The sequence below is a fragment of the Narcine bancroftii genome, chromosome 5 (genome assembly GCF_036971445.1).
Source record: "Narcine bancroftii isolate sNarBan1 chromosome 5, sNarBan1.hap1, whole genome shotgun sequence".
NCBI classification, from domain to species: domain Eukaryota; kingdom Metazoa; phylum Chordata; class Chondrichthyes; order Torpediniformes; family Narcinidae; genus Narcine; species Narcine bancroftii.
The window spans coordinates 196,492,894-196,563,965 of record NC_091473.1 but is presented as its reverse complement, the minus strand read 5'-3'; positions in this window follow the sequence as shown (position 1 = coordinate 196,563,965).

The following is a 71,072-nucleotide window of genomic DNA, read 5'->3' as shown; positions in this document are numbered from 1 at the left end:
CAAGCAAGGATCTGGCAATAGGGAACAGAACAGCTATGCCAGGCCCACATCAGGGCGCAGGAGTCCAAACCAACATAGTGCAGGAAGCAGGAAACAGAACAACAATGCCAGGTCTGCCTCAGGGCTCAGGACTCCAGTCAAACAAGGAGAAGGCAGCAGGAAACAGAACAGCAATGCGAGGTCCACCTCAGGGCTCAGGTCTCCAGGCAAACAAAGTGCAGGCAGCAGGAAACAGAACAGCTATGCCAGGCCGACATCAGGGCTCAGGACTCCAGTCAAACAAGGAGAAGGCAGCAGGAAACAGAACCGCAATGCCAGGCCCACCTCAGGGATCAGGAACAGGCAAACAAGGAGCAGGGAGCAGGAAATGGAACAGCAATCCCAGGCCCACCTCAGGGCTCAGGACTCCAGGCAAACAAAGAGGAGGCACAGGAAACAGAACAGCAATGCCAGGCCCACCTCACGGCTCAGGACTCCAGGCAAAGAAGGAGCAGGCAGCAGGAAACAGAACAACAATGCCAGGCTCTCCTCAGGGCTCAGGACTCCTGGCAAACAAGGAGCAGGCAGCAGGAAGCAGAACAACAATGCCAGGCCCTCCTCAGGGCTCAGGACTCCGGGCAAACAAGGAGCAGGCAGCAGGAAGCAGAACAACAATGCCAGGCACACCTCAGGGCTCAGGGCTCAGGACTCCAGGCAAACAAAGAGGAGGCACAGGAAACAGAACAGCAATGCCAGGCCCACCTCACGGCTCAGGACTCCAGGCAAAGAAGGAGCAGGCAGCAGGAAACAGAACAACAATGCCAGGCCCTCCTCAGGGCTCAGGACTCCAGGCAAACAAGGAGCAGGCAGCAGGAAGCAGAACAACAATGCCAGGCCCACCTCAGGGATCAGGACTACAGGCAAAGAAGGAGCAGGAAGCAGGAAGCAGGAAACAGAACAGCAATGGCTGGCGCACCTCAGGGCTCGTGACTCCAGCAAACAAGGAGCAGGCAGCAGGAAACAGAACAGCAATACCAGGCTCACCTCAGGGCTCAGGACTCCAGAAAAACAAACTGTAGGCAGCATGAAACAACAGCAATGCCAGGCCTGCCTCTGGGCTAAGGACCCTATGTAAAAAAGGAGCAGGAATCAGGAACCAATGCCAGGCCCTCCTGTGTGGTCGGGACTCCAGACAAACTAAGAGCAGGCAGCAGGAAACGGAATAACAATGCCAGGCCCGTCTCAGGGCTCTGGACTCCAGGTAAAGAATGACCTGGTAGCACGAAGCAGAACAGCAATGCCAGGCCCACCTCAGGGATCAGGACTACAGGCAAAGAAGGAGCAGGCAGCAGGAAACAGAACTGCAATGCCAGGCCCGTCTCAGGGCTCCGGACTCCAGGCAAAAACGGAGCAGGCAGCAGGAAACAGAACTGCAAACCCAGGCCCACCTCCGGGCTCAGGACTCCAGGCAAACAAGGAACAGGCAGCAGGAAACAGAATAGCAATGCCAGGCCCACCTCAGGGATCAGGACTACAGGCAAAGAAGGAGCAGGCAGCAGGAAAGAGAACTGCAATGCCAGGCCTGCCTCAGGGATCAGGACTCAAGAAAAAGAATGACCAGGCAGCAGGAAGCAGAACAGCAATGCCAGGCCCACCTCAGGGCTGAGGACTCCAGGCAAACAAAGTGCAGGCAGCAGGAAACAGAAAAACAATGCCAGGCCTGCCTCAGTGCTCAGGACTCCAGTTAAGAAAGGACAAGGCAATAGGAAGCAGAACAGCAATGCCAGGCCCACCTCAGGGCTGAGGACTCCAGGCAAACAAGGAGCAGGCAGCAGGAAACAGAACCACAATGCCAGGCCCACCTCAGGCTCAGGACTCCAGGCAAACAAGGAGCAGGCAGCAGGAAATAGAACAGCAATGCCAGGCCCACCTCAGAGATCACGACTCCAGTCAAGCAAGGATCTCGCAATAGGGAACAGAACAGCTATGCCAGGCCCACATCAGGGCGCAGGAGTCCAAACCAACATAGTGCAGGAAGCAGGAAACAGAACAACAATGCCAGGTCTGCCTCAGGGCTCAGGACTCCAGTCAAACAAGGAGAAGGCAGCAGGAAACAGAACAGCAATGCGAGGCCCACCTCAGGGCTCAGGTCTCCAGGCAAACAAAGTGCAGGCAGCAGGAAACAGAACAGCTATGCCAGGCCGACATCAGGGCTCAGGACTCCAGTCAAACAAGGAGAAGGCAGCAGGAAACAGAACAGCAATGCCAGGCCCACCTCACGGCTCAGGACTCCAGGCAAAGAAGGAGCAGGCAGCAGGAAACAGAACAACAATGCCAGGCTCTCCTCAGGGCTCAGGACTCCTGGCAAACAAGGAGCAGGCAGCAGGAAGCAGAACAACAATGCCAGGCCCTCCTCAGGGCTCAGGACTCCGGGCAAACAAGGAGCAGGCAGCAGGAAGCAGAACAACAATGCCAGGCACACCTCAGGGCTGAGGACTCCAGGCAAACAAAGTGCAGGCAGCAGGAAACAGAAAAACAATGCCAGGCCTGCCTCAGTACTCAGGACTCCAGTTAAGCAAGGACAAGGCAATAGGAAACAGAACAGCAATGCCAGGCCCACATCAGGGCTCAGGAGTCCAGACAAACAAAGTGCAGGCAGCAGGAAACAGAACAGCAATTCCAGGCCCACCTCAGGGCTCAGGACCAGGCAAACAAGGAGAAGGCAGCAGAAAATGGAACAGCAATGCCAGGCCTGCCTCAGGGCTCAGGTCTCTAGGCAAACAAGGAGCAGGCAGCAGGAAACAGAACCACAATGCCAGGCCCACCTCAGGCTCAGGACTCCAGGCAAACAAGGAGCAGGCAGCAGGAAATAGAACAGCAAAGCCAGGCCCACCTCAGAGATCACGATTCCAGTCAAGCAAGGATCTCGCAATAGGGAACAGAACAGCTATGCCAGGCCCACATCAGGGCGCAGGAGTCCAAACCAACATAGTGCAGGAAGCAGGAAACAGAACAACAATGCCAGGTCTGCCTCAGGGCTCAGGACTCCAGTCAAACAAGGAGAAGGCAGCAGGAAACAGAACAGCAATGCGAGGTCCACCTCAGGGCTCAGGTCTCCAGGCAAACAAAGTGCAGGCAGCAGGAAACAGAACAGCTATGCCAGGCCGACATCAGGGCTCAGGACTCCAGTCAAACAAGGAGAAGGCAGCAGGAAACAGAACCGCAATGCCAGGCCCACCTCAGGGATCAGGAACAGGCAAACAAGGAGCAGGGAGCAGGAAATGGAACAGCAATCCCAGGCCCACCTCAGGGCTCAGGACTCCAGGCAAACAAAGAGGAGGCACAGGAAACAGAACAGCAATGCCAGGCCCACCTCACGGCTCAGGACTCCAGGCAAAGAAGGAGCAGGCAGCAGGAAACAGAACAACAATGCCAGGCTCTCCTCAGGGCTCAGGACTCCTGGCAAACAAGGAGCAGGCAGCAGGAAGCAGAACAACAATGCCAGGCCCTCCTCAGGGCTCAGGACTCCGGGCAAACAAGGAGCAGGCAGCAGGAAGCAGAACAACAATGCCAGGCACACCTCAGGGCTCAGGGCTCAGGACTCCAGGCAAACAAAGAGGAGGCACAGGAAACAGAACAGCAATGCCAGGCCCACCTCACGGCTCAGGACTCCAGGCAAAGAAGGAGCAGGCAGCAGGAAACAGAACAACAATGCCAGGCCCTCCTCAGGGCTCAGGACTCCAGGCAAACAAGGAGCAGGCAGCAGGAAGCAGAACAACAATGCCAGGCCCACCTCAGGGATCAGGACTACAGGCAAAGAAGGAGCAGGAAGCAGGAAGCAGGAAACAGAACAGCAATGGCTGGCGCACCTCAGGGCTCGTGACTCCAGCAAACAAGGAGCAGGCAGCAGGAAACAGAACAGCAATACCAGGCTCACCTCAGGGCTCAGGACTCCAGAAAAACAAACTGTAGGCAGCATGAAACAACAGCAATGCCAGGCCTGCCTCTGGGCTAAGGACCCTATGTAAAAAAGGAACAGGAATCAGGAACCAATGCCAGGCCCTCCTGTGTGGTCGGGACTCCAGACAAACTAAGAGCAGGCAGCAGGAAACGGAATAACAATGCCAGGCCCGTCTCAGGGCTCTGGACTCCAGGTAAAGAATGACCTGGTAGCACGAAGCAGAACAGCAATGCCAGGCCCACCTCAGGGATCAGGACTACAGGCAAAGAAGGAGCAGGCAGCAGGAAACAGAACTGCAATGCCAGGCCCGTCTCAGGGCTCCGGACTCCAGGCAAAAAAGGAGCAGGCAGCAGGAAACAGAACTGCAAACCCAGGCCCACCTCCGGGCTCAGGACTCCAGGCAAACAAGGAACAGGCAGCAGGAAACAGAATAGCAATGCCAGGCCCACCTCAGGGATCAGGAATACAGGCAAAGAAGGAGCAGGCAGCAGGAAAGAGAACTGCAATGCCAGGCCTGCCTCAGGGATCAGGACTCAAGAAAAAGAATGACCAGGCAGCAGGAAGCAGAACAGCAATGCCAGGCCCACCTCAGGGCTGAGGACTCCAGGCAAACAAAGTGCAGGCAGCAGGAAACAGAAAAACAATGCCAGGCCTGCCTCAGTGCTCAGGACTCCAGTTAAGAAAGGACAAGGCAATAGGAAGCAGAACAGCAATGCCAGGCCCACCTCAGGGCTGAGGACTCCAGGCAAACAAGGAGCAGGCAGCAGGAAACAGAACCACAATGCCAGGCCCACCTCAGGCTCAGGACTCCAGGCAAACAAGGAGCAGGCAGCAGGAAATAGAACAGCAATGCCAGGCCCACCTCAGAGATCACGACTCCAGTCAAGCAAGGATCTCGCAATAGGGAACAGAACAGCTATGCCAGGCCCACATCAGGGCGCAGGAGTCCAAACCAACATAGTGCAGGAAGCAGGAAACAGAACAACAATGCCAGGTCTGCCTCAGGGCTCAGGACTCCAGTCAAACAAGGAGAAGGCAGCAGGAAACAGAACAGCAATGCGAGGCCCACCTCAGGGCTCAGGTCTCCAGGCAAACAAAGTGGAGGCAGCAGGAAACAGAACAGCTATGCCAGGCCGACATCAGGGCTCAGGACTCCAGGCAAAGAAGGAGCAGGCAGCAGGAAACAGAACAACAATGCCAGGCTCTCCTCAGGGCTCAGGACTCCTGGCAAACAAGGAGCAGGCAGCAGGAAGCAGAACAACAATGCCAGGCCCTCCTCAGGGCTCAGGACTCCGGGCAAACAAGGAGCAGGCAGCAGGAAGCAGAACAACAATGCCAGGCACACCTCAGGGCTGAGGACTCCAGGCAAACAAAGTGCAGGCAGCAGGAAACAGAAAAACAATGCCAGGCCTGCCTCAGTGCTCAGGACTCCAGTTAAGCAAGGACAAGGCAATAGGAAACAGAACAGCAATGCCAGGCCCATATCAGGGCTCAGGAGTCCAGACAAACAAAGTGCAGGCAGCAGGAAACGGAACAGCAATTCCAGGCCCACCTCAGGGCTCAGGACCAGGCAAACAAGGATAAGGCAGCAGAAAATGGAACAGTAATGCCAGGCCTGCCTCAGGGCTCAGGACTCCAGACAAAGAATGACCAGGCAGCAGGAAGCAGAATAGCAATGCCAGGCCCACCTCAGGGATCAGGACTACAGGCAAAGAAGGAGCAGGCAGCAGGAAAGAGAACTGCAATGCCAGGCCTGCCTCAGGGCTCAGGACTCAAGAAAAAGAATGACCAGGCAGCAGGAAGCAGAACAGCAATGCCAGGCCCACCTCAGGGCTGAGGACTCCAGGCAAACAAGGAACAGGCAGCAGGAAACAGAATAGCAATGCCAGGCCCACCTCAGGGATCAGGACTACAGGCAAAGAAGGAGCAGGCAGCAGGAAAGAGAACTGCAATGCCAGGCCTGCCTCAGGGCTCAGGACTCAAGACAAAGAATGACCAGGCAGCAGGAAGCAGAACAGCAATGCCAGGCCCACCTCAGGGCTGAGGACTCCAGGCAAACAAAGTGCAGGCAGCAGGAAACAGGAAAACAATGCCAGGCCTGCCTCAGTGCTCAGGACTCCAGTTAAGCAAGGACAAGGCAATAGGAAACAGAAAAACAATGCCAGGCCTGCCTCAGGGATCAGGACTACAGGCAAAGAAGGAGCAGGCAGCAGGAAATAGAACAGCAATGCCAGGCCCACCTCAGAGATCACGACTCCAGTCAAGCAAGGATCTCGCAATAGGGAACAGAACAGCTATGCCAGGCCCACATCAGGGCGCAGGAGTCCAAACCAACATAGTGCAGGCAGCAGGAAACGGAACAGCAATTCCAGGCCCACCTCAGGGCTCAGGACCAGGCAAACAAGGATAAGGCAGCAGAAAATGGAACAGTAATGCCAGGCCTGCCTCAGGGCTCAGGACTCCAGACAAAGAATGACCAGGCAGCAGGAAGCAGAATAGCAATGCCAGGCCCACCTCAGGGATCAGGACTACAGGCAAAGAAGGAGCAGGCAGCAGGAAAGAGAACTGCAATGCCAGGCCTGCCTCAGGGCTCAGGACTCAAGAAAAAGAATGACCAGGCAGCAGGAAGCAGAACAGCAATGCCAGGCCCACCTCAGGGCTGAGGACTCCAGGCAAACAAGGAACAGGCAGCAGGAAACAGAATAGCAATGCCAGGCCCACCTCAGGGATCAGGACTACAGGCAAAGAAGGAGCAGGCAGCAGGAAAGAGAACTGCAATGCCAGGCCTGCCTCAGGGCTCAGGACTCAAGACAAAGAATGACCAGGCAGCAGGAAGCAGAACAGCAATGCCAGGCCCACCTCAGGGCTGAGGACTCCAGGCAAACAAAGTGCAGGCAGCAGGAAACAGGAAAACAATGCCAGGCCTGCCTCAGTGCTCAGGACTCCAGTTAAGCAAGGACAAGGCAATAGGAAACAGAAAAACAATGCCAGGCCTGCCTCAGGGATCAGGACTACAGGCAAAGAAGGAGCAGGCAGCAGGAAATAGAACAGCAATGCCAGGCCCACCTCAGAGATCACGACTCCAGTCAAGCAAGGATCTCGCAATAGGGAACAGAACAGCTATGCCAGGCCCACATCAGGGCGCAGGAGTCCAAACCAACATAGTGCAGGAAGCAGGAAACAGAACAACAATGCCAGGTCTGCCTCAGGGCTCAGGACTCCAGTCAAACAAGGAGAAGGCAGCAGGAAACAGAACAGCAATGCGAGGCCCACCTCAGGGCTCAGGTCTCCAGGCAAACAAAGTGCAGGCAGCAGGAAACAGAACAGCTATGCCAGGCCGACATCAGGGCTCAGGACTCCAGTCAAACAAGGAGAAGGCAGCAGGAAACAGAACAGCAATGCCAGGCCCACCTCACGGCTCAGGACTCCAGGCAAAGAAGGAGCAGGCAGCAGGAAACAGAACAACAATGCCAGGCTCTCCTCAGGGCTCAGGACTCCTGGCAAACAAGGAGCAGGCAGCAGGAAGCAGAACAACAATGCCAGGCCCTCCTCAGGGCTCAGGACTCCGGGCAAACAAGGAGCAGGCAGCAGGAAGCAGAACAACAATGCCAGGCACACCTCAGGGCTGAGGACTCCAGGCAAACAAAGTGCAGGCAGCAGGAAACAGAAAAACAATGCCAGGCCTGCCTCAGTGCTCAGGACTCCAGTTAAGCAAGGACAAGGCAATAGGAAACAGAACAGCAATGCCAGGCCCACATCAGGGCTCAGGAGTCCAGACAAACAAAGTGCAGTCAGCAGGAAACAGAACAGCAATTCCAGGCCCACCTCAGGGCTCAGGACCAGTCAAACAAGGAGAAGGCAGCAGAAAATGGAACAGCAATGCCAGGCCTGCCTCAGGGCTCAGGTCTCCAGACAAAGAATGACCAGGCAGCAGGAAGCAGAATAGCAATGCCAGGCACACCTCAGTGCTGAGGACTCCAGGCAAACAAAGTGCAGGCGGAAGGAAACAGAAAAACAATGCCAGGCCTGCCTCAGGGTTCAGGACTCTAGGCAAACAAGGAGCAGGCAGCAGGAAACAGAACCACAATGCCAGGCCCACCTCAGGCTCAGGACTCCAGGCAAACAAGGAGCAGGCAGCAGGAAATAGAACAGCAAAGCCAGGCCCACCTCAGAGATCACGACTCCAGTCAAGCAAGGATCTCGCAATAGGGAACAGAACAGCTATGCCAGGCCCACATCAGGGCGCAGGAGTCCAAACCAACATAGTGCAGGAAGCAGGAAACAGAACAACAATGCCAGGTCTGCCTCAGGGCTCAGGACTCCAGTCAAACAAGGAGAAGGCAGCAGGAAACAGAACAGCAATGCGAGGTCCACCTCAGGGCTCAGGTCTCCAGGCAAACAAAGTGCAGGCAGCAGGAAACAGAACAGCTATGCCAGGCCGACATCAGGGCTCAGGACTCCAGTCAAACAAGGAGAAGGCAGCAGGAAACAGAACCGCAATGCCAGGCCCACCTCAGGGATCAGGAACAGGCAAACAAGGAGCAGGGAGCAGGAAATGGAACAGCAATCCCAGGCCCACCTCAGGGCTCAGGACTCCAGGCAAACAAAGAGGAGGCACAGGAAACAGAACAGCAATGCCAGGCCCACCTCACGGCTCAGGACTCCAGGCAAAGAAGGAGCAGGCAGCAGGAAACAGAACAACAATGCCAGGCTCTCCTCAGGGCTCAGGACTCCTGGCAAACAAGGAGCAGGCAGCAGGAAGCAGAACAACAATGCCAGGCCCTCCTCAGGGCTCAGGACTCCGGGCAAACAAGGAGCAGGCAGCAGGAAGCAGAACAACAATGCCAGGCACACCTCAGGGCTCAGGGCTCAGGACTCCAGGCAAACAAAGAGGAGGCACAGGAAACAGAACAGCAATGCCAGGCCCACCTCACGGCTCAGGACTCCAGGCAAAGAAGGAGCAGGCAGCAGGAAACAGAACAACAATGCCAGGCCCTCCTCAGGGCTCAGGACTCCAGGCAAACAAGGAGCAGGCAGCAGGAAGCAGAACAACAATGCCAGGCCCACCTCAGGGATCAGGACTACAGGCAAAGAAGGAGCAGGAAGCAGGAAGCAGGAAACAGAACAGCAATGGCTGGCGCACCTCAGGGCTCGTGACTCCAGCAAACAAGGAGCAGGCAGCAGGAAACAGAACAGCAATACCAGGCTCACCTCAGGGCTCAGGACTCCAGAAAAACAAACTGTAGGCAGCATGAAACAACAGCAATGCCAGGCCTGCCTCTGGGCTAAGGACCCTATGTAAAAAAGGAGCAGGAATCAGGAACCAATGCCAGGCCCTCCTGTGTGGTCGGGACTCCAGACAAACTAAGAGCAGGCAGCAGGAAACGGAATAACAATGCCAGGCCCGTCTCAGGGCTCTGGACTCCAGGTAAAGAATGACCTGGTAGCACGAAGCAGAACAGCAATGCCAGGCCCACCTCAGGGATCAGGACTACAGGCAAAGAAGGAGCAGGCAGCAGGAAACAGAACTGCAATGCCAGGCCCGTCTCAGGGCTCCGGACTCCAGGCAAAAAAGGAGCAGGCAGCAGGAAACAGAACTGCAAACCCAGGCCCACCTCCGGGCTCAGGACTCCAGGCAAACAAGGAACAGGCAGCAGGAAACAGAATAGCAATGCCAGGCCCACCTCAGGGATCAGGACTACAGGCAAAGAAGGAGCAGGCAGCAGGAAAGAGAACTGCAATGCCAGGCCTGCCTCAGGGATCAGGACTCAAGAAAAAGAATGACCAGGCAGCAGGAAGCAGAACAGCAATGCCAGGCCCACCTCAGGGCTGAGGACTCCAGGCAAACAAAGTGCAGGCAGCAGGAAACAGAAAAACAATGCCAGGCCTGCCTCAGTGCTCAGGACTCCAGTTAAGAAAGGACAAGGCAATAGGAAGCAGAACAGCAATGCCAGGCCCACCTCAGGGCTGAGGACTCCAGGCAAACAAGGAGCAGGCAGCAGGAAACAGAACCACAATGCCAGGCCCACCTCAGGCTCAGGACTCCAGGCAAACAAGGAGCAGGCAGCAGGAAATAGAACAGCAATGCCAGGCCCACCTCAGAGATCACGACTCCAGTCAAGCAAGGATCTCGCAATAGGGAACAGAACAGCTATGCCAGGCCCACATCAGGGCGCAGGAGTCCAAACCAACATAGTGCAGGAAGCAGGAAACAGAACAACAATGCCAGGTCTGCCTCAGGGCTCAGGACTCCAGTCAAACAAGGAGAAGGCAGCAGGAAACAGAACAGCAATGCGAGGCCCACCTCAGGGCTCAGGTCTCCAGGCAAACAAAGTGCAGGCAGCAGGAAACAGAACAGCTATGCCAGGCCGACATCATGGCTCAGGACTCCAGTCAAACAAGGAGAAGGCAGCAGGAAACAGAACAGCAATGCCAGGCCCACCTCACGGCTCAGGACTCCAGGCAAAGAAGGAGCAGGCAGCAGGAAACAGAACAACAATGCCAGGCTCTCCTCAGGGCTCAGGACTCCTGGCAAACAAGGAGCAGGCAGCAGGAAGCAGAACAACAATGCCAGGCCCTCCTCAGGGCTCAGGACTCCGGGCAAACAAGGAGCAGGCAGCAGGAAGCAGAACAACAATGCCAGGCACACCTCAGGGCTGAGGACTCCAGGCAAACAAAGTGCAGGCAGCAGGAAACAGAAAAACAATGCCAGGCCTGCCTCAGTGCTCAGGACTCCAGTTAAGCAAGGACAAGGCAATAGGAAACAGAACAGCAATGCCAGGCCCACATCAGGGCTCAGGAGTCCAGACAAACAAAGTGCAGGCAGCAGGAAACAGAACAGCAATTCCAGGCCCACCTCAGGGCTCAGGACCAGGCAAACAAGGAGAAGGCAGCAGAAAATGGAACAGCAATGCCAGGCCTGCCTCAGGGCTCAGGTCTCCAGACAAAGAATGACCAGGCAGCAGGAAGCAGAATAGCAATGCCAGGCACACCTCAGTGCTGAGGACTCCAGGCAAACAAAGTGCAGGCGGAAGGAAACAGAAAAACAATGCCAGGCCTGCCTCAGGGTTCAGGACTCTAGGCAAACAAGGAGCAGGCAGCAGGAAACAGAACCACAATGCCAGGCCCACCTCAGGCTCAGGACTCCAGGCAAACAAGGAGCAGGCAGCAGGAAATAGAACAGCAAAGCCAGGCCCACCTCAGAGATCACGATTCCAGTCAAGCAAGGATCTCGCAATAGGGAACAGAACAGCTATGCCAGGCCCACATCAGGGCGCAGGAGTCCAAACCAACATAGTGCAGGAAGCAGGAAACAGAACAACAATGCCAGGTCTGCCTCAGGGCTCAGGACTCCAGTCAAACAAGGAGAAGGCAGCAGGAAACAGAACAGCAATGCGAGGTCCACCTCAGGGCTCAGGTCTCCAGGCAAACAAAGTGCAGGCAGCAGGAAACAGAACAGCTATGCCAGGCCGACATCAGGGCTCAGGACTCCAGTCAAACAAGGAGAAGGCAGCAGGAAACAGAACCGCAATGCCAGGCCCACCTCAGGGATCAGGAACAGGCAAACAAGGAGCAGGGAGCAGGAAATGGAACAGCAATCCCAGGCCCACCTCAGGGCTCAGGACTCAAGGCAAACAAAGAGGAGGCACAGGAAACAGAACAGCAATGCCAGGCCCACCTCACGGCTCAGGACTCCAGGCAAAGAAGGAGCAGGCAGCAGGAAACAGAACAACAATGCCAGCCTCTCCTCCGGGCTCAGGACTCCTGGCAAACAAGGAGCAGGCAGCAGGAAGCAGAACAACAATGCCAGGCCCTCCTCAGGGCTCAGGACTCCGGGCAAACAAGGAGCAGGCAGCAGGAAGCAGAACAACAATGCCAGGCACACCTCAGGGCTCAGGACTCCAGGCAAACAAAGAGGAGGCACAGGAAACAGAACAGCAATGCCAGGCCCACCTCACGGCTCAGGACTCCAGGCAAAGAAGGAGCAGGCAGCAGGAAACAGAACAACAATGCCAGGCCCTCCTCAGGGCTCAGGACTCCAGGCAAACAAGGAGCAGGCAGCACGAAGCAGAACAACAATGCCAGGCCCACCTCAGGGATCAGGACTACAGGCAAAGAAGGAGCAGGAAGCAGGAAGCAGGAAGCAGGAAGCAGGAAACAGAACAGCAATGGCTGGCGCACCTCAGGGCTCGTGACTCCAGCAAACAAGGAGCAGGCAGCAGGAAACAGAACAGCAATACCAGGCTCACCTCAGGGCTCAGGACTCCAGAAAAACAAACTGTAGGCAGCATGAAACAACAGCAATGCCAGGCCTGCCTCTGGGCTAAGGACCCTATGTAAAAAAGGAGCAGGAATCAGGAACCAATGCCAGGCCCTCCTGTGTGGTCGGGACTCCAGACAAACTAAGAGCAGGCAGCAGGAAACGGAATAACAATGCCAGGCCCGTCTCAGGGCTCTGGACTCCAGGTAAAGAAAGACCTGGTAGCACGAAGCAGAACAGCAATGCCAGGCCCACCTCAGGGATCAGGACTACAGGCAAAGAAGGAGCAGGCAGCAGGAAACAGAACTGCAAACCCAGGCCCACCTCCGGGCTCAGGACTCCAGGCAAACAAGGAACAGGCAGCAGGAAACAGAATAGCAATGCCAGGCCCACCTCAGGGATCAGGACTACAGGCAAAGAAGGAGCAGGCAGCAGGAAAGAGAACTGCAATGCCAGGCCTGCCTCAGGGATCAGGACTCAAGAAAAAGAATGACCAGGCAGCAGGAAGCAGAACAGCAATGCCAGGCCCACCTCAGGGCTCTGGACTCCAGGTAAAGAAAGACCTGGTAGCACGAAGCAGAACAGCAATGCCAGGCCCACCTCCGGGCTCAGGACTCCAGGCAAACAAGGAACAGGCAGCAGGAAACAGAATAGCAATGCCAGGCCCACCTCAGGGATCAGGACTACAGGCAAAGAAGGAGCAGGCAGCAGGAAAGAGAACTGCAATGCCAGGCCTGCCTCAGGGATCAGGACTCAAGAAAAAGAATGACCAGGCAGCAGGAAGCAGAACAGCAATGCCAGGCCCACCTCAGGGCTGAGGACTCCAGGCAAACAAAGTGCAGGCAGCAGGAAACAGAAAAACAATGCCAGGCCTGCCTCAGTGCTCAGGACTCCAGTTAAGCAAGGACAAGGCAATAGGAAACAGAAAAACAATGCCAGGCCTGCCTCAGTGTTCAGGACTCTAGGCAAACAAGGAGCAGGCAGCAGGAAACAGAACCACAATGCCAGGCCCACCTCAGGCTCAGGACTCCAGGCAAACAAGGAGCAGGCAGCAGGAAATAGAACAGCAATGCCAGGCCCACCTCAGAGATCACGACTCCAGTCAAGCAAGGATCTCGCAATAGGGAACAGAACAGCTATGCCAGGCCCACATCAGGGCGCAGCAGTCCAAACCAACATAGTGCAGGAAGCAGGAAACAGAACAACAATGCCAGGTCTGCCTCAGGGCTCAGGACTCCAGTCAAACAAGGAGAAGGCAGCAGGAAACAGAACAGCAATGCGAGGCCCACCTCAGGGCTCAGGTCTCCAGGCAAACAAAGTGGAGGCAGCAGGAAACAGAACAGCTATGCCAGGCCGACATCAGGGCTCAGGACTCCAGTCAAACAAGGAGAAGGCAGCAGAAAACAGAACCGCAATGCCAGGCCCACCTCAGGGATCAGGAACAGGCAAACAAGGAGCAGGGAGCAGGAAATGGAACAGCAATCCCAGGCCCACCTCAGGGCTCAGGACTCCAGGCAAACAAAGAGGAGGCACAGGAAACAGAACAGCAATGCCAGGCCCACCTCACGGCTCAGGACTCCAGGCAAAGAAGGAGCAGGCAGCAGGAAACAGAACAACAATGCCAGGCTCTCCTCAGGGCTCAGGACTCCTGGCAAACAAGGAGCAGGCAGCAGGAAGCAGAACAACAATGCCAGGCCCTCCTCAGGGCTCAGGACTCCGGGCAAACAAGGAGCAGGCAGCAGGAAGCAGAACAACAATGCCAGGCACACCTCAGGGCTGAGGACTACAGGCAAACAAAGTGCAGGCAGCAGGAAACAGAAAAACAATGCCAGGCCTGCCTCAGTGCTCAGGACTCCACTTAAGCAAGGACAAGGCAATAGGAAACAGAACAGCAATGCCAGGCCCACATCAGGGCTCAGGAGTCCAGACAAACAAAGTGCAGGCAGCAGGAAACGGAACAGCAATTCCAGGCCCACCTCAGGGCTCAGGACCAGGCAAACAAGGAGAAGGCAGCAGAAAATGGAACAGCAATGCCAGGCCTGCCTCAGGGCTCAGGTCTCCAGACAAAGAATGACCAGGCAGCAGGAAGCAGAATAGCAATGCCAGGCACACCTCAGTGCTGAGGACTCCAGGCAAACAAAGTGCAGGCGGAAGGAAACAGAAAAACAATGCCAGGCCTGCCTCAGGGTTCAGGACTCTAGGCAAACAAGGAGCAGGCAGCAGGAAACAGAACCACAATGCCAGGCCCACCTCAGGCTCAGGAATCCAGGCAAACAAGGAGCAGGCAGCAGGAAATAGAACAGCAAAGCCAGGCCCACCTCAGAGATCACGATTCCAGTCAAGCAAGGATCTCGCAATAGGGAACAGAACAGCTATGCCAGGCCCACATCAGGGCGCAGGAGTCCAAACCAACATAGTGCAGGAAGCAGGAAACAGAACAACAATGCCAGGTCTGCCTCAGGGCTCAGGACTCCAGTCAAACAAGGAGAAGGCAGCAGGAAACAGAACAGCAATGCGAGGTCCACCTCAGGGCTCAGGTCTCCAGGCAAACAAAGTGCAGGCAGCAGGAAACAGAACAGCTATGCCAGGCCGACATCAGGGCTCAGGACTCCAGTCAAACAAGGAGAAGGCAGCAGGAAACAGAACCGCAATGCCAGGCCCACCTCAGGGATCAGGAACAGGCAAACAAGGAGCAGGGAGCAGGAAATGGAACAGCAATCCCAGGCCCACCTCAGGGCTCAGGACTCAAGGCAAACAAAGAGGAGGCACAGGAAACAGAACAGCAATGCCAGGCCCACCTCACGGCTCAGGACTCCAGGCAAAGAAGGAGCAGGCAGCAGGAAACAGAACAACAATGCCAGCCTCTCCTCCGGGCTCAGGACTCCTGGCAAACAAGGAGCAGGCAGCAGGAAGCAGAACAACAATGCCAGGCCCTCCTCAGGGCTCAGGACTCCGGGCAAACAAGGAGCAGGCAGCAGGAAGCAGAACAACAATGCCAGGCACACCTCAGGGCTCAGGACTCCAGGCAAACAAAGAGGAGGCACAGGAAACAGAACAGCAATGCCAGGCCCACCTCACGGCTCAGGACTCCAGGCAAAGAAGGAGCAGGCAGCAGGAAACAGAACAACAATGCCAGGCCCTCCTCAGGGCTCAGGACTCCAGGCAAACAAGGAGCAGGCAGCACGAAGCAGAACAACAATGCCAGGCCCACCTCAGGGATCAGGACTACAGGCAAAGAAGGAGCAGGAAGCAGGAAGCAGGAAGCAGGAAGCAGGAAACAGAACAGCAATGGCTGGCGCACCTCAGGGCTCGTGACTCCAGCAAACAAGGAGCAGGCAGCAGGAAACAGAACAGCAATACCAGGCTCACCTCAGGGCTCAGGACTCCAGAAAAACAAACTGTAGGCAGCATGAAACAACAGCAATGCCAGGCCTGCCTCTGGGCTAAGGACCCTATGTAAAAAAGGAGCAGGAATCAGGAACCAATGCCAGGCCCTCCTGTGTGGTCGGGACTCCAGACAAACTAAGAGCAGGCAGCAGGAAACGGAATAACAATGCCAGGCCCGTCTCAGGGCTCTGGACTCCAGGTAAAGAAAGACCTGGTAGCACGAAGCAGAACAGCAATGCCAGGCCCACCTCAGGGATCAGGACTACAGGCAAAGAAGGAGCAGGCAGCAGGAAACAGAACTGCAAACCCAGGCCCACCTCCGGGCTCAGGACTCCAGGCAAACAAGGAACAGGCAGCAGGAAACAGAATAGCAATGCCAGGCCCACCTCAGGGATCAGGACTACAGGCAAAGAAGGAGCAGGCAGCAGGAAAGAGAACTGCAATGCCAGGCCTGCCTCAGGGATCAGGACTCAAGAAAAAGAATGACCAGGCAGCAGGAAGCAGAACAGCAATGCCAGGCCCACCTCAGGGCTCTGGACTCCAGGTAAAGAAAGACCTGGTAGCACGAAGCAGAACAGCAATGCCAGGCCCACCTCCGGGCTCAGGACTCCAGGCAAACAAGGAACAGGCAGCAGGAAACAGAATAGCAATGCCAGGCCCACCTCAGGGATCAGGACTACAGGCAAAGAAGGAGCAGGCAGCAGGAAAGAGAACTGCAATGCCAGGCCTGCCTCAGGGATCAGGACTCAAGAAAAAGAATGACCAGGCAGCAGGAAGCAGAACAGCAATGCCAGGCCCACCTCAGGGCTGAGGACTCCAGGCAAACAAAGTGCAGGCAGCAGGAAACAGAAAAACAATGCCAGGCCTGCCTCAGTGCTCAGGACTCCAGTTAAGCAAGGACAAGGCAATAGGAAACAGAAAAACAATGCCAGGCCTGCCTCAGTGTTCAGGACTCTAGGCAAACAAGGAGCAGGCAGCAGGAAACAGAACCACAATGCCAGGCCCACCTCAGGCTCAGGACTCCAGGCAAACAAGGAGCAGGCAGCAGGAAATAGAACAGCAATGCCAGGCCCACCTCAGAGATCACGACTCCAGTCAAGCAAGGATCTCGCAATAGGGAACAGAACAGCTATGCCAGGCCCACATCAGGGCGCAGCAGTCCAAACCAACATAGTGCAGGAAGCAGGAAACAGAACAACAATGCCAGGTCTGCCTCAGGGCTCAGGACTCCAGTCAAACAAGGAGAAGGCAGCAGGAAACAGAACAGCAATGCGAGGCCCACCTCAGGGCTCAGGTCTCCAGGCAAACAAAGTGGAGGCAGCAGGAAACAGAACAGCTATGCCAGGCCGACATCAGGGCTCAGGACTCCAGTCAAACAAGGAGAAGGCAGCAGAAAACAGAACCGCAATGCCAGGCCCACCTCAGGGATCAGGAACAGGCAAACAAGGAGAAGGGAGCAGGAAATGGAACAGCAATGCCAGGCCCACCTCAGGGCTCAGGACTCCAGGCAAACAAAGAGGAGGCACAGGAAACAGAACAGCAATGCCAGGCCCACCTCACGGCTCAGGACTCCAGGCAAAGAAGGAGCAGGCAGCAGGAAACAGAACAACAATGCCAGGCTCTCCTCAGGGCTCAGGACTCCTGGCAAACAAGGAGCAGGCAGCAGGAAGCAGAACAACAATGCCAGGCCCTCCTCAGGGCTCAGGACTCCGGGCAAACAAGGAGCAGGCAGCAGGAAGCAGAACAACAATGCCAGGCACACCTCAGGGCTGAGGACTCCAGGCAAACAAAGTGCAGGCAGCAGGAAACAGAAAAACAATGCCAGGCCTGCCTCAGTGCTCAGGACTCCAGTTAAGCAAGGACAAGGCAATAGGAAACAGAACAGCAATGCCAGGCCCACATCAGGGCTCAGGAGTCCAGACAAACAAAGTGCAGGCAGCAGGAAACGGAACAGCAATTCCAGGCCCACCTCAGGGCTCAGGACCAGGCAAACAAGGAGAAGGCAGCAGAAAATGGAACAGCAATGCCAGGCCTGCCTCAGGGCTCAGGACTCCAGACAAAGAATGACCAGGCAGCAGGAAGCAGAATAGCAATGCCAGGCCCACCTCAGGGATCAGGACTACAGGCAAAGAAGGAGCAGGCAGCAGGAAAGAGAACTGCAATGCCAGGCCTGCCTCAGGGCTCAGGACCCAAGAAAAAGAATGACCAGGCAGCAGGAAGCAGAACAGCAATGCCAGGCCCACCTCAGGGCTGAGGACTCCAGGCAAACAAAGTGCAGGCAGCAGGAAACAGAAAAACAATGCCAGGCCTGCCTCAGTGCTCAGGACTCCAGTTAAGCAAGGACAAGGCAATAGGAAACAGAAAAACAATGCCAGGCCTGCCTCAGGGTTCAGGACTCTAGGCAAACAAGGAGCAGGCAGCAGGAAACAGAACCACAATGCCAGGCCCACCTCAGGCTCAGGACTCCAGGCAAACAAGGAGCAGGCAGCAGGAAATAGAACAGCAATGCCAGGCCCACCTCAGAGATCACGACTCCAGTCAAGCAAGGATCTCGCAATAGGGAACAGAACAGCTATGCCAGGCCCACATCAGGGCGCAGGAGTCCAAACCAACATAGTGCAGGAAGCAGGAAACAGAACAACAATGCCAGGTCTGCCTCAGGGCTCAGGACTCCAGTCAAACAAGGAGAAGGCAGCTGGAAACAGAACAGCAATGCGAGGCCCACCTCAGGGCTCAGGACTCCAGTTAAGCAAGGACAAGGCAATAGGAAACAGAAAAACAATGCCAGGCCTGCCTCAGGGTTCAGGACTCCAGTCAAACAAGGAGAAGGCAGCAGGAAACAGAACAGCAATGCGAGGCCCACCTCAGGGCTCAGGTCTCCAGGCAAACAAAGTGCAGGCAGCAGGAAACAGAACAGCTATGCCAGGCCGACATCAGGGCTCAGGACTCCAGTCAAACAAGGAGAAGGCAGCAGGAAACAGAACCGCAATGCCAGGCCCACCTCAGGGATCAGGAACAGGCAAACAAGGAGCAGGAAGCAGGAAATGGAACAGCAATCCCAGGCCCACCTCAGGGCTCAGGACTCCAGGCAAACAAAGAGGAGGCACAGGAAACAGAACAGCAATGCCAGGCCCACCTCACGGCTCAGGACTCCAGGCAAAGAAGGAGCAGGCAGCAGGAAACAGAACAACAATGCCAGGCTCTCCTCAGGGCTCAGGACTCCTGGCAAACAAGGAGCAGGCAGCAGGAAGCAGAACAACAATGCCAGGCCCTCCTCAGGGCTCAGGACTCCGGGCAAACAAGGAGCAGGCAGCAGGAAGCAGAACAACAATGCCAGGCACACCTCAGGGCTGAGGACTCCAGGCAAACAAAGTGCAGGCAGCAGGAAACAGAAAAACAATGCCAGGCCTGCCTCAGTGCTCAGGACTCCAGTTAAGCAAGGACAAGGCAATAGGAAACAGAACAGCAATGCCAGGCCCACATCAGGGCTCAGGAGTCCAGACAAACAAAGTGCAGGCAGCAGGAAACAGAACAGCAATTCCAGGCCCACCTCAGAGATCACGACTCCAGTCAAGCAAGGATCTCGCAATAGGGAACAGAACAGCTATGCCAGGCCCACATCAGGGCGCAGGAGTCCAAACCAACATAGTGCAGGAAGCAGGAAACAGAACAACAATGCCAGGTCTGCCTCAGGGCTCAGGACTCCAGTCAAACAAGGAGAAGGCAGCTGGAAACAGAACAGCAATGCGAGGCCCACCTCAGGGCTCAGGACTCCAGTTAAGCAAGGACAAGGCAATAGGAAACAGAAAAACAATGCCAGGCCTGCCTCAGGGTTCAGGACTCCAGTCAAACAAGGAGAAGGCAGCAGGAAACAGAACAGCAATGCGAGGCCCACCTCAGGGCTCAGGTCTCCAGGCAAACAAAGTGCAGGCAGCAGGAAACAGAACAGCTATGCCAGGCCGACATCAGGGCTCAGGACTCCAGTCAAACAAGGAGAAGGCAGCAGGAAACAGAACCGCAATGCCAGGCCCACCTCAGGGATCAGGAACAGGCAAACAAGGAGCAGGAAGCAGGAAATGGAACAGCAATGCCAGGCCCACCTCAGGGCTGAGGACTCCAGGCAAACAAAGTGCAGGCAGCAGGAAACAGAAAAACAATGCCAGGCCTGCCTCAGTGCTCAGGACTCCAGTTAAGCAAGGACAAGGCAATAGGAAACAGAACAGCAATGCCAGGCCCACATCAGGGCTCAGGACCAGGCAAACAAGGAGAAGGCAGCAGAAAATGGAACAGCAATGCCAGGCCTGCCTCAGGGCTCAGGACTCCAGACAAAGAATGACCAGGCAGCAGGAAGCAGAATAGCAATGCCAGGCCCACCTCAGGGATCAGGACTACAGGCAAAGAAGGAGCAGGCAGCAGGAAAGAGAACTGCAATGCCAGGCCTGCCTCAGGGCTCAGGACTCAAGAAAAAGAATGACCAGGCAGCAGGAAGCAGAAAAGCAATGCCAGGCTCTCCTCAGGGCTCAGGACTCCTGGCAAACAAGGAGCAGGCAGCAGGAAGCAGAACAACAATGCCAGGCCCTCCTCAGGGCTCAGGAATCCGGGCAAACAAGGAGCAGGCAGCAGGAAGCAGAACAACAATGCCAGGAACACCTCAGGGCTCGTGACTCCGGCAAACAAGGAGCAGACAGCAGGAAACAGAACAGCAATACCAGGCTCACCTCAGGGCTCAGGACTCCAGAAAAACAAACTGCAGGCAGCATTAAACAACAGCAATGCCAGGCCTGCCTCTGGGCTCAGGACTCTATGTAAAAAAGGAGCAGTAATCAGGGACCAATGCCAGGCCCTCCTGTGGGGTCGGGACTCCAGACAAACTAAGAGCAGGCAGCAGGAAACGGAATAACAATGCCAGGCCTGTCTCAGGGCTCAGGACTCCAGGTAAAGAATGACCATGTAGCAAAAAAGAGAACTGCAATGCCAGGCCCACCTCAGGGATCAGGACTACAGGCAAAGAAGGTGCAGGCAGCAGGAAACAGAACTGCAATGCCAGGCCCACCTCAGGGCTCAGGACTCCAGGCAAACAAGGAACAGGCAGCAGGAAAGAGAACTGCAATGCCAGGCCTGCCTCAGGGCTCAGGACTACAGGCAAAGAAGGAGCAGGAAGCAGGAAGCAGAACAGCAATGCCAGGCCCACCTCAGGGATCAGGAACAGGCAAACAAGGAGCAGGAAGCAGGAAATGGAACAGCAATCCCAGGCCCACCTCAGGGCTCAGGACTCCAGGCAAACAAAGAGGAGGCACAGGAAACAGAACAGCAATGCCAGGCCCACCTCACGGCTCAGGACTCCAGGCAAAGAAGGAGCAGGCAGCAGGAAACAGAACAACAATGCCAGGCTCTCCTCAGGGCTCAGGACTCCTGGCAAACAAGGAGCAGGCAGCAGGAAGCAGAACAACAATGCCAGGCCCTCCTCAGGGCTCAGGACTCCGGGCAAACAAGGAGCAGGCAGCAGGAAGCAGAACAACAATGCCAGGCACACCTCAGGGCTGAGGACTCCAGGCAAACAAAGTGCAGGCAGCAGGAAACAGAAAAACAATGCCAGGCCTGCCTCAGTGCTCAGGACTCCAGTTAAGCGAGGACAAGGCAATAGGAAACAGAACAGCAATGTCAGGCCCACATCAGGGCTCAGGAGTCCAGACAAACAAAGTGCAGGCAGCAGGAAACAGAACAGCAATTCCAGGCCCACCTCAGGGCTCAGGACTAGGCAAACAAGGAGAAGGCAGCAGAAAATGGAACAGCAATGCCAGGCCTGCCTCAGGGCTCAGGACTCCAGACAAAGAATGACCAGGCAGCAGGAAGCAGAATAGCAATGCCAGGCACACCTCAGTGCTGAGGACTCCAGGCAAACAAAGTGCAGGCAGAAGGAAACAGAAAAACAATGCCAGGCCTGCCTCAGGGTTCAGGACTCTAGGCAAACAAGGAGCAGGCAGCAGGAAACAGAACCACAATGCCAGGCCCACCTCAGGCTCAGGACTCCAGGCAAACAAGGAGCAGGCAGCAGGAAATAGAACAGCAATGCCAGGCCCACCTCAGAGATCATGACTCCAGTCAAGCAAGGATCTCGCAATAGGGAACAGAACAGCTATGCCAGGCCCACATCAGGGCGCAGGAGTCCAAACCAACATAGTGCAGGAAGCAGGAAACAGAACAACAATGCCAGGTCTGCCTCAGGGCTCAGGACTCCAGTCAAACAAGGAGAAGGCAGCAGGAAACAGAACAGCAATGCGAGGCCCACCTCAGGGCTCAGTTCTCCAGGCAAACAAAGTGCAGGCAGCAGGAAACAGAACAGCTATGCCAGGCCGACATCAGGGCTCAGGACTCCAGTCAAACAAGGAGAAGGCAGCAGGAAACAGAACCGCAATGCCAGGCCCACCTCAGGGATCAGGAACAGGCAAACAAGGAGCAGGGAGCAGGAAATGGAACAGCAATCCCAGGCCCACCTCAGGGCTCAGGACTCCAGGCAAACAAAGAGGAGGCACAGGAAACAGAACAGCAATGCCAGGCCCACCTCACGGCTCAGGACTCCAGGCAAAGAAGGAGCAGGCAGCAGGAAACAGAACAACAATGCCAGGCTCTCCTCAGGGCTCAGGACTCCTGGCAAACAAGGAGCAGGCAGCAGGAAGCAGAACAACAATGCCAGGCCCTCCTCAGGGCTCAGGACTCCGGGCAAACAAGGAGCAGGCAGCAGGAAGCAGAACAACAATGCCAGGCACACCTCAGGGCTCAGGACTCCAGGCAAACAAAGAGGAGGCAGCAGGAAACAGAAAAACAATGCCAGGCCTGCCTCAGTGCTCAGGACTCCAGGCAAAGAAGGACAAGGCAATAGGAAACAGAACAGCAATGCCAGGCCCACATCAGGGCTCAGGACTCCAGGCAAACAAGGAGAAGGCAGCAGGAAGCAGAACAACAATGCCAGGCCCACCTCAGGGATCAGGACTCCAGACAAAGAATGACCAGGCAGCAGGAAGCAGGAAACAGAACAGCAATGCCTGGCGCACCTCAGGGCTCGTGACTCCAGCAAACAAGGAGCAGGCAGCAGGAAACAGAACAGCAATACCAGGCTCACCTCAGGGCTCAGGACTCCAGAAAAACAAACTGTAGGCAGCATTAAACAACAGCAATGCCAGGCCTGCCTCTGGGCTCAGGACCCTATGTAAAAAAGGAGCAGGAATCAGGAACCAATGCCAGGCCCTCCTGTGTGGTCGGCACTCCAGACAAACTAAGAGCAGGCAGCAGGAAATGGAATAACAATGCCAGGCCCGTCTCAGGGCTCTGGACTCCAGGTAAAGAATGACCTGGTAGAACGAAGCAGAACAGCAATGCCAGGCCCACCTCAGGGATCAGGACTACAGGCAAAGAAGGAGCAGGCAGCAGGAAACAGAACTGCAATGCCAGGCCCGTCTCAGGGCTCCGGACTCCAGGCAAAAAAGGAGCAGGCAGCAGGAAACAGAACTGCAAACCCAGGCCCACCTCCGTGCTCAGGACTCCAGGCAAACAAGGAACAGGCAGCAGGAAACAGAATAGCAATGCCAGGCCCACCTCAGGGATCAGGACTACAGGCAAAGAAGGAGCAGGCAGCAGGAAAGAGAACTGCAATGCCAGGCCTGCCTCAGGGATCAGGACTCAAGAAAAAGAATGACCAGGCAGCAGGAAGCAGAACAGCAATGCCAGGCCCACCTCAGGGCTGAGGACTCCAGGCAAACAAAGTGCAGGCAGCAGGAAACAGAAAAACAATGCCAGGCCTGCCTCAGTGCTCAGGACTCCAGTTAAGCAAGGACAAGGCAATAGGAAACAGAAAAACAATGCCAGGCCTGCCTCAGGGTTCAGGACTCTAGGCAAACAAGGAGCAGGCAGCAGGAAACAGAACCACAATGCCAGGCCCACCTCAGAGATCACGACTCCAGTCAAGCAAGGATCTCGCAATAGGGAACAGAACAGCTATGCCAGGCCCACATCAGGGCGCAGGAGTCCAAACCAACATAGTGCAGGAAGCAGGAAACAGAACAACAATGCCAGGTCTGCCTCAGGGCTCAGGACTCCAGTCAAACAAGGAGAAGGCAGCAGGAAACAGAACAGCAATGCGAGGCCCACCTCAGGGCTCAGGTCTCCAGGCAAACAAAGTGGAGGCAGCAGGAAACAGAACAGCTATGCCAGGCCGACATCAGGGCTCAGGACTCCAGTCAAACAAGGAGAAGGCAGCAGGAAACAGAACCGCAATGCCAGGCCCACCTCAGGGATCAGGAACAGGCAAACAAGGAGCAGGGAGCAGGAAATGGAACAGCAATGCCAGGCCCACCTCAGGGCTCAGGACTCCAGGCAAACAAAGAGGAGGCACAGGAAACAGAACAGCAATGCCGGGCCCACCTCACGGCTCAGGACTCCAGGCAAAGAAGGAGCAGGCAGCAGGAAACAGAACAACAATGCCAGGCTCTCCTCAGGGCTGAGGACTCCAGGCAAACAAAGTGCAGGCAGCAGGAAACAGAAAAACAATGCCAGGCCTGCCTCAGTGCTCAGGACTCCAGTTAAGCAAGGACAAGGCAATAGGAAACAGAACAGCAATGCCAGGCCCACATCAGGGCTCAGGAGTCCAGACAAACAAAGTGCAGGCAGCAGGAAACAGAACAGCAATTCCAGGCCCACCTCAGGGCTCAGGACCAGGCAAACAAGGAGAAGGCAGCAGAAAATGGAACAGCAATGCCAGGCCTGCCTCAGGGCTCAGGACTCCAGACAAAGAATGACCAGGCAGCAGGAAGCAGAATAGCAATGCCAGGCCCACCTCAGGGATCAGGACTACAGGCAAAGAAGGAGCAGGCAGCAGGAAAGAGAACTGCAATGCCAGGCCTGCCTCAGGGCTCAGGACTCAAGAAAAAGAATGACCAGGCAGCAGGAAGCAGAACAGCAATGCCAGGCCCACCTCAGGGCTGAGGACTCCAGGCAAACAAAGTGCAGGCAGCAGGAAACAGAAAAACAATGCCAGGCCTGCCTCAGTGCTCAGGACTCCAGTTAAGCAAGGACAAGGCAATAGGAAACAGAAAAACAATGCCAGGCCTGCCTCAGGGTTCAGGACTCTAGGCAAACAAGGAGCAGGCAGCAGGAAACAGAACCACAATGCCAGGCCCACCTCAGGCTCAGGACTCCAGGCAAACAAGGAGCAGGCAGCAGGAAATAGAACAGCAATGCCAGGCCCACCTCAGAGATCACGACTCCAATCAAGCAAGGATCTCGCAATAGGGAACAGAACAGCTATGCCAGGCCCACATCAGGGCGCAGGAGTCCAAACCAACATAGTGCAGGAAGCAGGAAACAGAACAACAATGCCAGGTCTGCCTCAGGGCTCAGGACTCCAGTCAAACAAGGAGAAGGCAGCAGGAAACAGAACAGCAATGCGAGGCCCACCTCAGGGCTCAGGTCTCCAGGCAAACAAAGTGCAGGCAGCAGGAAACAGAACAGCTATGCCAGGCCGACATCAGGGCTCAGGACTCCAGTCAAACAAGGAGATGGCAGCAGGAAACAGAACCGCAATGCCAGGCCCACCTCAGGGATCAGGAACAGGCAAACAAGGAGCAGGGAGCAGGAAATGGAACAGCAATCCCAGGCCCACCTCACGGCTCAGGACTCCAGGCAAAGAAGGAGCAGGCAGCAGGAAACAGAACAACAATGCCAGGCTCTCCTCAGGGCTCAGGACTCCTGGCAAACAAGGAGCAGGCAGCAGGAAGCAGAACAACAATGCCAGGCCCTCCTCAGGGCTCAGGACTCCGGGCAAACAAGGAGCAGGCAGCAGGAAGCAGAACAACAATGCCAGGCACACCTCAGGGCTCAGGACTCCAGGCAAACAAAGAGGAGGCACAGGAAACAGAACAGCAATGCCAGGCCCACCTCACGGCTCAGGACTCCAGGCAAAGAAGGAGCAGGCAGCAGGAAGCAGAACAACAATGCCAGGCCCACCTCAGGGATCAGGACTACAGGCAAAGAAGGAGCAGGAAGCAGGAAGCAGGAAACAGAACAGCAATGCCTGGCGCACCTCAGGGCTCGTGACTCCAGCAAACAAGGAGCAGGCAGCAGGAAACAGAACAGCAACACCAGGCTCACCTCAGGGCTCAGGACTCCAGAAAAACAAACTGTAGGCAGCATGAAACAACAGCAATGCCAGGCCTGCCTCTGGGCTCAGGACCCTATGTAAAAAAGGAGCAGGAATCAGGAACTAATGCCAGGCCCTCCTGTGTGGTCGGGACTCCAGACAAACTAAGAGCAGGCAGCAGGAAACGGAATAACAATGCCAGGCCCGTCTCAGGGCTCTGGACTCCAGGTAAAGAATGACCTGGTAGCACGAAGCAGAACAGCAATGCCAGGCCCACCTCAGGGATCAGAACTACAGGCAAAGAAGGATCAGGCAGCAGGAAACAGAACTGCAATGCCAGGCCCGTCTCAGGGCTCCGGACTCCAGGCAAAAAAGGAGCAGGCAGCAGGAAACAGAACTGCAAACCCAGGCCCACCTCCGGGCTCAGGACTCCAGGCAAACAAGGAACAGGCAGCAGGAAACAGAATAGCAATGCCAGGCCCACCTCAGGGATCAGGACTACAGGCAAAGAAGGAGCAGGCAGCAGGAAAGAGAACTGCAATGCCAGGCCTGCCTCAGGGATCAGGACTCAAGAAAAAGAATGACCAGGCAGCAGGAAGCAGAACAGCAATGCCAGGCACACCTCAGTGCTGAGGACTCCAGGCAAACAAAGTGCAGGCAGAAGGAAACAGAAAAACAATGCCAGGCCTTCCTCAGGGTTCAGGACTCTGGCAAACAAGGAGCAGGCAGCAGGAAACAGAACCACAATGCCAGGCCCACCTCAGGCTCAGGACTCCAGGCAAACAAGGAGCAGGCAGCAGGAAATAGTACAGCAATGCCAGGCCCACCTCAGAGATCACGACTCCAGTCAAGCAAGGATCTCGCAATAGGGAACAGAACAGCTATGCCAGGCCCACATCAGGGCGCAGGAGTCCAAACCAACATAGTGCAGGAAGCAGGAAACAGAACAACAATGCCAGGTCTGCCTCAGGGCTCAGGACTCCAGTCAAACAAGGAGAAGGCAGCAGGAAACAGAACAGCAATGCGAGGCCCACCTCAGGGCTCAGTTCTCCAGGCAAACAAAGTGCAGGCAGCAGGAAACAGAACAGCTATGCCAGGCCGACATCAGGGCTCAGGACTCCAGTCAAACAAGGAGAAGGCAGCAGGAAACAGAACCGCAATGCCAGGCCCACCTCAGGGATCAGGAACAGGCAAACAAGGAGCAGGGAGCAGGAAATGGAACAGCAATCCCAGGCCCACCTCAGGGCTCAGGACTCCAGGCAAACAAAGAGGAGGCACAGGAAACAGAACAGCAATGCCAGGCCCACCTCACGGCTCAGGACTCCAGGCAAAGAAGGAGCAGGCAGCAGGAAACAGAACAACAATGCCAGGCTCTCCTCAGGGCTCAGGACTCCTGGCAAACAAGGAGCAGGCAGCAGGAAGCAGAACAACAATGCCAGGCCCTCCTCAGGGCTCAGGACTCCGGGCAAACAAGGAGCAGGCAGCAGGAAGCAGAACAACAATGCCAGGCACACCTCAGGGCTGAGGACTCCAGGCAAACAAAGTGCAAGCAGCAGGAAACAGAAAAACAATGCCAGGCCTGCCTCAGTGCTCAGGACTCCAGTTAAGCAAGGACAAGGCAATAGGAAACAGAACAGCAATGCCAGGCCCACATCAGGGCTCAGGACCAGGCAAACAAGGAGAAGGCAGCAGAAAATGGAACAGCAATGCCAGGCCTGCCTCAAGGCTCAGGACTCCAGACAAAGAATGACCAGGCAGCAGGAAGCAGAATAGCAATGCCAGGCCCACCTCAGGGATCAGGACTACAGGCAAAGAAGGAGCAGGCAGCAGGAAAGAGAACTGCAATGCCAGGCCTGCCTCAGGGCTCAGGACTCAAGAAAAAGAATGACCAGGCAGCAGGAAGCAGAAAAGCAATGCCAGGCCCTCCTCAGGGCTCAGGGATCCGGGCAAACAAGGAGCAGGCAGCAGGAAGCAGAACAACAATGCCAGGAACACCTCAGGGCTCGTGACTCCGGCAAACAAGGAGCAGACAGCAGGAAACAGAACAGCAATACCAGGCTCACCTCAGGGCTCAGGACTCCAGAAAAACAAACTGCAGGCAGCATTAAACAACAGCAATGCCAGGCCTGCCTCTGGGCTCAGGACTCCAGACAAACTAAGAGCAGGCAGCAGGAAACGGAATAACAATGCCAGGCCTGTCTCAGGGCTCAGGACTCCAGGTAAAGAATGACCATGTAGCAGGAAGCAGAACAGCAATGCCAGGCCCACCTCAGGGATCAGGACTACAGGCAAAGAAGGAGCAGGCAGCAAAAAAGTAGAACTGCAATGCCAGGCCCACCTCAGGGATCAGGACTACAGGCAAAGAAGGAGCAGGCAGCAGGAAACAGAACTGCAATGCCAGGCCCGTCTCAGGGCTCCGGACTCCAGGCAAAGAAGGAGCAGGCAGCAGGAAACAGAACTGCAAACCCAGGCCCACCTCAGGGCTCAGGACTCCAGGCAAACAAGGAACAGGCAGCAGGAAAGACAACTGCAATGCCAGGCCTGCCTCAGGGCTCAGGACTCAAGACAAAGAATGACCAGGCAGCAGGAAGCAGAACAGCAATGCCAGGCCCACCTCAGGGCTGAGGACTCCAGGCAAACAAAGTGCAGGCAGCAGGAAACAGAAAAACAATGCCAGGCCTGCCTCAGTGCTCAGGACTCCAGTTAAGCGAGGACAAGGCAATAGGAAACAGAACAGCAATGCCAGGCCCACATCAGGGCTCAGGAGTCCAGACAAACAAAGTGCAGGCAGCAGGAAACAGAACAGCAATTCCAGGCCCACCTCAGGGCTCAGGACTAGGCAAACAAGGAGAAGGCAGCAGAAAATGGAACAGCAATGCCAGGCCTGCCTCAGGGCTCAGGACTCCAGACAAAGAATGACCAGGCAGCAGGAAGCAGAATAGCAATGCCAGGCACACCTCAGTGCTGAGGACTCCAGGAAAACAAAGTGCAGGCAGAAGGAAACAGAAAAACAATGCCAGGCCTGCCTCAGGGTTCAGGACTCTAGGCAAACAAGGAGCAGGCAGCAGGAAACAGAACCACAATGCCAGGCCCACCTCAGGCTCAGGACTCCAGGCAAACAAGGAGCAGGCAGCAGGAAATAGAATAGCAATGCCAGGCCCACCTCAGAGATCACGACTCCAGTCAAGCAAGGATCTCGCAATAGGGAACAGAACAGCTATGCCAGGCCCACATCAGGGCGCAGGAGTCCAAACCAACATAGTGCAGGAAGCAGGAAACAGAACAACAATGCCAGGTCTGCCTCAGGGCTCAGGACTCCAGTCAAACAAGGAGAAGGCAGCAGGAAACAGAACAGCAATGCGAGGTCCACCTCAGGGCTCAGGTCTCCAGGCAAACAAAGTGCAGGCAGCAGGAAACAGAACAGCTATGCCAGGCCGACATCAGGGCTCAGGACTCCAGTCAAACAAGGAGAAGGCAGCAGGAAACAGAACCGCAATGCCAGGCCCATCTCAGGGATCAGGAACAGGCAAATAAGGAGCAGGGAGCAGGAAATGGAACAGCAATCCCAGGCCCACCTCAGGGCTCAGGACTCCAGGCAAACAAAGAGGAGGCACAGGAAACAGAACAGCAATGCCAGGCCCACCTCACGGCTCAGGACTCCAGGCAAAGAAGGAGCAGGCAGCAGGAAACAGAACAACAATGCCAGGCTCTCCTCAGGGCTCAGGACTCCTGGCAAACAAGGAGCAGGCAGCAGGAAGCAGAACAACAATGCCAGGCCCTCCTCAGGGCTCAGGACTCCGGGCAAACAAGGAGCAGGCAGCAGGAAGCAGAACAACAATGCCAGGCACACCTCAGGGCTCAGGACTCCAGGCAAACAAAGAGGAGGCACAGGAAACAGAACAGCAATGCCAGGCCCACCTCACGGCTCAGGACTCCAGGCAAAGAAGGAGCAGGCAGCAGGAAACAGAACAACAATGCCAGGCCCTCCTCAGGGCTCAGGACTCCAGGCAAACAAGGAGCAGGCAGCAGGAAGCAGAACAACAATGCCAGGCCCACCTCAGGGATCAGGACTACAGGCAAAGAAGGAGCAGGAAGCATGAAGCAGGAAACAGAACAGCAATGGCTGGCGCACCTCAGGGCTCGTGACTCCAGCAAACAAGGAGCAGGCAGCAGGAAACAGAACAGCAATACCAGGCTCACCTCAGGGCTCAGGACTCCAGAAAAACAAACTGTAGGCAGCATGAAACAACAGCAATGCCAGGCCTGCCTCTGGGCTCAGGACCCTATGTAAAAAAGGAGCAGGAATCAGGAACCAATGCCAGGCCCTCCTGTGTGGTCGGGACTCCAGACAAACTAAGAGCAGGCAGCAGGAAATGGAATAACAATGCCAGGCCCGTCTCAGGGCTCTGGACTCCAGGTAAAGAATGACCTGGTAGCACGACGCAGAACAGCAATGCCAGGCCCACCTCAGGGATCAGGACTACAGGCAAAGAAGGAGCAGGCAGCAGGAAACAGAACTGCAATGCCAGGCCCGTCTCAGGGCTCCGGACTCCAGGCAAAAAAGGAGCAGGTAGCAGGAAACAGAACTGCAAACCCAGGCCCGTCTCAGGGCTCCGGACTCCAGGCAAAGAAGGAGCAGGCAGCAGGAAACAGAACTGCAATGCCAGGCCCACCTCAGGGATCAGGACTACAGGCAAAGAAGGAGCAGGCAGCAGGAAACAGAACTGCAATGCGAGGCACACCTCAGGGCCCAGGTCTCCAGGCAAACAAGGAACAGGCAGCAGGAAACAGAATAGCAATGACAGGCCCACCTCAGGGATCAGGACTACAGGCAAAGAAGGAGCAGGCAGCAGGAAAGAGAACTGCAATGCCAGGCCTGCCTCAGGGATCAGGACTCAAGAAAAAGAATGACCAGGCAGCAGGAAGCAGAACAGCAATGCCAGGCCCACCTCAGGGCTGAGGACTCCAGGCAAACAAAGTGCAGGCAGCAGGAAACAGAAAAACAATGCCAGGCCTGCCTCAGTGCTCAGGACTCCAGTTAAGCAAGGACAAGGCAATAGGAAACAGAAAAACAATGCCAGGCCTGCCTCAGGGTTCAGGACTCTAGGCAAACAAGGAGCAGGCAGCAGGAAACAGAACCACAATGCCAGGCCGACCTCAGGCTCAGGACTCCAGGCAAACAAGGAGCAGGCAGCAGGAAATAGAACAGCAATGCCAGGCCCACCTCAGAGATCACGACTCCAGTCAAGCAAGGATCTCGCAATAGGGAACAGAACAGCTATGCCAGGCCCACATCAGGGCGCAGGAGTCCAAACCAACATAGTGCAGGAAGCAGGAAACAGAACAACAATGCCAGGTCTGCCTCAGGGCTCAGGACTCCAGTCAAACAAGGAGAAGGCAGCAGGAAACAGAACAGCAATGCGAGGCCCACCTCAGGGCTCAGGTCTCCAGGCAAACAAAGTGGAGGCAGCAGGAAACAGAACAGCTATGCCAGGCCGACATCAGGGCTCAGGACTCCAGTCAAACAAGGAGAAGGCAGCAGGAAACAGAACCGCAATGCCAGGCCCACCTCAGGTATCAGGAACAGGCAAACAAGGAGCAGGGAGCAGGAAATGGAACAGCAATGCCAGGCCCACCTCAGGGCTCAGGACTCCAGGCAAACAAAGAGGAGGCACAGGAAACAGAACAGCAATGCCAGGCCCACCTCACGGCTCAGGACTCCAGGCAAAGAAGGAGCAGGCAGCAGGAAACAGAACAACAATGCCAGGCACTCCTCAGGGCTCAGGACTCCTGGCAAACAAGGAGCAGGCAGCAGGAAGCAGAACAACAATGCCAGGCCCTCCTCAGGGCTCAGGACTCCGGGCAAACAAGGAGCAGGCAGCAGGAAGCAGAACAACAATGCCAGGCACACCTCAGGGCTGAGGACTCCAGGCAAACAAAGTGCAGGCAGCAGGAAACAGAAAAACAATGCCAGGCCTGCCTCAGTGCTCAGGACTCCAGTTAAGCAAGGACAAGGCAATAGGAAACAGAACAGCAATGCCAGGCCCACATCAGGGCTCAGGAGTCCAGACAAACAAAGTGCAGGCAGCAGGAAACAGAACAGCAATTCCAGGCCCACCTCAGAGATCACGACTCCAGTCAAGCAAGGATCTCGCAATAGGGAACAGAACAGCTATGCAAGGCCCACATCAGGGCGCAGGAGTCCAAACCAACATAGTGCAGGAAGCAGGAAACAGGAAACAGAACAACAATGCCAGGTCTGCCTCAGGGCTCAGGACTCCAGACAAAGAATGACCAGGCAGCAGGAAGCAGAATAGCAATGCCAGGCCCACCTCAGGGATCAGGACTACAGGCAAAGAAGGAGCAGGCAGCAGGAAAGAGAACTGCAATGCCAGGCCTGCCTCAGGGCTCAGGACTCAAGAAAAAGAATGACCAGGCAGCAGGAAGCAGAACAGCAATGCCAGGCCCACCTCAGGGCTGAGGACTCCAGGCAAACAAAGTGCAGGCAGCAGGAAACAGAAAAACAATGCCAGGCCTGCCTCTCTGCTCAGGACTCCAGTTAAGCAAGGACAAGGCAATAGGAAACAGAAAAACAATGCCAGGCCTGCCTCAGGGTTCAGGACTCTAGGCAAACAAGGAGCAGGCAGCAGGAAACAGAACCACAATGCCAGGCCCACCTCAGGCTCAGGACTCCAGGCAAACAAGGAGCAGGCAGCAGGAAATAGAACAGCAATGCCAGGCCCACCTCAGAGATCACGACTCCAGTCAAGCAAGGATCTCGCAATAGGGAACAGAACAGCTATGCCAGGCCCACATCAGGGCGCAGGAATCCAAACCAACATATGCAGGAAGCAGGAAACAGAACAACAATGCCAGGTCTGCCTCAGGGCTCAGGACTCCAGTCAAACAAGGAGAAGGCAGCAGGAAACAGAACAGCAATGCGAGGCCCACCTCAGGGCTCAGGTCTCCAGGCAAACAAAGTGGAGGCAGCAGGAAACAGAACAGCTATGCCAGGCCGACATCAGGGCTCAGGACTCCAGTCAAACAAGGAGAAGGCAGCAGGAAACAGAACCGCAATGCCAGGCCCACCTCAGGGATCAGGAACAGGCAAACAAGGAGCAGGGAGCAGGAAATGGAACAGCAATGCCAGGCCCACCTCAGGGCTCAGGACTCCAGGCAAACAAAGAGGAGGCACAGGAAACAGAACAGCAATGCCAGGCCCACCTCACGGCTCAGGACTCCAGGCAAAGAAGGAGCAGGCAGCAGGAAACAGAACAACAATGCCAGGCTCTCCTCAGGGCTCAGGACTCCTGGCAAACAAGGAGCAGGCAGCAGGAAGCAGAACAACAATGCCAGGCCCTCCTCAGGGCTCAGGACTCCGGGCAAACAAGGAGCAGGCAGCAGGAAGCAGAACAACAATGCCAGGCACACCTCAGGGCTGAGGACTCCAGGCAAACAAAGTGCAGGCAGCAGGAAACAGAAAAACAATGCCAGGCCTGCCTCAGTGCTCAGGACTCCAGTTAAGCAAGGACAAGGCAATAGGAAACAGAACAGCAATGCCAGGCCCACCTCAGGGCTCAGGAGTCCAGACAAAGAAAGTGCAGGCAGCAGGAAACAGAACAGCAATTCCAGGCCCACCTCAGGGCTCAGGACCAGGCAAACAAGGAGAAGGCAGCAGAAAATGGAACAGCAATGCCAGGCCTGCCTCAGGGCTCAGGACTCCAGACAAAGAATGACCAGGCAGCAGGAAGCAGAATAGCAATGCCAGGCCCACCTCAGGGATCAGGACTACAGGCAAAGAAGGAACAGGCAGCAGGAAAGAGAACTGCAATGCCAGGCCTGCCTCAGGGCTCAGGACTCAAGAAAAAGAATGACCAGGCAGCAGGAAGCAGAAAAGCAATGCCAGGCTCTCCTCAGGGCTCAGGACTCCTGGCAAACAAGGAGCAGGCAGCAGGAAGCAGAACAACAATGCCAGGCCCTCCTCAGGGCTCAGGACTCCGGGCAAACAAGGAGCAGGCAGCAGGAAGCAGAACAACAATGCCAGGAACACCTCAGGGCTCGTGACTCCGGCAAACAAGGAGCAGACAGCAGGAAACAGAACAGCAATACCAGGCTCACCTCAGGGCTCAGGACTCCAGAAAAACAAACTGCAGGCAGCATTAAACAACAGCAATGCCAGGCCTGCCTCTGGGCTCAGGACTCTATGTAAAAAAGGAGCAGTAATCAGGAACCAATGCCAGGCCCTCCTGTGGGGTCGGGACTCCAGACAAACTAAGAGCAGGCAGCAGGAAACGGAATAACAATGCCAGGCCTGTCTCAGGACTCAGGACTCCAGGTAAAGAATGACCATGTAGCAGGAAGCAGAACAGCAATGCCAGGCCCACCTCAGGGATCAGGACTACAGGCAAAGAAGGAGCAGGCAGCAGGAAACAGAACTGCAATGCCAGGCCCGTCTCAGGGCTCCGGACTCCAGGCAAAGAAGGAGCAGGCAGCAGGAAACAGAACTGCAAACCCAGGCCCACCTCAGGGCTCAGGACTCCAGGCAAACAAGGAACAGGCAGCAGGAAAGAGAACTGCAATGCCAGGCCTGCCTCAGGGCTCAGGACTCAAGACAAAGAATGACCAGGCAGCAGGAAGCATAACAGCAATGCCAGGCCCACCTCAGGGCTGAGGACTCCAGGCAAACAAAGTGCAGGCAGCAGGAAACAGAAAAACAATGCCAGGCCTGCCTCAGTGCTCAGGACTCCAGTTAAGCAAGGACAAAGCAATAGGAAACAGAACAGCAATGCCAGGCCCACATCAGGGCTCAGGAGTCCAGACAAACAAAGTGCAGGCAGCAGGAAACAGAACAGCAATTCCAGGCCCACCTCAGGGCTCAGGACCAGGCAAACAAGGAGAAGGCAGCAGAAAATGGAACAGCAATGCCAGGCCTGCCTCAGGGCTCAGGACTCCAGACAAAGAATGACCAGGCAGCAGGAAGCAGAATAGCAATGCCAGGCACACCTCAGTGCTGAGGACTCCAGGAAAACAAAGTGCAGGCAGAAGGAAACAGAAAAACAATGCCAGGCCTGCCTCAGGGTTCAGGACTCTAGGCAAACAAGGAGCAGGCAGCAGGAAACAGAACCACAATGCCAGGCCCACCTCAGGCTCAGGACTCCAGGCAAACAAGGAGCAGGCAGCAGGAAATAGAACAGCAATGCCAGACCCACCTCAGGGCTCAGGGCTCTAGAAAAACAAGGAGCAGCATTAGGAAACAGAACTGGAATGTCAGGCCCACCTCAGGGCTGAGGACTCCAGGCAAACATGCAGCAGGCAGCAGGAAACAGAACAGCAATGCCAGGCCCACCTCAGTGCTCAGGACTCCAGGCAAACAAGGAACAGGCAGCAGGAAATATAACTGTAATGCCAGGCCCACCTCAGGTCTCAGGACTCCAGGCAAAGAAGGAGCAGGCAGCAGGAAGCAGAATAACAATGCCAGGCCTGCCGCTTGGTTCAGGACTCCAGGAAAACAAGGAGCAGGCAGCAGGAATCAGAACAGCAATGCCAGGCCCACCTCAGGGCTCAGGTCTCCAGGAAAACAAAGAGCAGGCAGAAGGAAACAGAATAACAATGCCAGGCCTGCCTCAGGGTTCAGGACTCTAGGCAAACAAGGAGCAGGCAGCAGGAAACAGAACCACAATGCCAGGCTCTCCTCAGGGCTCAGGACTCCTGGCAAACAAGGAGCAGGCAGCAGGAAGCAGAACAACAATGCCAGGCCCTCCTCAGGGCTCAGGACTCCGGGCAAACAAGGAGCAGGCAGCAGGAAGCAGAACAACAATGCCAGGCACACCTCAGGGCTGAGGACTCCAGGCAAACAAAGTGCAGGCAGCAGGAAACAGAAAAACAATGCCAGGCCTGCCTCAGTGCTCAGGACTCCAGTTAAGCAAGGACAAGGCAATAGGAAACAGAACAGCAATGCCAGGCCCACATCAGGGCTCAGGACCAGGCAAACAAGGAGAAGGCAGCAGAAAATGGAACAGCAATGCCAGGCCTGCCTCAGGGCTCAGGACTCCAGACAAAGAATGACCAGGCAGCAGGAAGCAGAATAGCAATGCCAGGCCCACCTCAGGGATCAGGACTACAGGCAAAGAAGGAGCAGGCAGCAGGAAAGAGAACTGCAATGCCAGGCCTGCCTCAGGGCTCAGGACTCAAGAAAAAGAATGACCAGGCAGCAGGAAGCAGAAAAGCAATGCCAGGCTCTCCTCAGGGCTCAGGACTCCTGGCAAACAAGGAGCAGGCAGCAGGAAGCAGAACAACAATGCCAGGCCCTCCTCAGGGCTCAGGAATCCGGGCAAACAAGGAGCAGGCAGCAGGAAGCAGAACAACAATGCCAGGAACACCTCAGGGCTCGTGACTCCGGCAAACAAGGAGCAGACAGCAGGAAACAGAACAGCAATACCAGGCTCACCTCAGGGCTCAGGACTCCAGAAAAACAAACTGCAGGCAGCATTAAACAACAGCAATGCCAGGCCTGCCTCTGGGCTCAGGACTCTATGTAAAAAAGGAGCAGTAATCAGGAACCAATGCCAGGCCCGCCTGTGGGGTCGGGACTCCAGACAAACTAAGAGCAGGCAGCAGGAAACGGAATAACAATGCCAGGCCTGTCTCAGGGCTCAGGACTCCAGGTAAAGAATGACCATGTAGCAGGAAGCAGAACAGCAATGCCAGGCCCACCTCAGGGATCAGGACTACAGGCAAAGAAGGAGCAGGCAGCAAAAAAGAGAACTGCAATGCCAGGCCCACCTCAGGGATCAGGACTACAGGCAAAGAAGGAGCAGGCAGCAGGAAACAGAACTGCAATGCCAGGCCCGTCTCAGGGCTCCGGACTCCAGGCAAAGAAGGAGCAGGCAGCAGGAAACAGAACTGCAAACCCAGGCCCACCTCAGGGCTCAGGACTCCAGGCAAACAAGGAACAGGCAGCAGGAAAGAGAACTGCAATGCCAGGCCTGCCTCAGGGCTCAGGACTCAAGACAAAGAATGACCAGGCAGCAGGAAGCAGAACAGCAATGCCAGGCCCACCTCAGGGCTGAGGACTCCAGGCAAACAAAGTGCAGGCAGCAGGAAACAGAAAAACAATGCCAGGCCTGCCTCAGTGCTCAGGACTCCAGTTAAGCGAGGACAAGGCAATAGGAAACAGAACAGCAATGCCAGGCCCACATCAGGGCTCAGGAGTCCAGACAAACAAAGTGCAGGCAGCAGGAAACAGAACAGCAATTCCAGGCCCACCTCAGGGCTCAGGACTAGGCAAACAAGGAGAAGGCAGCAGAAAATGGAACAGCAATGCCAGGCCTGCCTCAGGGCTCAGGACTCCAGACAAAGAATGACCAGGCAGCAGGAAGCAGAATAGCAATGCCAGGCACACCTCAGTGCTGAGGACTCCAGGAAAACAAAGTGCAGGCAGAAGGAAACAGAAAAACAATGCCAGGCCTGCCTCAGGGTTCAGGACTCTAGGCAAACAAGGAGCAGGCAGCAGGAAACAGAACCACAATGCCAGGCCCACCTCAGGCTCAGGACTCCAGGCAAACAAGGAGCAGGCAGCAGGAAATAGAATAGCAATGCCAGGCCCACCTCAGAGATCACGACTCCAGTCAAGCAAGGATCTCGCAATAGGGAACAGAACAGCTATGCCAGGCCCACATCAGGGCGCAGGAGTCCAAACCAACATAGTGCAGGAAGCAGGAAACAGAACAACAATGCCAGGTCTGCCTCAGGGCTCAGGACTCCAGTCAAACAAGGAGAAGGCAGCAGGAAACAGAACAGCAATGCGAGGTCCACCTCAGGGCTCAGGTCTCCAGGCAAACAAAGTGCAGGCAGCAGGAAACAGAACAGCTATGCCAGGCCGACATCAGGGCTCAGGACTCCAGTCAAACAAGGAGAAGGCAGCAGGAAACAGAACCGCAATGCCAGGCCCATCTCAGGGATCAGGAACAGGCAAATAAGGAGCAGGGAGCAGGAAATGGAACAGCAATCCCAGGCCCACCTCAGGGCTCAGGACTCCAGGCAAACAAAGAGGAGGCACAGGAAACAGAACAGCAATGCCAGGCCCACCTCACGGCTCAGGACTCCAGGCAAAGAAGGAGCAGGCAGCAGGAAACAGAACAACAATGCCAGGCTCTCCTCAGGGCTCAGGACTCCTGGCAAACAAGGAGCAGGCAGCAGGAAGCAGAACAACAATGCCAGGCCCTCCTCAGGGCTCAGGACTCCGGGCAAACAAGGAGCAGGCAGCAGGAAGCAGAACAACAATGCCAGGCACACCTCAGGGCTCAGGACTCCAGGCAAACAAAGAGGAGGCACAGGAAACAGAACAGCAATGCCAGGCCCACCTCATGGCTCAGGACTCCAGGCAAAGAAGGAGCAGGCAGCAGGAAACAGAACAACAATGCCAGGCCCTCCTCAGGGCTCAGGACTCCAGGCAAACAAGGAGCAGGCAGCAGGAAGCAGAACAACAATGCCAGGCCCACCTCAGGGATCAGGACTACAGGCAAAGAAGGAGCAGGAAGCAGGAAGCAGGAAACAGAACAGCAATGGCTGGCGCACCTCAGGGCTCGTGACTCCAGCAAACAAGGAGCAGGCAGCAGGAAACAGAACAGCAATACCAGGCTCACCTCAGGGCTCAGGACTCCAAAAAAACAAACTGTAGGCAGCATGAAACAACAGCAATGCCAGGCCTGCCTCTGGGCTCAGGACCCTATGTAAAAAAGGAGCAGGAATCAGGAACCAATGCCAGGCCCTCCTGTGTGGTCGGGACTCCAGACAAACTAAGAGCAGGCAGCAGGAAATGGAATAACAATGCCAGGCCCGTCTCAGGGCTCTGGACTCCAGGTAAAGAATGACCTGGTAGCACGAAGCAGAACAGCAATGCCAGGCCCACCTCAGGGATCAGGACTACAGGCAAAGAAGGAGCAGGCAGCAGGAAACAGAACTGCAATGCCAGGCCCGTCTCAGGGCTCCGGACTCCAGGCAAAAAAGGAGCAGGTAGCAGGAAACAGAACTGCAAACCCAGGCCCACCTCCGGGCTCAGGACTCCAGGCAAACAAGGAACAGGCAGCAGGAAACAGAATAGCAATGCCAGGCCCACCTCAGGGATCAGGACTACAGGCAAAGAAGGAGCAGGCAGCAGGAAAGAGAACTGCAATGCCAGGCCTGCCTCAGGGATCAGGACTCAAGAAAAAGAATGACCAGGCAGCAGGAAGCAGAACAGCAATGCCAGGCCCACCTCAGGGATCAGGACTACAGGCAAAGAAGGAGCAGGCAGCAGGAAACAGAACTGCAATGCCAGGCCCGTCTCAGGGCTCCGGACTCCAGGCAAAGAAGGAGCAGGCAGCAGGAAACAGAACTGCAAACCCAGGCCCACCTCAGGGCTCAGGACTCCAGGCAAACAAGGAACAGGCAGCAGGAAAGAGAACTGCAATGCCAGGCCTGCCTCAGGGCTCAGGACTCAAGACAAAGAATGACCAGGCAGCAGGAAGCAGAACAGCAATGCCAGGCCCACCTCAGGGCTGAGGACTCCAGGCAAACAAAGTGCAGGCAGCAGGAAACAGAAAAACAATGCCAGGCCTGCCTCAGTGCTCAGGACTCCAGTTAAGCGAGGACAAGGCAATAGGAAACAGAACAGCAATGCCAGGCCCACATCAGGGCTCAGGAGTCCAGACAAACAAAGTGCAGGCAGCAGGAAACAGAACAGCAATTCCAGGCCCACCTCAGGGCTCAGGACTAGGCAAACAAGGAGAAGGCAGCAGAAAATGGAACAGCAATGCCAGGCCTGCCTCAGGGCTCAGGACTCCAGACAAAGAATGACCAGGCAGCAGGAAGCAGAATAGCAATGCCAGGCACACCTCAGTGCTGAGGACTCCAGGAAAACAAAGTGCAGGCAGAAGGAAACTGAAAAACAATGCCAGGCCTGCCTCAGGGTTCAGGACTCTAGGCAAACAAGGAGCAGGCAGCAGGAAACAGAACCACAATGCCAGGCCCACCTCAGGCTCAGGACTCCAGGCAAACAAGGAGCAGGCAGCAGGAAATAGAATAGCAATGCCAGGCCCACCTCAGAGATCACGACTCCAGTCAAGCAAGGATCTCGCAATAGGGAACAGAACAGCTATGCCAGGCCCACATCAGGGCGCAGGAGTCCAAACCAACATAGTGCAGGAAGCAGGAAACAGAACAACAATGCCAGGTCTGCCTCAGGGCTCAGGACTCCAGTCAAACAAGGAGAAGGCAGCAGGAAACAGAACAGCAATGCGAGGTCCACCTCAGGGCTCAGGTCTCCAGGCAAACAAAGTGCAGGCAGCAGGAAACAGAACAGCTATGCCAGGCCGACATCAGGGCTCAGGACTCCAGTCAAACAAGGAGAAGGCAGCAGGAAACAGAACCGCAATGCCAGGCCCATCTCAGGGATCAGGAACAGGCAAATAAGGAGCAGGGAGCAGGAAATGGAACAGCAATCCCAGGCCCACCTCAGGGCTCAGGACTCCAGGCAAACAAAGAGGAGGCACAGGAAACAGAACAGCAATGCCAGGCCCACCTCACGGCTCAGGACTCCAGGCAAAGAAGGAGCAGGCAGCAGGAAACAGAACAACAATGCCAGGCTCTCCTCAGGGCTCAGGACTCCTGGCAAACAAGGAGCAGGCAGCAGGAAGCAGAACAACAATGCCAGGCCCTCCTCAGGGCTCAGGACTCCGGGCAAACAAGGAGCAGGCAGCATGAAGCAGAACAACAATGCCAGGCACACCTCAGGGCTCAGGACTCCAGGCAAACAAAGAGGAGGCACAGGAAACAGAACAGCAATGCCAGGCCCACCTCACGGCTCAGGACTCCAGGCAAAGAAGGAGCAGGCAGCAGGAAACAGAACAACAATGCCAGGCCCTCCTCAGGGCTCAGGACTCCAGGCAAACAAGGAGCAGGCAGCAGGAAGCAGAACAACAATGCCAGGCCCACCTCAGGGATCAGGACTACAGGCAAAGAAGGAGCAGGAAGCATGAAGCAGGAAACAGAACAGCAATGGCTGGCGCACCTCAGGGCTCGTGACTCCAGCAAACAAGGAGCAGGCAGCAGGAAACAGAACAGCAATACCAGGCTCACCTCAGGGCTCAGGACTCCAGAAAAACAAACTGTAGGCAGCATGAAACAACAGCAATGCCAGGCCTGCCTCTGGGCTCAGGACCCTATGTAAAAAAGGAGCAGGAATCAGGAACCAATGCCAGGCCCTCCTGTGTGGTCGGGACTCCAGACAAACTAAGAGCAGGCAGCAGGAAATGGAATAACAATGCCAGGCCCGTCTCAGGGCTCTGGACTCCAGGTAAAGAATGACCTGGTAGCACGAAGCAGAACAGCAATGCCAGGCCCACCTCAGGGATCAGGACTACAGGCAAAGAAGGAGCAGGCAGCAGGAAACAGAACTGCAATGCCAGGCCCGTCTCAGGGCTCCGGACTCCAGGCAAAAAAGGAGCAGGTAGCAGCAAACAGAACTGCAAACCCAGGCCCATCTCAGGGCTCCGGACTCCAGGCAAAGAAGGAGCAGGCAGCAGGAAACAGAACTGCAATGCCAGGCCCACCTCAGGGATCAGGACTACAGGCAAAGAAGGAGCAGGCAGCAGGAAACAGAACTGCAATGCGAGGCACACCTCAGGGCCCAGGTCTCCAGGCAAACAAGGAACAGGCAGCAGGAAACAGAATAGCAATGACAGGCCCACCTCAGGGATCAGGACTACAGGCAAAGAAGGAGCAGGCAGCAGGAAAGAGAACTGCAATGCCAGGCCTGCCTCAGGGATCAGGACTCAAGAAAAAGAATGACCAGGCAGCAGGAAGCAGAACAGCAATGCCAGGCCCACCTCAGGGCTGAGGACTCCAGGCAAACAAAGTGCAGGCAGCAGGAAACAGAAAAACAATGCCAGGCCTGCCTCAGTGCTCAGGACTCCAGTTAAGCAAGGACAAGGCAATAGGAAACAGAAAAACAATGCCAGGCCTGCCTCAGGGTTCAGGACTCTAGGCAAACAAGGAGCAGGCAGCAGGAAACAGAACCACAATGCCAGGCCGACCTCAGGCTCAGGACTCCAGGCAAACAAGGAGCAGGCAGCAGGAAATAGAACAGCAATGCCAGGCCCACCTCAGAGATCACGACTCCAGTCAAGCAAGGATCTCGCAATAGGGAACAGAACAGCTATGCCAGGCCCACATCAGGGCGCAGGAGTCCAAACCAACATAGTGCAGGAAGCAGGAAACAGAACAACAATGCCAGGTCTGCCTCAGGGCTCAGGACTCCAGTCAAACAAGGAGAAGGCAGCAGGAAACAGAACAGCAATGCGAGGCCCACCTCAGGGCTCAGGTCTCCAGGCAAACAAAGTGGAGGCAGCAGGAAACAGAACAGCTATGCCAGGCCGACATCAGGGCTCAGGACTCCAGTCAAACAAGGAGAAGGCAGCAGGAAACAGAACCGCAATGCCAGGCCCACCTCAGGGATCAGGAACAGGCAAACAAGGAGCAGGGAGCAGGAAATGGAACAGCAATGCCAGGCCCACCTCAGGGCTCAGGACTCCAGGCAAACAAAGAGGAGGCACAGGAAACAGAACAGCAATGCCAGGCCCACCTCACGGCTCAGGACTCCAGGCAAAGAAGGAGCAGGCAGCAGGAAACAGAACAACAATGCCAGGCACTCCTCAGGGCTCAGGACTCCTGGCAAACAAGGAGCAGGCAGCAGGAAGCAGAACAACAATGCCAGGCCCTCCTCAGGGCTCAGGACTCCGGGCAAACAAGGAGCAGGCAGCAGGAAGCAGAACAACAATGCCAGGCACACCTCAGGGCTGAGGACTCCAGGCAAACAAAGTGCAGGCAGCAGGAAACAGAAAAAAAAGGCCAGGCCTGCCTCAGTGCTCAGGACTCCAGTTAAGCAAGGACAAGGCAATAGGAAACAGAACAGCAATGCCAGGCCCACATCAGGGCTCAGGAGTCCAGACAAACAAAGTGCAGGCAGCAGGAAACAGAACAGCAATTCCAGGCCCACCTCAGAGATCACGACTCCAGTCAAGCAAGGATCTCGCAATAGGGAACAGAACAGCTATGCCAGGCCCACATCAGGGCGCAGGAGTCCAAACCAACATAGTGCAGGAAGCAGGAAACAGGAAACAGAACAACAATGCCAGGCCCACCTCAGGGCTCAGGAGTCCAGACAAAGAAAGTGCAGGCAGCAGGAAACAGAACAGCAATTCCAGGCCCACCTCAGGGCTCAGGACCAGGCAAACAAGGAGAAGGCAGCAGAAAATGGAACAGCAATGCCAGGCCTGCCTCAGGGCTCAGGACTCCAGACAAAGAATGACCAGGCAGCAGGAAGCAGAATAGCAATGCCAGGCCCACCTCAGGGATCAGGACTACAGGCAAAGAAGGAACAGGCAGCAGGAAAGAGAACTGCAATGCCAGGCCTGCCTCAGGGCTCAGGACTCAAGAAAAAGAATGACCAGGCAGCAGGAAGCAGAAAAGCAATGCCAGGCTCTCCTCAGGGCTCAGGACTCCTGGCAAACAAGGAGCAGGCAGCAGGAAGCAGAACAACAATGCCAGGCCCTCCTCAGGGCTCAGGACTCCGGGCAAACAAGGAGCAGGCAGCAGGAAGCAGAACAACAATGCCAGGAACACCTCAGGGCTCGTGACTCCGGCAAACAAGGAGCAGACAGCAGGAAACAGAACAGCAATACCAGGCTCACCTCAGGGCTCAGGACTCCAGAAAAACAAACTGCAGGCAGCATTAAACAACAGCAATGCCAGGCCTGCCTCTGGGCTCAGGACTCTATGTAAAAAAGGAGCAGTAATCAGGAACCAATGCCAGGCCCTCCTGTGGGGTCGGGACTCCAGACAAACTAAGAGCAGGCAGCAGGAAACGGAATAACAATGCCAGGCCTGTCTCAGGACTCAGGACTCCAGGTAAAGAATGACCATGTAGCAGGAAGCAGAACAGCAATGCCAGGCCCACCTCAGGGATCAGGACTACAGGCAAAGAAGGAGCAGGCAGCAGGAAACAGAACTGCAATGCCAGGCCCGTCTCAGGGCTCCGGACTCCAGGCAAAGAAGGAGCAGGCAGCAGGAAACAGAACTGCAAACCCAGGCCCACCTCAGGGCTCAGGACTCCAGGCAAACAAGGAACAGGCAGCAGGAAAGAGAACTGCAATGCCAGGCCTGCCTCAGGGCTCAGGACTCAAGACAAAGAATGACCAGGCAGCAGGAAGCATAACAGCAATGCCAGGCCCACCTCAGGGCTGAGGACTCCAGGCAAACAAAGTGCAGGCAGCAGGAAACAGAAAAACAATGCCAGGCCTGCCTCAGTGCTCAGGACTCCAGTTAAGCAAGGACAAAGCAATAGGAAACAGAACAGCAATGCCAGGCCCACATCAGGGCTCAGGAGTCCAGACAAACAAAGTGCAGGCAGCAGGAAACAGAACAGCAATTCCAGGCCCACCTCAGGGCTCAGGACCAGGCAAACAAGGAGAAGGCAGCAGAAAATGGAACAGCAATGCCAGGCCTGCCTCAGGGCTCAGGACTCCAGACAAAGAATGACCAGGCAGCAGGAAGCAGAATAGCAATGCCAGGCACACCTCATTGCTGAGGACTCCAGGAAAACAAAGTGCAGGCAGAAGGAAACAGAAAAACAATGCCAGGCCTGCCTCAGGGTTCAGGACTCTAGGCAAACAAGGAGCAGGCAGCAGGAAACAGAACCACAATGCCAGGCCCACCTCAGGCTCAGGACTCCAGGCAAACAAGGAGCAGGCAGCAGGAAATAGAACAGCAATGCCAGACCCACCTCAGGGCTCAGGGCTCTAGAAAAACAAGGAGCAGCATTAGGAAACAGAACTGGAATGTCAGGCCCACCTCAGGGCTGAGGACTCCAGGCAAACATGCAGCAGGCAGCAGGAAACAGAACAGCAATGCCAGGCCCACCTCAGTGCTCAGGACTCCAGGCAAACAAGGAACAGGCAGCAGGAAATATAACTGTAATGCCAGGCCCACCTCAGGTCTCAGGACTCCAGGCAAAGAAGGAGCAGGCAGCAGGAAGCAGAATAACAATGCCAGGCCTGCCGCTTGGTTCAGGACTCCAGGAAAACAAGGAGCAGGCAGCAGGAATCAGAACAGCAATGCCAGGCCCACCTCAGGGCTCAGGTCTCCAGGAAAACAAAGAGCAGGCAGAAGGAAACAGAATAACAATGCCAGGCCTGCCTCAGGGTTCAGGACTCTAGGCAAACAAGGAGCAGGCAGCAGGAAACAGAACCACAATGCCAGGCTCTCCTCAGGGCTCAGGACTCCTGGCAAACAAGGAGCAGGCAGCAGGAAGCAGAACAACAATGCCAGGCCCTCCTCAGGGCTCAGGACTCCGGGCAAACAAGGAGCAGGCAGCAGGAAGCAGAACAACAATGCCAGGCACACCTCAGGGCTGAGGACTCCAGGCAAACAAAGTGCAGGCAGCAGGAAACAGAAAAACAATGCCAGGCCTGCCTCAGTGCTCAGGACTCCAGTTAAGCAAGGACAAGGCAATAGGAAACAGAACAGCAATGCCAGGCCCACATCAGGGCTCAGGACCAGGCAAACAAGGAGAAGGCAGCAGAAAATGGAACAGCAATGCCAGGCCTGCCTCAGGGCTCAGGACTCCAGACAAAGAATGACCAGGCAGCAGGAAGCAGAATAGCAATGCCAGGCCCACCTCAGGGATCAGGACTACAGGCAAAGAAGGAGCAGGCAGCAGGAAAGAGAACTGCAATGCCAGGCCTGCCTCAGGGCTCAGGACTCAAGAAAAAGAATGACCAGGCAGCAGGAAGCAGAAAAGCAATGCCAGGCTCTCCTCAGGGCTCAGGACTCCTGGCAAACAAGGAGCAGGCAGCAGGAAGCAGAACAACAATGCCAGGCCCTCCTCAGGGCTCAGGAATCCGGGCAAACAAGGAGCAGGCAGCAGGAAGCAGAACAACAATGCCAGGAACACCTCAGGGCTCGTGACTCCGGCAAACAAGGAGCAGACAGCAGGAAACAGAACAGCAATACCAGGCTCACCTCAGGGCTCAGGACTCCAGAAAAACAAACTGCAGGCAGCATTAAACAACAGCAATGCCAGGCCTGCCTCTGGGCTCAGGACTCTATGTAAAAAAGGAGCAGTAATCAGGAACCAATGCCAGGCCCGCCTGTGGGGTCGGGACTCCAGACAAACTAAGAGCAGGCAGCAGGAAACGGAATAACAATGCCAGGCCTGTCTCAGGGCTCAGGACTCCAGGTAAAGAATGACCATGTAGCAGGAAGCAGAACAGCAATGCCAGGCCCACCTCAGGGATCAGGACTACAGGCAAAGAAGGAGCAGGCAGCAAAAAAGAGAACTGCAATGCCAGGCCCACCTCAGGGATCAGGACTACAGGCAAAGAAGGAGCAGGCAGCAGGAAACAGAACTGCAATGCCAGGCCCGTCTCAGGGCTCCGGACTCCAGGCAAAGAAGGAGCAGGCAGCAGGAAACAGAACTGCAAACCCAGGCCCACCTCAGGGCTCAGGACTCCAGGCAAACAAGGAACAGGCAGCAGGAAAGAGAACTGCAATGCCAGGCCTGCCTCAGGGCTCAGGACTCAAGACAAAGAATGACCAGGCAGCAGGAAGCAGAACAGCAATGCCAGGCCCACCTCAGGGCTGAGGACTCCAGGCAAACAAAGTGCAGGCAGCAGGAAACAGAAAAACAATGCCAGGCCTGCCTCAGTGCTCAGGACTCCAGTTAAGCGAGGACAAGGCAATAGGAAACAGAACAGCAATGCCAGGCCCACATCAGGGCTCAGGAGTCCAGACAAACAAAGTGCAGGCAGCAGGAAACAGAACAGCAATTCCAGGCCCACCTCAGGGCTCAGGACTAGGCAAACAAGGAGAAGGCAGCAGAAAATGGAACAGCAATGCCAGGCCTGCCTCAGGGCTCAGGACTCCAGACAAAGAATGACCAGGCAGCAGGAAGCAGAATAGCAATGCCAGGCACACCTCAGTGCTGAGGACTCCAGGAAAACAAAGTGCAGGCAGAAGGAAACAGAAAAACAATGCCAGGCCTGCCTCAGGGTTCAGGACTCTAGGCAAACAAGGAGCAGGCAGCAGGAAACAGAACCACAATGCCAGGCCCACCTCAGGCTCAGGACTCCAGGCAAACAAGGAGCAGGCAGCAGGAAATAGAATAGCAATGCCAGGCCCACCTCAGAGATCACGACTCCAGTCAAGCAAGGATCTCGCAATAGGGAACAGAACAGCTATGCCAGGCCCACATCAGGGCGCAGGAGTCCAAACCAACATAGTGCAGGAAGCAGGAAACAGAACAACAATGCCAGGTCTGCCTCAGGGCTCAGGACTCCAGTCAAACAAGGAGAAGGCAGCAGGAAACAGAACAGCAATGCGAGGTCCACCTCAGGGCTCAGGTCTCCAGGCAAACAAAGTGCAGGCAGCAGGAAACAGAACAGCTATGCCAGGCCGACATCAGGGCTCAGGACTCCAGTCAAACAAGGAGAAGGCAGCAGGAAACAGAACCGCAATGCCAGGCCCATCTCAGGGATCAGGAACAGGCAAATAAGGAGCAGGGAGCAGGAAATGGAACAGCAATCCCAGGCCCACCTCAGGGCTCAGGACTCCAGGCAAACAAAGAGGAGGCACAGGAAACAGAACAGCAATGCCAGGCCCACCTCACGGCTCAGGACTCCAGGCAAAGAAGGAGCAGGCAGCAGGAAACAGAACAACAATGCCAGGCTCTCCTCAGGGCTCAGGACTCCTGGCAAACAAGGAGCAGGCAGCAGGAAGCAGAACAACAATGCCAGGCCCTCCTCAGGGCTCAGGACTCCGGGCAAACAAGGAGCAGGCAGCAGGAAGCAGAACAACAATGCCAGGCACACCTCAGGGCTCAGGACTCCAGGCAAACAAAGAGGAGGCACAGGAAACAGAACAGCAATGCCAGGCCCACCTCACGGCTCAGGACTCCAGGCAAAGAAGGAGCAGGCAGCAGGAAACAGAACAACAATGCCAGGCCCTCCTCAGGGCTCAGGACTCCAGGCAAACAAGGAGCAGGCAGCAGGAAGCAGAACAACAATGCCAGGCCCACCTCAGGGATCAGGACTACAGGCAAAGAAGGAGCAGGAAGCAGGAAGGAGGAAACAGAACAGCAATGGCTGGCGCACCTCAGGGCTCGTGACTCCAGCAAACAAGGAGCAGGCAGCAGGAAACAGAACAGCAATACCAGGCTCACCTCAGGGCTCAGGACTCCAGAAAAACAAACTGTAGGCAGCATGAAACAACAGCAATGCCAGGCCTGCCTCTGGGCTCAGGACCCTATGTAAAAAAGGAGCAGGAATCAGGAACCAATGCCAGGCCCTCCTGTGTGGTCGGGACTCCAGACAAACTAAGAGCAGGCAGCAGGAAATGGAATAACAATGCCAGGCCCGTCTCAGGGCTCTGGACTCCAGGTAAAGAATGACCTGGTGGCACGAAGCAGAACAGCAATGCCAGGCCCACCTCAGGGATCAGGACTACAGGCAAAGAAGGAGCAGGCAGCAGGAAACAGAACTGCAATGCCAGGCCCGTCTCAGGGCTCCGGACTCCAGGCAAAAAAGGAGCAGGTAGCAGGAAACAGAACTGCAAACCCAGGCCCACCTCCGGGCTCAGGACTCCAGGCAAACAAGGAACAGGCAGCAGGAAACAGAATAGCAATGCCAGGCCCACCTCAGGGATCAGGACTACAGGCAAAGAAGGAGCAGGCAGCAGGAAAGAGAACTGCAATGCCAGGCCTGCCTCAGGGATCAGGACTCAAGAAAAAGAATGACCAGGCAGCAGGAAGCAGAACAGCAATGCCAGGCCCACCTCAGGGCTGAGGACTCCAGGCAAACAAAGTGCAGGCAGCAGGAAACAGAAAAACAATGCCAGGCCTGCCTCAGTGCTCAGGACTCCAGTTAAGCAAGGACAAGGCAATAGGAAACAGAAAAACAATGCCAGGCCTGCCTCAGAGTTCAGGACTCTAGGCAAACAAGGAGCAGGCAGCAGGAAACAGAACCACAATGCCAGGCCCACCTCAGAGATCACGACTCCAGTCAAGCAAGGATCTCGCAATAGGGAACAGAACAGCTATGCCAGGCCCACATCAGGGCGCAGGAGTCCAAACCAACATAGTGCAGGAAGCAGGAAACAGAACAACAATGCCAGGTCTGCCTCAGGGCTCAGGACTCCAGTCAAACAAGGAGAAGGCAGCAGGAAACAGAACAGCAATGCGAGGCCCACCTCAGGGCTCAGGTCTCCAGGCAAACAAAGTGCAGGCAGCAGGAAACAGAACAGCTATGCCAGGCCGACATCAGGGCTCAGGACTCCAGTCAAACAAGGAGAAGGCAGCAGGAAACAGAACCGCAATTCCAGGCCCACCTCAGGGATCAGGAACAGGCAAACAAGGAGCAGGGAGCAGGAAATGGAACAGCAATGCCAGGCCCACCTCAGGGCTCAGGACTCCAGTCAAACAAAGAGGAGGCACAGGAAACAAAACAGCAATGCCAGGCCCACCTCACGGCTCAGGACTCCAGGCAAAGAAGGAGCAGGCAGCAGGAAACAGAACAACAATGCCAGGCTCTCCTCAGGGCTCAGGACTCCTGGCAAACAAGGAGCAGGCAGCAGGAAGCAGAACAACAATGCCAGGCCCTCCTCAGGGCTCAGGACTCCGGGCAAACAAGGAGCAGGCAGCAGGAAGCAGAACAACAATGCCAGGCCTGCCTCAGTGCTCAGGACTCCAGTTAAGCAAGGACAAGGCAATAGGAAACAGAACAGCAATGCCAGGCCCACATCAGGGCTCAGGAGTCCAGACAAACAAAGTGCAGGCAGCAGGAAACAGAACAGCAATTCCAGGCCCACCTCAGGGCTCAGGACCAGGCAAACAAGGAGAAGGCAGCAGAAAATGGAACAGCAATGCCAGGCCTGCCTCAGGGCTCAGGACTCCAGACAAAGAATGACCAGGCAGCAGGAAGCAGAATAGCAATGCCAGGCCCACCTCAGGGATCAGGACTACAGGCAAAGAAGGAGCAGGCAGCAGGAAAGAGAACTGCAATGCCAGGCCTGCCTCAGGGATCAGGACTCAAGAAAAAGAATGACCAGGCAGCAGGAAGCAGAACAGCAATGCGAGGCCCACCTCAGGGCTCAGGTCTCCAGGCAAACAAAGTGGAGGCAGCAGGAAACAGAACAGCTATGCCAGGCCGACATCAGGGCTCAGGACTCCAGTCAAACAAGGAGAAGGCAGCAGGAAACAGAACCGCAATGCCAGGCCCACCTCAGGGATCAGGAACAGGCAAACAAGGAGCAGGGAGCAGGAAATGGAACAGCAATGCCAGGCCCACCTCAGGGCTCAGGACTCCAGGCAAACAAAGAGGAGGCACAGGAAACAGAACAGCAATGCCAGGCCCACCTCACGGCTCAGGACTCCAGTCAAAGAAGGAGCAGGCAGCAGGAAACAGAACAACAATGCCAGGCACTCCTCAGGGCTCAGGACTCCTGGCAAACAAGGAGCAGGCAGCAGGAAGCAGAACAACAATGCCAGGCCCTCCTCAGGGCTCAGGACTCCGGGCAAACAAGGAGCAGGCAGCAGGAAGCAGAACAACAATGCCAGGCACACCTCAGGGCTGAGGACTCCAGGCAAACAAAGTGCAGGCAGCAGGAAACAGAAAAACAATGCCAGGCCTGCCTCAGTGCTCAGGACTCCAGTTAAGCAAGGACAAGGCAATAGGAAACAGAACAGCAATGCCAGGCCCACATCAGGGCTCAGGAGTCCAGACAAACAAAGTGCAGGCAGCAGGAAACAGAACAGCAATTCCAGGCCCACCTCAGAGATCACGACTCCAGTCAAGCAAGGATCTCGCAATAGGGAACAGAACAGCTATGCCAGGCCCACATCAGGGCGCAGGAGTCCAAACCAACATAGTGCAGGAAGCAGGAAACAGGAAACAGAACAACAATGCCAGGTCTGCCTCAGGGCTCAGGACTCCAGACAAAGAATGACCAGGCAGCAGGAAGCAGAATAGCAATGCCAGGCCCACCTCAGGGATCAGGACTACAGGCAAAGAAGGAGCAGGCAGCAGGAAAGAGAACTGCAATGCCAGGCCTGCCTCAGGGCTCAGGACTCAAGAAAAAGAATGACCAGGCAGCAGGAAGCAGAACAGCAATGCCAGGCCCACCTCAGGGCTGAGGACTCCAGGCAAACAAAGTGCAGGCAGCAGGAAACAGAAAAACAATGCCAGGCCTGCCTCTCTGCTCAGGACTCCAGTTAAGCAAGGACAAGGCAATAGGAAACAGAAAAACAATGCCAGGCCTGCCTCAGGGTTCAGGACTCTAGGCAAACAAGGAGCAGGCAGCAGGAAACAGAACCACAATGCCAGGCCCACCTCAGGCTCAGGACTCCAGGCAAACAAGGAGCAGGCAGCAGGAAATAGAACAGCAATGCCAGGCCCACCTCAGAGATCACGACTCCAGTCAAGCAAGGATCTCGCAATAGGGAACAGAACAGCTATGCCAGGCCCACATCAGGGCGCAGGAATCCAAACCAACATAGTGCAGGAAGCAGGAAACAGAACAACAATGCCAGGTCTGCCTCAGGGCTCAGGACTCCAGTCAAACAAGGAGAAGGCAGCAGGAAACAGAACAGCAATGCGAGGCCCACCTCAGGGCTCAGGTCTCCAGGCAAACAAAGTGGAGGCAGCAGGAAACAGAACAGCTATGCCAGGCCGACATCAGGGCTCAGGACTCCAGTCAAACAAGGAGAAGGCAGCAGGAAACAGAACCGCAATGCCAGGCCCACCTCAGGGATCAGGAACAGGCAAACAAGGAGCAGGGAGCAGGAAATGGAACAGCAATGCCAGGCCCACCTCAGGGCTCAGGACTCCAGGCAAACAAAGAGGAGGCACAGGAAACAGAACAGCAATGCCAGGCCCACCTCACGGCTCAGGACTCCAGGCAAAGAAGGAGCAGGCAGCAGGAAACAGAACAACAATGCCAGGCTCTCCTCAGGGCTCAGGACTCCTGGCAAACAAGGAGCAGGCAGCAGGAAGCAGAACAACAATGCCAGGCCCTCCTCAGGGCTCAGGACTCCGGGCAAACAAGGAGCAGGCAGCAGGAAGCAGAACAACAATGCCAGGCACACCTCAGGGCTGAGGACTCCAGGCAAACAAAGTGCAGGCAGCAGGAAACAGAAAAACAATGCCAGGCCTGCCTCAGTGCTCAGGACTCCAGTTAAGCAAGGACAAGGCAATAGGAAACAGAACAGCAATGCCAGGCCCACCTCAGGGCTCAGGAGTCCAGACAAAGAAAGTGCAGGCAGCAGGAAACAGAACAGCAATTCCAGGCCCACCTCAGGGCTCAGGACCAGGCAAACAAGGAGAAGGCAGCAGAAAATGGAACAGCAATGCCAGGCCTGCCTCAGGGCTCAGGACTCCAGACAAAGAATGACCAGGCAGCAGGAAGCAGAATAGCAATGCCAGGCCCACCTCAGGGATCAGGACTACAGGCAAAGAAGGAACAGGCAGCAGGAAAGAGAACTGCAATGCCAGGCCTGCCTCAGGGCTCAGGACTCAAGAAAAAGAATGACCAGGCAGCAGGAAGCAGAAAAGCAATGCCAGGCTCTCCTCAGGGCTCAGGACTCCTGGCAAACAAGGAGCAGGCAGCAGGAAGCAGAACAACAATGCCAGGCCCTCCTCAGGGCTCAGGACTCCGGGCAAACAAGGAGCAGGCAGCAGGAAGCAGAACAACAATGCCAGGAACACCTCAGGGCTCGTGACTCCGGCAAACAAGGAGCAGACAGCAGGAAACAGAACAGCAATACCAGGCTCACCTCAGGGCTCAGGACTCCAGAAAAACAAACTGCAGGCAGCATTAAACAACAGCAATGCCAGGCCTGCCTCTGGGCTCAGGACTCTATGTAAAAAAGGAGCAGTAATCAGGAACCAATGCCAGGCCCTCCTGTGGGGTCGGGACTCCAGACAAACTAAGAGCAGGCAGCAGGAAACGGAATAACAATGCCAGGCCTGTCTCAGGACTCAGGACTCCAGGTAAAGAATGACCATGTAGCAGGAAGCAGAACAGCAATGCCAGGCCCACCTCAGGGATCAGGACTACAGGCAAAGAAGGAGCAGGCAGCAGGAAACAGAACTGCAATGCCAGGCCCGTCTCAGGGCTCCGGACTCCAGGCAAAGAAGGAGCAGGCAGCAGGAAACAGAACTGCAAACCCAGGCCCACCTCAGGGCTCAGGACTCCAGGCAAACAAGGAACAGGCAGCAGGAAAGAGAACTGCAATGCCAGGCCTGCCTCAGGGCTCAGGACTCAAGACAAAGAATGACCAGGCAGCAGGAAGCATAACAGCAATGCCAGGCCCACCTCAGGGCTGAGGACTCCAGGCAAACAAAGTGCAGGCAGCAGGAAACAGAAAAACAATGCCAGGCCTGCCTCAGTGCTCAGGACTCCAGTTAAGCAAGGACAAAGCAATAGGAAACAGAACAGCAATGCCAGGCCCACATCAGGGCTCAGGAGTCCAGACAAACAAAGTGCAGGCAGCAGGAAACAGAACAGCAATTCCAGGCCCACCTCAGGGCTCAGGACCAGGCAAACAAGGAGAAGGCAGCAGAAAATGGAACAGCAATGCCAGGCCTGCCTCAGGGCTCAGGACTCCAGACAAAGAATGACCAGGCAGCAGGAAGCAGAATAGCAATGCCAGGCACACCTCAGTGCTGAGGACTCCAGGAAAACAAAGTGCAGGCAGAAGGAAACAGAAAAACAATGCCAGGCCTGCCTCAGGGTTCAGGACTCTAGGCAAACAAGGAGCAGGCAGCAGGAAACAGAACCACAATGCCAGGCCCACCTCAGGCTCAGGACTCCAGGCAAACAAGGAGCAGGCAGCAGGAAATAGAACAGCAATGCCAGACCCACCTCAGGGCTCAGGGCTCTAGAAAAACAAGGAGCAGCATTAGGAAACAGAACTGGAATGTCAGGCCCACCTCAGGGCTGAGGACTCCAGGCAAACATGCAGCAGGCAGCAGGAAACAGAACAGCAATGCCAGGCCCACCTCAGTGCTCAGGACTCCAGGCAAACAAGGAACAGGCAGCAGGAAATATAACTGTAATGCCAGGCCCACCTCAGGTCTCAGGACTCCAGGCAAAGAAGGAGCAGGCAGCAGGAAGCAGAATAACAATGCCAGGCCTGCCGCTTGGTTCAGGACTCCAGGAAAACAAGGAGCAGGCAGCAGGAATCAGAACAGCAATGCCAGGCCCACCTCAGGGCTCAGGTCTCCAGGAAAACAAAGAGCAGGCAGAAGGAAACAGAATAACAATGCCAGGCCTGCCTCAGGGTTCAGGACTCTAGGCAAACAAGGAGCAGGCAGCAGGAAACAGAACCACAATGCCAGGCCCACCTCAGGCTCAGGACTCCAGGCAAACAAGGAGCAGGCAGCAGGAAATAGAACAGCAATGCCAGGCCCACCTCAGAGATCACGACTCCTGTCAAGCAAGGATCTCGCAATAGGGAACAGAACAGCTATGCCAGGCCCACATCAGGGCGCAGGAGTCCAAACCAACATAGTGCAGGAAGCAGGAAACAGAACAACAATGCCAGGTCTGCCTCAGGGCTCAGGACTCCAGTCAAACAAGGAGAAGGCAGCAGGAAACAGAACAGCAATGCGAGGCCCACCTCAGGGCTCAGGTCTCCAGGCAAACAAAGTGCAGGCAGCAGGAAACAGAACAGCAATTCCAGGCCCACCTCAGGGCTCAGGACCAGGCAAACAAGGAGAAGGCAGCAGAAAATGGAACAGCAATGCCAGGCCTGCCTCAGGGCTCAGGACTCCAGACAAAGAATGACCAGGCAGCAGGAAGCAGAATAGCAATGCCAGGCCCACCTCAGGGATCAGGACTACAGGCAAAGAAGGAGCAGGCAGCAGGAAAGAGAACTGCAATGCCAGGCCTGCCTCAGGGATCAGGACTCAAGAAAAAGAATGACCAGGCAGCAGGAAGCAGAACAGCAATGCGAGGCCCACCTCAGGGCTCAGGTCTCCAGGCAAACAAAGTGGAGGCAGCAGGAAACAGAACAGCTATGCCAGGCCGACATCAGGGCTCAGGACTCCAGTCAAACAAGGAGAAGGCAGCAGGAAACAGAACCGCAATGCCAGGCCCACCTCAGGGATCAGGAACAGGCAAACAAGGAGCAGGGAGCAGGAAATGGAACAGCAATGCCAGGCCCACCTCAGGGCTCAGGACTCCAGGCAAACAAAGAGGAGGCACAGGAAACAGAACAGCAATGCCAGGCCCACCTCACGGCTCAGGACTCCAGTCAAAGAAGGAGCAGGCAGCAGGAAACAGAACAACAATGCCAGGCACTCCTCAGGGCTCAGGACTCCTGGCAAACAAGGAGCAGGCAGCAGGAAGCAGAACAACAATGCCAGGCCCTCCTCAGGGCTCAGGACTCCGGGCAAACAAGGAGCAGGCAGCAGGAAGCAGAACAACAATGCCAGGCACACCTCAGGGCTGAGGACTCCAGGCAAACAAAGTGCAGGCAGCAGGAAACAGAAAAACAATGCCAGGCCTGCCTCAGTGCTCAGGACTCCAGTTAAGCAAGGACAAGGCAATAGGAAACAGAACAGCAATGCCAGGCCCACATCAGGGCTCAGGAGTCCAGACAAACAAAGTGCAGGCAGCAGGAAACAGAACAGCAATTCCAGGCCCACCTCAGAGATCACGACTCCAGTCAAGCAAGGATCTCGCAATAGGGAACAGAACAGCTATGCCAGGCCCACATCAGGGCGCAGGAGTCCAAACCAACATAGTGCAGGAAGCAGGAAACAGGAAACAGAACAACAATGCCAGGTCTGCCTCAGGGCTCAGGACTCCAGACAAAGAATGACCAGGCAGCAGGAAGCAGAATAGCAATGCCAGGCCCACCTCAGGGATCAGGACTACAGGCAAAGAAGGAGCAGGCAGCAGGAAAGAGAACTGCAATGCCAGGCCTGCCTCAGGGCTCAGGACTCAAGAAAAAGAATGACCAGGCAGCAGGAAGCAGAACAGCAATGCCAGGCCCACCTCAGGGCTGAGGACTCCAGGCAAACAAAGTGCAGGCAGCAGGAAACAGAAAAACAATGCCAGGCCTGCCTCTCTGCTCAGGACTCCAGTTAAGCAAGGACAAGGCAATAGGAAACAGAAAAACAATGCCAGGCCTGCCTCAGGGTTCAGGACTCTAGGCAAACAAGGAGCAGGCAGCAGGAAACAGAACCACAATGCCAGGCCCACCTCAGGCTCAGGACTCCAGGCAAACAAGGAGCAGGCAGCAGGAAATAGAACAGCAATGCCAGGCCCACCTCAGAGATCACGACTCCAGTCAAGCAAGGATCTCGCAATAGGGAACAGAACAGCTATGCCAGGCCCACATCAGGGCGCAGGAATCCAAACCAACATAGTGCAGGAAGCAGGAAACAGAACAACAATGCCAGGTCTGCCTCAGGGCTCAGGACTCCAGTCAAACAAGGAGAAGGCAGCAGGAAACAGAACAGCAATGCGAGGCCCACCTCAGGGCTCAGGTCTCCAGGCAAACAAAGTGGAGGCAGCAGGAAACAGAACAGCTATGCCAGGCCGACATCAGGGCTCAGGACTCCAGTCAAACAAGGAGAAGGCAGCAGGAAACAGAACCGCAATGCCAGGCCCACCTCAGGGATCAGGAACAGGCAAACAAGGAGCAGGGAGCAGGAAATGGAACAGCAATGCCAGGCCCACCTCAGGGCTCAGGACTCCAGGCAAACAAAGAGGAGGCACAGGAAACAGAACAGCAATGCCAGGCCCACCTCACGGCTCAGGACTCCAGGCAAAGAAGGAGCAGGCAGCAGGAAACAGAACAACAATGCCAGGCTCTCCTCAGGGCTCAGGACTCCTGGCAAACAAGGAGCAGGCAGCAGGAAGCAGAACAACAATGCCAGGCCCTCCTCAGGGCTCAGGACTCCGGGCAAACAAGGAGCAGGCAGCAGGAAGCAGAACAACAATGCCAGGCACACCTCAGGGCTGAGGACTCCAGGCAAACAAAGTGCAGGCAGCAGGAAACAGAAAAACAATGCCAGGCCTGCCTCAGTGCTCAGGACTCCAGTTAAGCAAGGACAAGGCAATAGGAAACAGAACAGCAATGCCAGGCCCACCTCAGGGCTCAGGAGTCCAGACAAAGAAAGTGCAGGCAGCAGGAAACAGAACAGCAATTCCAGGCCCACCTCAGGGCTCAGGACCAGGCAAACAAGGAGAAGGCAGCAGAAAATGGAACAGCAATGCCAGGCCTGCCTCAGGGCTCAGGACTCCAGACAAAGAATGACCAGGCAGCAGGAAGCAGAATAGCAATGCCAGGCCCACCTCAGGGATCAGGACTACAGGCAAAGAAGGAACAGGCAGCAGGAAAGAGAACTGCAATGCCAGGCCTGCCTCAGGGCTCAGGACTCAAGAAAAAGAATGACCAGGCAGCAGGAAGCAGAAAAGCAATGCCAGGCTCTCCTCAGGGCTCAGGACTCCTGGCAAACAAGGAGCAGGCAGCAGGAAGCAGAACAACAATGCCAGGCCCTCCTCAGGGCTCAGGACTCCGGGCAAACAAGGAGCAGGCAGCAGGAAGCAGAACAACAATGCCAGGAACACCTCAGGGCTCGTGACTCCGGCAAACAAGGAGCAGACAGCAGGAAACAGAACAGCAATACCAGGCTCACCTCAGGGCTCAGGACTCCAGAAAAACAAACTGCAGGCAGCATTAAACAACAGCAATGCCAGGCCTGCCTCTGGGCTCAGGACTCTATGTAAAAAAGGAGCAGTAATCAGGAACCAATGCCAGGCCCTCCTGTGGGGTCGGGACTCCAGACAAACTAAGAGCAGGCAGCAGGAAACGGAATAACAATGCCAGGCCTGTCTCAGGACTCAGGACTCCAGGTAAAGAATGACCATGTAGCAGGAAGCAGAACAGCAATGCCAGGCCCACCTCAGGGATCAGGACTACAGGCAAAGAAGGAGCAGGCAGCAGGAAACAGAACTGCAATGCCAGGCCCGTCTCAGGGCTCCGGACTCCAGGCAAAGAAGGAGCAGGCAGCAGGAAACAGAACTGCAAACCCAGGCCCACCTCAGGGCTCAGGACTCCAGGCAAACAAGGAACAGGCAGCAGGAAAGAGAACTGCAATGCCAGGCCTGCCTCAGGGCTCAGGACTCAAGACAAAGAATGACCAGGCAGCAGGAAGCATAACAGCAATGCCAGGCCCACCTCAGGGCTGAGGACTCCAGGCAAACAAAGTGCAGGCAGCAGGAAACAGAAAAACAATGCCAGGCCTGCCTCAGTGCTCAGGACTCCAGTTAAGCAAGGACAAAGCAATAGGAAACAGAACAGCAATGCCAGGCCCACATCAGGGCTCAGGAGTCCAGACAAACAAAGTGCAGGCAGCAGGAAACAGAACAGCAATTCCAGGCCCACCTCAGGGCTCAGGACCAGGCAAACAAGGAGAAGGCAGCAGAAAATGGAACAGCAATGCCAGGCCTGCCTCAGGGCTCAGGACTCCAGACAAAGAATGACCAGGCAGCAGGAAGCAGAATAGCAATGCCAGGCACACCTCAGTGCTGAGGACTCCAGGAAAACAAAGTGCAGGCAGAAGGAAACAGAAAAACAATGCCAGGCCTGCCTCAGGGTTCAGGACTCTAGGCAAACAAGGAGCAGGCAGCAGGAAACAGAACCACAATGCCAGGCCCACCTCAGGCTCAGGACTCCAGGCAAACAAGGAGCAGGCAGCAGGAAATAGAACAGCAATGCCAGACCCACCTCAGGGCTCAGGGCTCTAGAAAAACAAGGAGCAGCATTAGGAAACAGAACTGGAATGTCAGGCCCACCTCAGGGCTGAGGACTCCAGGCAAACATGCAGCAGGCAGCAGGAAACAGAACAGCAATGCCAGGCCCACCTCAGTGCTCAGGACTCCAGGCAAACAAGGAACAGGCAGCAGGAAATATAACTGTAATGCCAGGCCCACCTCAGGTCTCAGGACTCCAGGCAAAGAAGGAGCAGGCAGCAGGAAGCAGAATAACAATGCCAGGCCTGCCGCTTGGTTCAGGACTCCAGGAAAACAAGGAGCAGGCAGCAGGAATCAGAACAGCAATGCCAGGCCCACCTCAGGGCTCAGGTCTCCAGGAAAACAAAGAGCAGGCAGAAGGAAACAGAATAACAATGCCAGGCCTGCCTCAGGGTTCAGGACTCTAGGCAAACAAGGAGCAGGCAGCAGGAAACAGAACCACAATGCCAGGCCCACCTCAGGCTCAGGACTCCAGGCAAACAAGGAGCAGGCAGCAGGAAATAGAACAGCAATGCCAGGCCCACCTCAGAGATCACGACTCCTGTCAAGCAAGGATCTCGCAATAGGGAACAGAACAGCTATGCCAGGCCCACATCAGGGCGCAGGAGTCCAAACCAACATAGTGCAGGAAGCAGGAAACAGAACAACAATGCCAGGTCTGCCTCAGGGCTCAGGACTCCAGTCAAACAAGGAGAAGGCAGCAGGAAACAGAACAGCAATGCGAGGCCCACCTCAGGGCTCAGGTCTCCAGGCAAACAAAGTGCAGGCAGCAGGAAACAGAACAGCTATGCCAGGCCGACATCAGGGCTCAGGACTCCAGTCAAACAAGGAGAAGGCAGCAGGAAACAGAACTGCAATGCCAGGCCCACCTCAGGGATCAGGAACAGGCAAACAAGGAGCAGGGAGCAGGAAATGGAACAGCAATCCCAGGCCCACCTCAGGGCTCAGGACTCCAGGCAAACAAAGAGGAGGCACAGGAAACAGAACAGCAATGCCAGGCCCACCTCACGGCTCAGGACTCCAGGCAAAGAAGGAGCAGGCAGCAGGAAACAGAACAACAATGCCAGGCTCTCCTCAGGGCTCAGGACTCCTGGCAAACAAGGAGCAGGCAGCAGGAAGCAAAACAACAATGCCAGGCCCTCCTCAGGGCTCAGGACTCCGGGCAAACAAGGAGCAGGCAGCAGGAAGCAGAACAACAATGCCAGGCACACCTCAGGGCTGAGGACTCCAGGCAAACAAAGTGCAGGCAGCAGGAAACAGAAAAACAATGCCAGGCCTGCCTCAGTGCTCAGGACTCCAGTTTAGCAAGGACAAGGCAATAGGAAACAGAACAGCTATGCCAGGCCCACATCAGGGCTCAGGAGTCCAGACAAACAAAGTGCAGGCAGCAGGAAACAGAACTGCAAATCCAGGCCCACCTCAGGGCTCAGGACCAGGCAAACAAGGAGAAGGCAGCAGAAAATGGAACAGCAATGCCAGGCCTGCCTCAGGGCTCAGGACTCCAGACAAAGAATGACCAGGCAGCAGGAAGCAGAATAGCAATGCCAGGCCCACCTCAGGGATCAGGACTACAGGCAAAGAAGGAACAGGCAGCAGGAAAGAGAACTGCAATGCCAGGCCTGCCTCAGGGCTCAGGACTCAAGAAAAAGAATGACCAGGCAGCAGGAAGCAGAAAAGCAATGCCAGGCTCTCCTCAGGGCTCAGGACTCCTGGCAAACAAGGAGCAGGCAGCAGGAAGCAGAACAACAATGCCAGGCCCTCCTCAGGGCTCAGGACTCCGGGCAAACAAGGAGCAGGCAGCAGGAAGCAGAACAACAATGCCAGGAACACCTCAGGGCTCGTGACTCCGGCAAACAAGGAGCAGACAGCAGGAAACAGAACAGCAATACCAGGCTCATCTCAGGGCTCAGGACTCCAGAAAAACAAACTGCAGGCAGCATTAAACAACAGCAATGCCAGGCCTGCCTCTGGGCTCAGGACTCTATGTAAAAAAGGAGCAGTAATCAGGAACCAATGCCAGGCCCTCCTGTGGGGTCGGGACTCCAGACAAACTAAGAGCAGGCAGCAGGAAACGGAATAACAATGCCAGGCCTGTCTCAGGGCTCAGGACTCCAGGTAAAGAATGACCATGTAGCAGGAAGCAGAACAGCAATGCCAGGCCCACCTCAGGGATCAGGACTACAGGCAAAGAAGGAGCAGGCAGCAAAAAAGAGAACTGCAATGCCAGGCCCACCTCAGGGATCAGGACTACAGGCAAAGAAGGAGCAGGCAGCAGGAAACAGAACTGCAATGCCAGGCCCGTCTCAGGGCTCCGGACTCCAGGCAAAGAAGGAGCAGGCAGCAGGAAACAGAACTGCAAACCCAGGCCCACCTCAGGGCTCAGGACTCCAGGCAAACAAGGAACAGGCAGCAGGAAAGAGAACTGCAATGCCAGGCCTGCCTCAGGGCTCAGGACACAAGACAAAGAATGACCAGGCAGCAGGAAGCATAACAGCAATGCCAGGCCCACCTCAGGGCTGAGGACTCCAGGCAAACAAAGTGCAGGCAGCAGGAAACAGAAAAACAATGCCAGGCCTGCCTCAGTGCTCAGGACTCCAGTTAAGCAAGGACAAAGCAATAGGAAACAGAACAGCAATGCCAGGCCCACATCAGGGCTCAGGAGTCCAGACAAACAAAGTGCAGGCAGCAGGAAACAGAACAGCAATTCCAGGCCCACCTCAGGGCTCAGGACCAGGCAAACAAGGAGAAGGCAGCAGAAAATGGAACAGCAATGCCAGGCCTGCCTCAGGGCTCAGGACTCCAGACAAAGAATGACCAGGCAGCAGGAAGCAGAATAGCAATGCCAGGCACACCTCAGTGCTGAGGACTCCAGGAAAACAAAGTGCAGGCAGAAGGAAACAGAAAAACAATGCCAGGCCTGCCTCAGGGTTCAGGACTCTAGGCAAACAAGGAGCAGGCAGCAGGAAACAGAACCACAATGCCAGGCCCACCTCAGGCTCAGGACTCCAGGCAAACAAGGAGCAGGCAGCAGGAAATAGAACAGCAATGCCAGACCCACCTCAGGGCTCAGGGCTCTAGAAAAACAAGGAGCAGCATTAGGAAACAGAACTGGAATGTCAGGCCCACCTCAGGGCTGAGGACTCCAGGCAAACATGCAGCAGGCAGCATGAAACAGAACAGCAATGCCAGGCCCACCTCAGGGCTCAGGACTCCAGGCAAACAAGGAACAGGCAGCAGGAAATATAACTGTAATGCCAGGCCCACCTCAGGTCTCAGGACTCCAGGCAAAGAAGGAGCAGGCAGCAGGAAGCAGAATAACAATGCCAGTCCTGCCGCTTGGTTCAGGACTCCAGGAAAACAAGGAGCAGGCAGCAGGAATCAGAACAGCAATGCCAGGCCCACCTCAGGGCTCAGGTCTCCAGGAAAACAAAGAGCAGGCAGAAGGAAACAGAATAACAATGTCAGGCCTGCCTCAGGGCTCAGGACTCCAGGCAAACAAGTAGCACGCAGCAGGAAACAAAACTGCAAACCCAGGCCCACCTTAGGACTCAGGACTCCAGTTAAAGAAGGAGCAGGCAGCAGGAAGCAGAACAGCAACGCAAGGCCCACCTCAGGGCTCAGGACTCCAGGCAAACAAAGAGGAGGCAGCAGATAACAGAACAGCAATGCCAGGCCCACCTCAGGGCTCAGGACTCCAGGAAAACAAAGAGGAAACAGCAGGAAACAGAACAGCAATGCCAGGCCCACCTCACGGCTCAGGACTCCAGGCAGATGAGGAGCAGGCAGCAGGAAACATATCTGTAATGCCAGGCCCACCTCAGGTCTCAGGACTCCAGGCAAACAAGGAGCAGGCAGCAGTAAGCAGAATAACAATGCCAGGCCTGCCTCATGGCTCAGGACTCCAGGAAAACAAGCAGCAGGCAGCAGGAATCAGAAAAGCAATGCCATGCCCACATCAGGTCTTAGGTCTTCAGGCAAACAAAGAGCAGGTAGAAGGAAACAGAATAAAAATGCCAGGCCTGCCTCAGGGCTCAGTACTCCAGGCAAACAAGTAGCACGCAGCAGGAAACAGAACTGTAAACCCAGGCCCACCTTATGTCTCAGGACTCCAGTTAAAGAAGGAGCAGGCAGCAGGAAACAGAACAGCAATGCCAGCCCTACCTCATGGCTCAGGACTCCAGGCAAACAAGGAGCAGGCAGCAGGAATCAAAACAGCAATGCCAGGCCCACCTCAGGGCACTGGACACCAGGCAAACAAGGAGCAGGCAGCAGGAAACAGAACAACAATGCCAGGCCCACCACAGGGCTCTGGACTCCGGAAAACAAAGAGCAGGCAGCAGGAAACAGAACTGCAATGCGAGGTCCACCTCAGGGCTCAGGACTCCAGGCAAACAAAGTGCAGGAAGCAGGAAACAGAACAGCTATGCCAGGCCGACCTCAGGGCTCAGGACTCCAGGAAAACAAGGAGCAGGCAGCAGAATTCAGAACAGCAATGCCAGGCCCACCTCAGGGCTCAGGTCTCCAGGCAAACAAAGAGCAGTCAGAAGGAAACAGAATAACAATGCCAGGCCTGCCTCAGGGCTCAGGACTCCAGACAAAGAATGACCAGGCAGCAGGAAGCAGAATAGCAATGCCAGGCACACCTCAGTGCTGAGGACTCCAGGAAAACAAAGTGCAGGCAGAAGGAAACAGAAAAACAATGCCAGGCCTGCCTCAGTGTTCAGGACTCTTGGCAAACAAGGAGCAGGCAGCAGGAATCAGAGAGCAATGCCAGGCCCACCTCAGGGCTCACGTCTCCAGGCAGATAAGGAGCAGGCAGCAGGAAATATAACTAATGCCAGGCCCACCTCAGGTCTCAGGACTCCAGGCAAAGAAGGCGCAGGCAGCAGGAAGCAGAATAACAATGCCAGGCCTGCCTCTTGGTTCAGGACTCCAGGAAAACAAGGAGCAGGCAGGAGGAATCAGAACAGCAATGCCAGGCCCACCTCAGGGCTCAGGTCTCCAGGAAAACAAAGAGCAGGCAGAAGGAAACAGAACAGCAATGCCAGGCCCACCTCAGGCTCAGGACTCCAGGCAAACAAGGAGCAGGCAGCAGGAAATAGAACAGCAATGCCAGACCCACCTCAGGGCTCAGGGCTCTAGAAAAACAAGGAGCAGCATTAGGAAACAGAACTGGAATGTCAGGCCCACCTCAGGGCTGAGGACTCCAGGCAAACATGCAGCAGGCAGCAGGAAGCAGAACAGCAACGCAAGGCCCACCTCAGGGCTCAGGACTCCAGGCAAACAAAGAGGAGGCAGCAGATAACAGAACAGCAATGCCAGGCCCACCTCAGGGCTCAGGACTCCAGGAAAACAAAGAGGAAACAGCAGGAAACAGAACAGCAATGCCAGGCCCACCTCACGGCTCAGGACTCCAGGCAGATGAGGAGCAGGCAGCAGGAAACATATCTGTAATGCCAAGCCCACCTCAGGTCTCAGGACTCCAGGCAAACAAGGAGCAGGCAGCAGTAAGCAGAATAACAATGCCAGGCCTGCCTCATGGCTCAGGACTCCAGGAAAACAAGCAGCAGGCAGCAGGAATCAGAACAGCAATGCCATGCCCACCTCAGGTCTTAGGTCTTCAGGCAAACAAAGAGCAGGTAGAAGGAAACAGAATAAAAATGCCAGGCCTGCCTCAGGGCTCAGTACTCCAGGCAAACAAGTAGCACGCAGCAGGAAACAGAACTGTAAACCCAGGCCCACCTTATGTCTCAGGACTCCAGTTAAAGAAGGAGCAGGCAGCAGGAAACAGAACAGCAATGCCAGCCCTACCTCATGCCTCAGGACTCCAGGCAAACAAGGAGCAGGCAGCAGGAATCAGAACAGCAATGCCAGGCCCACCTCAGGGCTCAGGTCTCGAGGCCAATAGGGAGCAGGCAGCAGGTAACATAACAGTAATGCCAGGCCCACCTCAGGTCTCAGGACTCCAGGCAAACAAAGAGCAGGCAGAAGGAAACAGAATAACAATGCCAGGCCTGCCTCAGGGCTCAGGACTCCAAGTAAACAAGTAGCACGCAGCAGGAAACAGAACTGCAAACCCAGGCCCACCTTAGGTCTCAGGACTCCACTTAAAGAAGGAGCAGGCAGCAGGAAACAGAACACCAATGCCAGGCCCACCTCAGTGCTCAGGTCTCCAGGCCAATGAGGAACAGGCAGCAGGAAACATAACAGTAATGCCAGGTCCACCTCAGGGCACTGGACTCCAGGCAAACAAGGAGCAATCAACAGGCAACAGAACTGCAATGCCAGGCCCGTCTCAGGGATCCGGACTACAGGCAAAGAAGGAGCAGGCAGCAGGAAACAGAACAGCAATGCCAGGGCTGCCTCAGGGCTCAGGTCTCCAGTCAAACAAGGAGCAGGCAGAAGGAAACAGAACAGCTATGCCAGGCCGACCTCAGGGCTCAGCACTCCAGTCAAACAAGGAGCAGGTAGCAGGAAACAGAACTGCAATGCCAGGCCCGTCTCAGGGCTCAGGACTCCAGGCAAAGAAGTAGCAGGCAGCAGGAAACAGAACAGCAATGCCAGGGCTGCCGCAGGGCTCAGGACTCCAGTTAAGCAAGGACAAAGCAATAGGAAACAGAACAGCAATGCCAGGCCCACATCAGGGCTCAGGAGTCCAGACAAACAAAGTGCAGGCAGCAGGAAACAGAACAGCAATTCCAGGCCCACCTCAGGGCTCAGGACCAGGCAAACAAGGAGAAGGCAGCAGAAAATGGAACAGCAATGCCAGGCCTGCCTCAGGGCTCAGGACTCCAGACAAAGAATGACCAGGCAGCAGGAAGCAGAATAGCAATGCCAGGCACACCTCAGTGCTGAGGACTCCAGGAAAACAAAGTGCAGGCAGAAGGAAACAGAAAAACAATGCCAGGCCTGCCTCAGGGTTCAGGACTCTAGGCAAACAAGGAGCAGGCAGCAGGAAACAGAACCACAATGCCAGGCCCACCTCAGGCTCAGGACTCCAGGCAAACAAGGAGCAGGCAGCAGGAAATAGAACAGCAATGCCAGACCCACCTCAGGGCTCAGGGCTCTAGAAAAACAAGGAGCAGCATTAGGAAACAGAACTGGAATGTCAGGCCCACCTCAGGGCTGAGGACTCCAGGCAAACATGCAGCAGGCAGCAGGAAACAGAACAGCAATGCCAGGCCCACCTCAGGGCTCAGGACTCCAGGCAAACAAGGAACAGGCAGCAGGAAATATAACTGTAATGCCAGGCCCACCTCAGGTCTCAGGACTCCAGGCAAAGAAGGAGCAGGGAGCAGGAAGCAGAATAACAATGCCAGTCCTGCCGCTTGGTTCAGGACTCCAGGAAAACAAGGAGCAGGCAGCAGGAATCAGAACAGCAATGCCAGGCCCACCTCAGGGCTCAGGTCTCCAGGAAAACAAAGAGCAGGCAGAAGGAAACAGAATAACAATGTCAGGCCTGCCTCAGGGCTCAGGACTCCAGGCAAACAAGTAGCACGCAGCAGGAAACAAAACTGCAAACCCAGGCCCACCTTAGGACTCAGGACTCCAGTTAAAGAAGGAGCAGGCAGCAGGAAGCAGAACAGCAACGCAAGGCCCACCTCAGGGCTCAGGACTCCAGGCAAACAAAGAGGAGGCAGCAGATAACAGAACAGCAATGCCAGGCCCACCTCAGGGCTCAGGACTCCAGGAAAACAAAGAGGAAACAGCAGGAAACAGAACAGCAATGCCAGGCCCACCTCACGGCTCAGGACTCCAGGCAGATGAGGAGCAGGCAGCAGGAAACATATCTGTAATGCCAGGCCCACCTCAGGTCTCAGGACTCCAGGCAAACAAGGAGCAGGCAGCAGTAAGCAGAATAACAATGCCAGGCCTGCCTCATGGCTCAGGACTCCAGGAAAACAAGCAGCAGGCAGCAGGAATCAGAACAGCAATGCCATGCCCACATCAGGTCTTAGGTCTTCAGGCAAACAAAGAGCAGGTAGAAGGAAACAGAATAAAAATGCCAGGCCTGCCTCAGGGCTCAGTACTCCAGGCAAACAAGTAGCACGCAGCAGGAAACAGAACTGTAAACCCAGGCCCACCTTATGTCTCAGGACTCCAGTTAAAGAAGGAGCAGGCAGCAGGAAACAGAACAGCAATGCCAGCCCTACCTCATGGCTCAGGACTCCAGGCAAACAAGGAGCAGGCAGCAGGAATCAAAACAGCAATGCCAGGCCCACCTCAGGGCACTGGACACCAGGCAAACAAGGAGCAGGCAGCAGGAAACAGAACAACAATGCCAGGCCCACCACAGGGCTCTGGACTCCGGAAAACAAAGAGCAGGCAGCAGGAAACAGAACTGCAATGCGAGGTCCACCTCAGGGCTCAGGACTCCAGGCAAACAAAGTGCAGGAAGCAGGAAACAGAACAGCTATGCCAGGCCGACCTCAGGGCTCAGGACTCCAGGAAAACAAGGAGCAGGCAGCAGAATTCAGAACAGCAATGCCAGGCCCACCTCAGGGCTCAGGTCTCCAGGCAAACAAAGAGCAGTCAGAAGGAAACAGAATAACAATGCCAGGCCTGCCTCAGGGCTCAGGACTCCAGACAAAGAATGACCAGGCAGCAGGAAGCAGAATAGCAATGCCAGGCACACCTCAGTGCTGAGGACTCCAGGAAAACAAAGTGCAGGCAGAAGGAAACAGAAAAACAATGCCAGGCCTGCCTCAGGGTTCAGGACTCTAGGCAAACAAGGAGCAGGCAGCAGGAATCAGAGAGCAATGCCAGGCCCACCTCAGGGCTCACGTCTCCAGGCAGATAAGGAGCAGGCAGCAGGAAATATAACTAATGCCAGGCCCACCTCAGGTCTCAGGACTCCAGGCAAAGAAGGCGCAGGCAGCAGGAAGCAGAATAACAATGCCAGGCCTGCCTCTTGGTTCAGGACTCCAGGAAAACAAGGAGCAGGCAGGAGGAATCAGAACAGCAATGCCAGGCCCACCTCAGGGCTCAGGTCTCCAGGAAAACAAAGAGCAGGCAGAAGGAAACAGAACAGCAATGCCAGGCCCACCTCAGGCTCAGGACTCCAGGCAAACAAGGAGCAGGCAGCAGGAAATAGAACAGCAATGCCAGACCCACCTCAGGGCTCAGGGCTCTAGAAAAACAAGGAGCAGCATTAGGAAACAGAACTGGAATGTCAGGCCCACCTCAGGGCTGAGGACTCCAGGCAAACATGCAGCAGGCAGCAGGAAGCAGAACAGCAACGCAAGGTCCACCTCAGGGCTCAGGACTCCAGGCAAACAAAGAGGAGGCAGCAGATAACAGAACAGCAATGCCAGGCCCACCTCAGGGCTCAGGACTCCAGGAAAACAAAGAGGAAACAGCAGGAAACAGAACAGCAATGCCAGGCCCACCTCACGGCTCAGGACTCCAGGCAGATGAGGAGCAGGCAGCAGGAAACATATCTGTAATGCCAGGCCCACCTCAGGTCTCAGGACTCCAGGCAAACAAGGAGCAGGCAGAAGGAAACAGAATAACAATGCCAGGCCTGCCTCAGGGCTCAGGACTCCAAGTAAACAAGTAGCACGCAGCAGGAAACAGAACTGCAAACCCAGGCCCACCTTAGGTCTCAGGACTCCACTTAAAGAAGGAGCAGGCAGCAGGAAACAGAACACCAATGCCAGGCCCACCTCAGTGCTCAGGTCTCCAGGCCAATGAGGAACAGGCAGCAGGAAACATAACAGTAATGCCAGGTCCACCTCAGGGCACTGGACTCCAGGCAAACAAGGAGCAATCAACAGGCTACAGAACTGCAATGCCAGGCCCGTCTCAGGGATCCGGACTACAGGCAAAGAAGGAGCAGGCAGCAGGAAACAGAACAGCAATGCCAGGGCTGCCTCAGGGCTCAGGTCTCCAGTCAAACAAGGAGCAGGCAGAAGGAAACAGAACAGCTATGCCAGGCCGACCTCAGGGCTCAGCACTCCAGTCAAACAAGGAGCAGGTAGCAGGAAACAGAACTGCAATGCCAGGCCCGTCTCAGGGCTCAGGACTCCAGGCAAAGAAGTAGCAGGCAGCAGGAAACAGAACAGCAATGCCAGGGCTGCCGCAGGGCTCAGGACTCCAGTTAAGCAAGAACAAAGCAATAGGAAACAGAACAGCAATGCCAGGCCCACATCAGGGCTCAGGAGTCCAGACAAACAAAGTGCAGGCAGCAGGAAACAGAACAGCAATTCCAGGCCCACCTCAGGGCTCAGGACCAGGCAAACAAGGAGAAGGCAGCAGAAAATGGAACAGCAATGCCAGGCCTGCCTCAGGGCTCAGGACTCCAGACAAAGAATGACCAGGCAGCAGGAAGCAGAATAGCAATGCCAGGCACACCTCAGTGCTGAGGACTCCAGGAAAACAAAGTGCAGGCAGAAGGAAACAGAAAAACAATGCCAGGCCTGCCTCAGGGTTCAGGACTCTAGGCAAACAAGGAGCAGGCAGCAGGAAACAGAACCACAATGCCAGGCCCACCTCAGGCTCAGGACTCCAGGCAAACAAGGAGCAGGCAGCAGGAAATAGAACAGAAATGCCAGACCCACCTCAGGGCTCAGGGCTCTAGAAAAACAAGGAGCAGCATTAGGAAACAGAACTGGAATGTCAGGCCCACCTCAGGGCTGAGGACTCCAGGCAAACATGCAGCAGGCAGCAGGAAACAGAACAGCAATGCCAGGCCCACCTCAGGGCTCAGGACTCCAGGCAAACAAGGAACAGGCAGCAGGAAATATAACTGTAATGCCAGGCCCACCTCAGGTCTCAGGACTCCAGGCAAAGAAGGAGCAGGCAGCAGGAAGCAGAATAACAATGCCAGTCCTGCCGCTTGGTTCAGGACTCCAGGAAAACAAGGAGCAGGCAGCAGGAATCAGAACAGCAATGCCAGGCCCACCTCAGGGCTCAGGTCTCCAGGAAAACAAAGAGCAGGCAGAAGGAAACAGAATAACAATGTCAGGCCTGCCTCAGGGCTCAGGACTCCAGGCAAACAAGTAGCACGCAGCAGGAAACAAAACTGCAAACCCAGGCCCACCTTAGGACTCAGGACTCCAGTTAAAGAAGGAGCAGGCAGCAGGAAGCAGAACAGCAACGCAAGGCCCACCTCAGGGCTCAGGACTCCAGGCAAACAAAGAGGAGGCAGCAGATAACAGAACAGCAATGCCAGGCCCACCTCAGGGCTCAGGACTCCAGGAAAACAAAGAGGAAACAGCAGGAAACAGAACAGCAATGCCAGGCCCACCTCACGGCTCAGGACTCCAGGCAGATGAGGAGCAGGCAGCAGGAAACATATCTGTAATGCCAGGCCCACCTCAGGTCTCAGGACTCCAGGCAAACAAGGAGCAGGCAGCAGTAAGCAGAATAACAATGCCAGGCCTGCCTCATGGCTCAGGACTCCAGGAAAACAAGCAGCAGGCAGCAGGAATCAGAACAGCAATGCCATGCCCACATCAGGTCTTAGGTCTTCAGGCAAACAAAGAGCAGGTAGAAGGAAACAGAATAAAAATGCCAGGCCTGCCTCAGGGCTCAGTACTCCAGGCAAACAAGTAGCACGCAGCAGGAAACAGAACTGTAAACCCAGGCCCACCTTATGTCTCAGGACTCCAGTTAAAGAAGGAGCAGGCAGCAGGAAACAGAACAGCAATGCCAGCCCTACCTCATGGCTCAGGACTCCAGGCAAACAAGGAGCAGGCAGCAGGAATCAAAACAGCAATGCCAGGCCCACCTCAGGGCACTGGACACCAGGCAAACAAGGAGCAGGCAGCAGGAAACAGAACAACAATGCCAGGCCCACCACAGGGCTCTGGACTCCGGAAAACAAAGAGCAGGCAGCAGGAAACAGAACTGCAATGCGAGGTCCACCTCAGGGCTCAGGACTCCAGGCAAACAAAGTGCAGGAAGCAGGAAACAGAACAGCTATGCCAGGCCGACCTCAGGGCTCAGGACTCCAGGAAAACAAGGAGCAGGCAGCAGAATTCAGAACAGCAATGCCAGGCCCACCTCAGGGCTCAGGTCTCCAGGCAAACAAAGAGCAGTCAGAAGGAAACAGAATAACAATGCCAGGCCTGCCTCAGGGCTCAGGACTCCAGACAAAGAATGACCAGGCAGCAGGAAGCAGAATAGCAATGCCAGGCACACCTCAGTGCTGAGGACTCCAGGAAAACAAAGTGCAGGCAGAAGGAAACAGAAAAACAATGCCAGGCCTGCCTCAGGGTTCAGGACTCTAGGCAAACAAGGAGCAGGCAGCAGGAATCAGAGAGCAATGCCAGGCCCACCTCAGGGCTCACGTCTCCAGGCAGATAAGGAGCAGGCAGCAGGAAATATAACTAATGCCAGGCCCACCTCAGGTCTCAGGACTCCAGGCAAAGAAGGCGCAGGCAGCAGGAAGCAGAATAACAATGCCAGGCCTGCCTCTTGGTTCAGGACTCCAGGAAAACAAGGAGCAGGCAGGAGGAATCAGAACAGCAATGCCAGGCCCACCTCAGGGCTCA